Source organism: Vipera ursinii (genome assembly GCF_947247035.1).
Source record: "Vipera ursinii genome assembly, chromosome: 1".
NCBI lineage: Eukaryota > Metazoa > Chordata > Lepidosauria > Squamata > Viperidae > Vipera > Vipera ursinii.
Window position 1 is genome coordinate 99,341,286 of NC_139512.1, and position 50,921 is coordinate 99,392,206.

A 50,921-nucleotide genomic window follows, 5' to 3' on the forward strand; every position below is an offset into this window, starting at 1 on the left:
TGCTATTCATAATATGCATGTGTAGAATGTTCCTCCAGCCATCTCATCTAATAATCAGCAGACAGCTCACCTAAAATAATTACAGTATTGGAACAAACACAGGGTTCAGACATATTAAAATAGGAACATAAGGTTCTAAGCCTACCATTTGGATGGTCCATTCTTACATGTCAATATACTTAGTTTTCCAATTAGACAGTATTTTTCTTGAAGATCGGTTTGAAATTTGGAAGCCTTCGAAAGCTAACCAGATCCATCCATATCCTCTAATCTTTGAGCATCCTTGCTTCAAGTATGTCTTACGGGTCTAAAGGAATTCATAGATCCAGAAATTAATTCAGAAATGTATTTATAGGAGGGAAAACTGCAAGTTCTGAAGAAATAGCAAACAGACTGGAAGATACTTGGATGTTCTGGCTATAGGTCATGAAGATCTTTCTGTAAAAGAGATGACTCACTGTTTTGAAAGGGTAAACATTAGCTCATCAGTCAACTGTCATTAAAATTTACTCTAGATATTTTGCACACAAAGAAAACACTAAAAACACTCTGGGAATGTCACTTCAATTTAATTACTCAATATTACAGCTTTAAAAGCTGCACAGCTTTTAAAGACATCTGCAAAATTAAAAAAGCAGCAGTAAAAATTGTTTATACAGTATGTGCCATTTTATTCCAGTGGGACTAAAAGTTTGGTGGAGCCTCCCCGTTATCTCAGACTTCTGGTCTAAAATATTTGCAACTATCTCTGATACTGTTTCTGCAGTATTATACTCATTTTCTTTATTAAGCTTACTAACAAGCAAAGTGAGTTACTGTTCCTTTTTTATTTTATAAATAGTAATATTATCAGTTATTCTTGGAGGAAAATGGGAAAAGCTCTCCCCACTCAAAGCAGACTTTCAAAGGTTTTGTATGTAAAACTTCTATATGGACAGTGAGAACTAAACACTTAACTATTTTATCAATCCTTGAAAGCATTAATGGATAATTAATTCAGAGTGTAATCATTGAAAGATTTAATTGGAATATAGGAAGTAGATATTACTTTGCCAATATTCCATTTCTGTTGTTGGTATTATTTGCTGCCAAATGTTGATTAAGGAGATATGTAAGATGACGTGTAAAATATAAACATTTTTTACTTCTATATATCAGGTCTTCTGATTTTTTTTAAAGTTGTACATATGAATGATACAGCTAATATACGTAATCCTTTGATCCCATCATTCAAATAAGTTCACAGGAGTAGCAATTTGCTTTTATTACTCAAATTAATTTATTTTCAGATTTAATCAGGTTACAGCCTGGAAATACTGATAATAGTCAGTTTGAATATTGTTAGCCAACCCGCTTTTCATATACACAACTGTCCATTTTTTGTGTCTGCATGGATCACTTTATTTAAGAGGTAATTTATACAGTATTAAGCACTGAAAGCAGAAAACTTAAAAGTTCAATGTGTAGTCCATACTTATTTTACCACTCTGTTGTGGGATATCTTCCAATGTCTGGGCAATTCTAGTTGAATAAGAACCCTTGAATTGGAATTATTCAGTTATGCACCTTTTCTGATCATATTTGTAGATAACCGACAGACCCACTCTTGTTTGTGATTTCATTAATGTGAGAAGGCTGTCTGCTTGGTGTTTTGCTTCCTTCTAGGTAGAAGGGGTAGAAATTTGACTTGCCGGACTTAAAAGCTAGCCCTATAAGTGTATGTTTAATAGTGGTTGAAACTGTAAGACATAACAGGTGATGTTTATAGATAAACTCCCATTAAAGACACCAAAAGTACTTTTCTGCAGGTTACTTGGAAAATCTTAAATGCACTCAAGCAAACACTTCAACAGAACTTTCTTTCATTTCAGTGAGGATCAAGTGGTCAAGAAAAATACATAAAACGCTCCAGATTTCCACACTGATAAAATATTAATGACTTAGTTAATAGTAGGGCTTCATAAATTTCTGTCATTCTTGGCAATAGTACATTTCATGACAAACGCACTAGTGATAGAAATTACTTAGAAGAAATTTAAAATGGTTCTTTTCATAAAGTTTTTAACTTCCTGTTTCCAAGGAGACCAATTGTGATAGACATGGAAAGCACTAAACTGCTTACTAAAGTTTTATTTTCTGACTAAATAAATAAGACTGCTCGGACAGAATTTCTTCCTAAAATTTGGTTAACTGTTGCTTTTTTCAGAAAGTCAGAGGAACTGAAAGTTCATTGCCAAGAGAGTGGCACAAAAAAAGCAACCTCTTATTTCCAGCTTAAATACATAGGTTACAAGGGGTTTTTGTTTTAATGTGGAACTAATTCATATTATTTTATTGCTAAAGAACATCCGAAAAAGTTAGAATGACATTCACCAATTATTACTTCAACTTGTGGAAAGTTAAAGGGGAATCACCCAATTTCTAATTACCTTTGCAAAAAGAATAATAAACATACCTACCACGATCCCTTTTACAAAGCCTGCAGTAACAGCAGATGCTTTTCAGAAAGAAGAGTGGAAAACAGAAATAAAAATGTAGGCTGCATTTCCACTTCTCAAGCTCCTCAGAATTAAATAACTGTTTCCAAAATTTGAGAGAGTTTTAAAAGCCATTTGTGATTCAATGGCTGAGGGGCCAGATGGAGATAAAATGCTTCTGCAAAAATAAGAACAGATTTATACTTTTATGCTTTTCTCCTATAATTTTTTAAGTGTTTCGAATAGGCACACCTGCAATCCTTTTTTCACTAGCTACAAGTTACAAGTATATGTTGCACTGTTATGTGAAATTAGCATGTTTGGCAAATAATTGAGGCTGGATCATTTGCTTCCTGTTTGTGGAAACTTGTTGAAATTAATGAAGATACAAAATGCAATGAGCCTGTCTCCTTCCCACTCCTACTCGCCAGACGGTTTGTGGGGAAGAAGCTGCTTTTCATGTCATTGAAGGTATCGGAGCCAAATCTTGAGCCCAGAAATGGTATTTTCTGTTGAAATGACATACCAATACAAATGCTTGGAATAAAACTGGATACCCTAGTGGGCATCACCTAAAAATCAGCAGAACAAGGCAAAAACTATTGGAAGATGCACCAGACGGTCAAGTGAGATTAATTTTCTTCAAGGCTGCTTGACTCCTTAATAACCGAGTGGCTTATGAGGAAAAGAGAAAAAAACAATATATAGAGAAAAAACTTACAATTGACCAAAAGTCTATGCATGACCAGTAAAACCCATAACTCATGGGATTCTGCAACCACTCAAACCAAGGCCTAGGACAGTAACCTTGTTTTAAATGATTTTCGGAATGCCTTTAAGGTGAACCCAGATTGTAATGGGGTCTGTATAATCCAAAATCCTATGGAGTTGAAGCCCAAACACCCTCTACAGAAAAAGGTTGGAGATTGGACAAACGTTATCCAGGATCATTGAGCCTAGTGATTGACTCTTAAAGGGAGGGTGCCCTAAAGCCTCCTTCAAGGCTGAAGGGACCACCCCCCCTCCTCATGGAAACGGATACCACCGTTCTCTTTATTCCTTTATTTTCTAGGAGCATTTTTGGTTCTTATTGTCAAATTTACACTAAAAAAGTAAAATCTGGGAGTTCTTCAGGATGTAGAGTTTCTGCTCAAAGTGCAGGTGATGGCTCTGGCCAAGATGGGCCTTTGCACAATTGTGTTGTGTGTACCTTTACTGGACTTCTGCTGTGACATAGGTTTGTAGAAATTGGGGCGAGATATGGAATGAAGATATGCTTGGGATTTATTTTTAAGAGATAGTAATGTTGATTATACTACTTGGGGATGAAGGGAGAGGTTTTCTGTTTTATTTCCTGCTCATTTTAATTTTTAATATGTTTATTTTGTAGTTGTGTAAGTTTTATTTGCATAATATGACCTTTAATAACATGATTGGAAAAACTATGTGTTATGTGCCAGTTGTGCCAATTACTGGGCCAGGAGGATCTGCTTATGGTCAATCATGTCTTAATTGCCTGATTATTGCAAAGTGCTGTACAGGAGGCTGCCCTAGAAAACCATCTAAAAGTTTCAGTTGGTCCAGAATGCAGTGACATAGGTAGTTATGGGCACATCTAATTATACCCATGTAACACTGAACAGTTCTGGCTTTCAATAAGCTTCTAGGTGCAATTCAAAGGTGAGGGTTATTACCTTTAAAGCCCCACATAGTATAGGACCAGGTTACTTGAGGGACCATCTTTTCCCAAGAACTTCTGTCCATCCCATAAGCCCCCACAGATAGGACATGCTCCAAGTCAGATCCTTCTAAGTACTGATTGAAGATAAGTTTAACTTGAGGGTTGTAGCACTGAAGCATTTTAGAAATTCTCTAGTGAGTGAAAAAATGAAGTAAACAGTCCTTAAACATATGTTTATTAAACATTGCTTTCCTCCAAAAGGAACCAACCAGACATTGCATTTTGTCTAATGAGCTGGCAGAGTTTTTCATTAAATATAACATCAATATTTAATTTTCTTACCTAGTTCAGAAAAAATGTACTTTTTAAAATCAAGATCAGATCTAGGACGCTATAATCTGGAGACCTATTCCAGTAAGAGTTCCTAGATCCTGCTTTTTCTTTTCCAGCATTTTTTCTCATTTGCTTTGCCTTCTCTTCCCTTTCTTTGATAAGCAGAGAAATCCTGCTTGCTTGGTCACAGTCTTATCCACTCCTGGCCTGATAGACAGAGTCTCTCCTCTGCCTTTGACTCCTCCCTCTTCTTGGAAGCCCCACCCCACCTTCCCTGGCAGCCTTCACTTCCCTGCAATCCTTGCTTAGAGAGCCTGACACTGCCTCATCTGAGATATTTGGCTTGTGGCCAAGAGATCTTTCTCGATGCTTGTTTATCATATAGTCATCATATCTGCTTGAACCAAGTACAAGGTTTCTACCATATCACTTTTTTAAGACAAAATGGCATAATCACTGAAAGGAGAGATTTGTTCCCTCTTTTGTCTAGAGATGAAAGAAACAAACTAAAGCATCTTTATTTGAGAAATGGAGTAAGTGCCAAACATCTCCCAAGGGGAAAAACAGGTTGCTTCTTTCTCCAGAATTTGTTTATAAATAATTCATCAACTAACAACTGACTCTTCTACAGGGAGAAAAAACAAGCAGGAGAAATAGCTTCTGGGTTCAAATTACTAAGCTATACATTCAGGATTATTGTTCAGGATCAGATTACTTTTAATAAAGTAACAATAGCAGCCATAAGAGGGTGACTGATGTGCCACTTGTTTTTATGTGTAACTATAAAATCATAGTTGTACAGCCTTAAAAATGTGTGTGATTTTAAGTCATTCTCCATTAGGATTTAAAATCTGTTGCACACATTTTATTTTTCTTTCTAGATAGCAATGTATATTTTAGGAAGAAACAGTTTCAAAGACACACTTCATACCCTGTTGAAAAAAATATCTTTAATTCTAATGAGGCAGTTCTATTGCATTACACACTTTGCTGTTTAAATGTTTAGCAAACATGTTTCAAAACTGCAAGCTAACTGTAATTCAATGTAAAAAGCAAGTTTGAGGAATCCATCTCGGAAATAAACACACATACAAATCAGTAGTACTTTATTGCATCTTATAATAACATCCATAGCATCACTATGCCTAAAGGATCTGGTACATCTGGTGTAATTTAATTTTGACAGATATAATCTAATTTAAAAGAGGAAACAGCAAACCTATATAGCAGAAGGTTAGAAGCAGGGCTTTTTTTTGTCAGAGTTCCAGCACCTTTTTTGACGGATTTTCTAGTTGTGTTCTTTTCCTATTGTTGCCCTTCCTATCCTCGTTTGCTTTTGAAAATGCCCCGCTGGTGGTATGGTGCAAGCCCACCTCAGCGGGGTCCCCACGGCGCTGTCCACCTCCTCTAGGAGGAGCCATGAGGCACTAGAGCACCACAGCCACAGATTGACTGTGTCGTACCATGTGGTGTGGAAGCCAATGGTGGTGGTAAGAGACATATAAACGTGGAGGCCATCTTTCACAAGAAGGTGAATGAGCCTTTTGCCTTCCCTTACAGAAGGTGGGGTGTGAGATTAAAAAGAGGTGAAGCGAGAGGAAAGAAAGGCGGCTGGCGTGGAAGCTTGCCCAACAGTGAAACTTTGCTGCTTCGGTTCCTTGGATAGTTCAAAGGCTGGGATGTCTACGAAAATCTCTTTTTAATCTTTTATACTTTATATGCAAACTGCAGAGGGGAAGAATAAGAATAAAGCCAATGTCTTGTGATTTGGAGGTATTATTATTAATAATAAAAGGGACACGGTGACTCAGTGGGTTAGGACACTGAGCTTGTTGATCAGAAGGTCAGCAGTTTGGCGGGTCGAATCCCGAGTGCCGTGTAGCAGAGTGAGCGCCTGTTACTCATCCCAGCTTCTGCCAACCTAGCAGTTCGAAAGCACATAAAAATGCAAGTAGAAAAATAGGGACCACTACGGTGGGAAGGTAACAGCGTTCCGTGCGCCTTTGGCTTCTAGTCATGCCGGCCACATGACCACAGAGATGTCCTCAGACAAGCGCTGGCTTTTTGGCTTTGAAACGGAGATGAGCACCGGCCCCTAGAGTTGAAAATGACTAGCACGCATGTGCGGGGGAACCTTTACCTTTTATTATTAATAATAATATATATTAATTATTTATTGGTCAGATGTAATGGTAGACCTACAGTATGAGGTTTAATCAGATCTATTTATTAAATTGGATTTAACTTAAAGGTAAATTAAAAGTAATCTGTTTATTGACAAAGTTTCAACTTTAATTTGTTTCAAGTCAATATCCATATTAAACTCCAAATGTAAATTTTTCCACCTTGACAACTTCTTAAAAATAATTCAATCTTTTACAAGCAACCAAATTTTGTTTTATTGGGCCAATTTCATTCCACATAGAAAGCTAACATTTCCACTCATTAAACTAAATGGGTATGCCAGTGGTAAATGTCCCAAAAGATTAGTAAAATGCCTTCTTGTAATTTAAAGCCACACAGTGCATGGTAACATTAATGGTATTAACTTACCTTGAACAAAATCCTAGTCTTTTAGATACACTAAAAATCAAAGGAGTTTTTTTTTCAACTACAAAGGTAAACCTTGTAGGGTAGGCAAGGCGGGTTGCATGACGTATGTGAGTTCCGGCACTTTTTTTTCTTTCCAAAAAAACCCACTGGTTAGAAGCATGAAATGCAACCAAATAGCAATAGAACTTAGACTTACATACTGCTTCATAGTGCTTTACAGCTCTTTCTAAGTGGTTCGCAGAGTCAGCATATTTCCCCCAACAATCTGAGTCCTCAATTTGCTGATTTCGGAAGGATGAGCCAGTGAGAATCAAGCTCCTGGCAGTGAGCAGAATTAGCCTGCAGTACTGCATTCTAACCACTGCGCCATCACAGCTCATATTCAGCTGGCAGGAGAAAAGCCTTTTCTGCCATGGCTCCCACCCCCTGAAACATTGTGCCCCCAAGGTGAGATCTGCCTCTTGGCCTTCCAGAAAGGCATTAAAACCTGGTTTTGTTGTTTGACCTGGGGTCCCATTGAGGTTGCTCTGTATAGGAGGTGGTTGGAGATTAAGACTCCAACTCCACCTCCCCACACTGGAAATTGGTTCCTTCCTTAGCCATCTTTATTAATTTTAATGTTAATATCCTTTTAATGTTTTATATTGTTTTTATCTTGCTGTAAGCTGCGTAGAGTCACTGGATGGCAAAATGGGTGGCATGTATATTTAATAAATACAATTTTTAAAACTCAACACTTAAACAGAGATAGCTTGCAGTCATGCAAAGAGTGTGGGCAAGATATGGTTAAAAATCCATGATGGATTTGAAAAGTTGCAAATAATTGTAGACTCTATTTTGGAAGAAGGGCATTGGAGGGTTACAAATGATACCATCTTAATCAAGGAAACATGCTTCCCCTCCCCTCCTCAGAATTCATCCTTTTCCTGGATTGTTTCTGCTGCATGCTGCTTTTCTTCCTATCTGTTTGCTAAATAAACAGAAAATACCACTGTCATTTATAGACATTTTGCACCATTATTTGGTCATCTACTTTGTTGTATATTGCTAATTATACCAGTCATTGCAGATAAATGTTCCATAGCTTGAACTCTTTGTGATCAACTACAATCCCTAGAATATGTAATGAGAATATTTATGCTTCTCAGGAGTAACAAGAGATTGTCACAGAACTCATCTGGGATGCCCCAGTTGAGGGCTTCCAGAAGATGCATGGTGAAATAAAGATACTATATTTTCATAAAGGTGGAACTGATGACTGTGGCAAAGAACAGAGAACTGGGGAGAAGACGGTTTCCTTCAAACCTCTCTGGATAAGGAAAGGGCGGGAGATTGCCCATGTGTGCTCTGGATAGCTGCTTCTCAAGAGGAGATGCAGGACAGCTATCTTCCATAGGGTTGAATGCTGAGAGATGACAGGATTAGCCATCTTGTTCATAACTGTGGTGGATCTTTTTTTAAAGGACACTAAGTCCTCACTTTTTAATCACTTTCAGAAATTGCCCATTAACCATCTTAAAGCTATTAGAGACCTTTGAAATGACAGGTTTGAATAGTCACTGGGTGAGCTTAACTTCAATAAAATAAAAAAATAATTATAAACTTAAGAACCTGAAGCATTTGAAATAAAAAGGAAAAGCCAAATAGGATTTTGATCTAAGAAAGTTACAAATGGATTAAAGGTCTAGCTAACTTTGGGTTATTGAATTTTATAAGATTTTTGCATTAACTATAAAATATAAATAGCTTTTTGTGGGAACGAGTGATTTTGTCTATTGTGGTTCATAACAAAGGTAAGCAACTTACGATCTTAGAAACTAGACACTAGAGGGGACTAAAGATTCTAAGTAGAAAGAAAAAAAAATATAATCCAGCTTTTTGTGTTGGTTAACTGAGAGTTACAAAATGAAACAAAACATAACATTGAAAATATTAAAGATCTTTGAAAAATGGTGCTAGAAATTAGTAGTTACAATAACAACAGTGTCAGTAATGATGTGTGATCCTACAGATAGACTATGTCCAAAAGATATCAATGAGTGAATGAAAGATGTGGATCAAATTTTGTCTGACAAGACAGAAAGTGCCAAAATTGGAACTATTTATAATGGATCGAGATAATTATTTGGAAAAGGACACATTTATTCATCAATTTTATATGATTGCCCATCTCATGGAAAGTGACTCTGAGGCAGCATATAATCAATAAAACAATATTTTTGAGAAATCATTACCTAAAACCATTATAGTTATTAAAACCATTAAAAACAATAAAAGCAGAAATAAACAAAAAATGGCTATACCATAGAAACTGAAATTTTAAAAAGGAGAAACAAAAATGAAAAACCAAGAAAATGTCCTGGAAAAAGTTTTCTTATTGTATCTACAAAAGAGATTTGCTATACCCTTGAAGAAGTCTGTGAAACAGGATCAAGAAAAATCAAATCCCATGACAATATTTAAATAAAATGATTAAGACTGTTAGAAGTAAAAGGAAGGAATACAGCTTTGGTTTATCTGATCATGGTTAAAATAAGATTATTTGCAAAGCTCTAGTAACTCTTGACTTTTTGCTGACAGCAGGATTGAAAAGGTATTCTGTGGATATGCTTATAGATAAGTGATGGGATATGGGATGAAGAGGTATCCATTTATAACATTATAAAGGGTCAAGACGTTAATTATGTCTATGCTATTGTAATGAAGGTGGGAAATATTTTCTTTATATATTTTCTTTTTATCATATTCTTTCTATTTTTTCTTACATTTTGTATTGTTTCTGTTTTTTATTCTTTAAATTTAGTTTGTACTAGACAACTCTGGGGCCCATTGGATCATCCTATGAGAGAAAGGTTGTCTGATGTGACCAGAATGAACATTAAGTTTTAGACCAAATATATTTTGTTTTTTACAACAAGGCTGAACTGTTCTATGCTTATCTAAGACCAGTATACATCATAAATAGAAAAATAATTATTTTTCTATTTATTATATTATATACCATAATTTAGATATCTAAATAAGATATAATAAGATATACTATCTTATGACATCCTGTCTATGATATATTATAATTTAGATAAGATCTAAAGAGATGAACAGAAAGATTATGGGTAAGCAAAAAAGCAGGAGCAGGAGCATCTTTTGATTTCCTGCCAGTTTCCCCATTGACTTTGCTTGTGGGAAGTTGGCAGGGAACCCAGAAATCATGTTCACATGACTGTTGGGATACTAAAACATTCACACCTTTGCAAATAAAACTACCCCGAACATCGTGGAAATTTCACCTCCACCAGAGTAATGGGTCCCAGGTTGTTGTTGTTGTTGGTGTTTACATATATTACAATTATTCTTTAGCAAATTTGAGGTATCTTGATTGAAAAATCATTTCAGTGTATTGCACCATTTTGGATAACTTGAGGGTTACAGATAAATGCACAAAAAGGTAAACACAATGAGAGCTTTAGTTGTGTATAGATACTAATTTTTACTATTGCAATCAAAATAATTTATAGACAATTATACGTAAGAAATGGAAAGCCCTGGGTGAGAAAGGCCACCATTCCAGAGTTTTTCATAAGTAGAACATTACAAAAAAGGCACGTATCTTTACCAACAACCTAGATAGGGCAGACCAAACAAACCTATGTAATATCCAGTCATTATGGAGAATGATGACCTTGTGCAAAAAATGGCTAATATATTAATAATCAGTATTTCAGAATGAGATTAAAGTTCCCTCCTCCCTCCCCCCTCTAATCACCACCATGATATGAGGAAACCAGACATTTCATTCCCAAGGGATCCCATACAAAGATGATCCCACTGATTAGAAGGATTAGCGTAAGTGGAGGATGGGTTATGTGGCTCCTAAACCTACATGATACCTTAGAGGTGTGTGTGGGGAAGGGGGATTATGTTGCCCTAAACCTGCCTACAGATGCATGTCCAGACTCTAGCTGTTTAAAGGGCCTAGGGCACAGGTCTGCAACCCGCAGCTCCGGAGCCACATGCGGCTCTCCTGCAGCTCCCAGTCCTCTGCCATGTGCAGTCCAAAAAACAAAAGTGGGACTAAAAAAGTTGAACCAATCAATTCAAATATGCAGGGTAGGTGCATATCTCGCCTTGGCTCCACTCTTCAAACCCTGTTCTGCGCATGTGCGCATGTACACACATGCACACACATTTTTTGCGGCTCCCCGTTTTTTCCTTTTGTGAGGGAACCGGTTCCGAGTGGCTCTTTCACTGTTTCAGGTTGCTGACTCCTGGCCTAGGGTGTGTATGTATGTATGTATGTGTATGCATGCATGCATGTGTGTGTTTGCAGCCAGAAGGGCAGCATCTCGCCAATCCAGCTTTACTCGTTGTACATCTACAGCTGCATATACGTATGATAGGCAGCATATACGTATGATACCCACCGTAATCCCCCCCCTTTTTTTTAAAATAAAAGAGGTCACATCCATTTATCTAGACAGAAGTCAAAAGCAGCTTTCCTTTCCGCCCTGGAACGGCAGCTGCCGAGGAGCCAAAGGAGCCCGGTGCCCGCCTCGCTTTCCCGGGCATGCCCGCTTCTGCTTCTGCTCAGCGGGCAGCCCCGCGTCTTCGGCCGACCTCCCGCCCGACGCCCGCCCAGCCTTTCCTTGGCGCTGCGGCCGCCGTCGCACCGGCGGGGGCACCTGCTGCTGGCGCTCGTCACGCGGGCGGGCGGGAGGGCTTGTCCTGCTATAAAGCGCTCCGGATAAAAGCCCGCCCAGGCGTCCCCTCGGAAGCAGCGGCACCGGCGGCGGCGGCGGCGGTTTGTTGCTGCCGCTGTAGCTGGCCGAGAGGAGGCGGAGGCCCAGCCGGCCGGCCGGCGCGAAGGGAGCCGGCGCGATGTTTTACTCGGGGCTGCTGACCGATAGGAAGGACATGGACGTGAGGGAAGCCGCCGCCCTCCGACAGCAGAGGAGGATGAAGCAGGCCGTCCAGTTCAACCACAAGGACTCCGCCGACTTGCTGCCCTTGGACGGGCTGAAAAAACTGGGAACTTCCAAAGATACGGTAAGAATTCGGATTTTGGTCGGGTAAAGGGGGACGAGGGATGCAGACCGAGGGGTTGTAAAACACCGTAGGGGTGGGGTGGGGGGGTTCGAGCAGGGTTGAACTGGATGGCCTTTGGCTATCCCCAAATATTTGCGCTGCAATTCGGCGGGGGAGATGGGTGGAAGGAGGAGCGGGGAAGGGCGAGAGGGAAAAAGGGCTTACGATTTAATAATAATAATAATAATAATAATAATAATAATAATAATAATAATAATAATAATAATAATAATAATAATAATAATAATAATAAAGTTGGAAGGGACCTTGGAGGTCATCTAGTCCAACCCCCTGCTCAGGCAGGAAACCTTATACCATTTCAGACAAATGGCTGTCCAGTCTCTTCTTAAAAACCTCCAGTATTGGAGCATTCGAGGGTTGTTTTTTTTTAGTGAAGCATGTACAAGCATAGCGTGAATCGTGTTGACTTACTTGCAATCAGTCAAGGAAAGGAAGAAGAGAGGGGAAATTTAATTTTAGAAATAGTTTGCTAGGCTTGTGCCTCCCTCTCTCTTCGTAGTACATCAGGGGTCTTCTTAAAACAGCCTTTCTTGAAATAAGCTCAGTTGATTTCTGCAGAAGGGGCTTTTTATTAAATGAGTTCACAACAATTACAGCTCTAGAGCCCTGCTACCTCGAAGCTTGGAAGATTTTTTGGGGGGGCGGGGAGCTGTCAAATGGCAGTTTATAAGGATGAAAGAATTTTGGATCGAGAAAACAGGGCTGGAAAAACACTTTTAAAGCCCTTCCCTTTACATTGCTATGGCATTGATCCAGTAAAAGAGGTGTAGATGCTTTTAGGATAAAGAAGTAATCCTGTCACTGGCTTTGTATGACTCTTGTAAATAATTCCTTAAAAAGTGAAGAAACGCTTTATTAAAAAAATCCTTTCCCCCCCCCCTAAAGCAGAGGATTTAGGATTTTTTTCTCTATCTGCAGAGCTTTCCATTTCCTTAATATTGAAACATGCATTAAACATGCTATTTGAATTGAACAAAATGTGGTCAAGCAGAAAACTGTATATGCTGATTTCCTTTTTTCCCTGGACTTCAGATCTTATAGGGCATATTTGACTTCGAAGCATATGATTTAAAAAGCTGAAATGGTGTTTAAGGTGTGTCATATTTATGCTATCATAATTAATTACTTTACATCTGAGTGTGTACTGGGATTTCAAAAACTATATTGCTTAAATCATCTCTAACATGAACATCTATAAATATTTTTAATTCACATTTGTATTTCTATTTTATTGGTGTCTGATTTAATTTGGTCTCAATAGCTTTAATTCAAATCATTGTTTCTTAATATGGTGGCCTCAGCTGAGTTCTTGAAGACTGTTAGATGGGTAATGCTGGTTTAGGTGATCCAAGAGTCAGAACTATTCAGCTTTTTTTAAATCAACAAATTGGGGGAAAATGTAGACAACACAATAGGACTATGGTTATAAATCCCTTCTATCTGATGGGCTTTCATATATTTGAGATACATACATAGAGTATATATATTTGAAGCCAGTGGGCATTGCAGCCCTTAGCACTGACTATGGAGTCTACCTGTGCAAAAGTTAGAAGGTAAAAAATAAAATCTAGAGACAAAAGATCCTTTCCCCCAGAAACAGAATTAATAAATCTATTTTTTTAATGAACATGAAATAAAATGGCTTCCTGTGGCTCTTTAGCTTGATTACGGGCTCTCTTCCACTCTCTAAGGTTTATATGAGATGTGTTATTTTTACCAGCTAACAGAGATGTGTTGTTTTTACTGGCTAACTTAAAAGTTATGAATCAGGCTTGATGACATGGTAAATTGCAACAATTAACTTTTGCATGGCTTATGATGTCACACTTCATGCTATACTCAGCTATAGACACCTGGACCAAATATTTGTGAAGACAGATCTGAAAGCAGAAGCGTCAATTTTACTGCGGTGACCAGCGATGAGTACATTTGTGAAAAGGTACCTTGAGAAATTAAACAAGAGGGCTAGTGTTAGTGACATTTGTCCACCACCGCTTTTGCCGCTGACCAAAGCTGATATTCAGCCAGGGACAGAAAATGAAAGAATTGGACTTGTCAGAGATAGCATGTTCCAGAACCCCCTTATCTTAAAGCCAGAGCTAGGAAGAACCCGCAGAAGGTGTGCAAAGATTCCAGGAGCCAATTTTGTATATGGCCTAAGTCTGCGTGGGACTGATGGAGGAGTCCCTGAAGCCATAGGGCACTGGCAGGTTATGCCACTTTGTGCTACTATCAGAAGGAAAGAAATACCCAAAGATTTTATTCGCATGCATAGTAAGGGAATTAAGGCTGGTCTTTTCACTGCAAAAGAACACCATCTATATTGCCAGCACCATGAGCTCCACTGCAAAACGACTGCTGCCAAAACCATCCCCAAAGCTTTACCTCGTCTTCCCGATGCTATGACATATGGGAAGCCATATCCTCCTCCTATACCCATAACGGAGATCCTTCAACATAAGTTTGGTGACCAGTGGCTGCAAGAGCATCGGAAAGCTAACATGCACCTTAAGCAGAAGAAACATTTGAAAAAACGAGAGAAAACACACGAGGCCCGTATGACAATGTTGAATAAATATCAAATCCCTATGGAGGTAGATTCACAATGGCACATGCCAAAATTTCAGAAGATTGCTCGCCATCTTGACACCTTCCCAAGTCAAAAAGATAGGCTGAATGCCATGAAAGCACAGGAAATTGAAGCACCAGTCCGACGTGGCCAGTTTGGTTGGGGCATTTATACTCATATATAGGGCTCAGCTTTATAAAGAAATAAATGACTTTAATATACTTCAGTATGAGCTCTGTGCTGTGATAAAAAGTTTGATGGAACCTGCCATAAGTAGCATTAAAATGAAGCTTCCTGTGAGAAAAGAAAAATAGATAAGGACATGGCGTGTTTTGTTGCTGAGCTTCTGCTATCAGATAAATAGAAATGGAATTCCTGGCTGTCACCTAAAGGATGCATTATTACACCATTTGAGGACGGGGTGTTGGCACAACATCATAGCTTAATAAAAAGCAAGTTTTGATGTGTTTTAGCTAGAAAGGTTGTATAGTCTTTTTGCCTCCAATCTTACTTGGAACAGTGAAAAGGAAATACTCATTTTCTATATTAAAATAAATAAAATAGTAAAAATGTTATTTTTTCTGATCCCATTTAAAAAAAAAGCAGAGGACTTTGCATAATTACCAATAGGCTGTACATAATGTTAATAGAGGAATAACATCCTATTTTTAATATTTGTAAAACCCACTGTAAGCATAAATAATGGGTTTAATCTGTGAGTACAAAGTTCAGATTTCAGAATGAAATTTCAGAATTTTCTCTAAAAAGATATAACATGAGAGAATGTGACTGGCATAATACTTTTGTTTTCAATAATAAAAAAACACATTTCTTTGGACACTGCCTCCACCTACCTCTCCTGAATCTTTTTCATCTTCATTTATTTCTTCTTCCCTGTAGGTTGTAAAAGTTCCAGAGGTTTTGGACTAATTTATGATAATTTTTTTTCCCAATGCATTATGGATAAACTATATTTTTATATTATGCATTCATTCATATCATATACAGTTAAGAGGCATGTATATAAATACATTTAAGTTAGTAGCTATTGACATTTAAATCTGCCAGGAACTTGCAGTTGAAATTTCGAAAGTGCATTTACAGAGGACGTAGAACATGGAGAACATGGAGAATGTTGGTTTGATCTTGTCAAATTTGATTACTTGTACAAAGTATGCTGAATCTACAGCAGACATCTATAATCAATCTTTCAGCAGGGGTGAACTTCGTCTATAGGAATGGCCTTCAAAGAAAGGCTTAAAGTAACTTTTACATTACTGTGCATTCAAATTTGCAACAATCCCCAAGCCTGCAATTTAGTAAAAAAAACAAACAGTAATAATACAGTTGAAATTTAATAATTGATTCCTTAACATTAACACTTTGTAAAAAAAGATGATATTAATAATTGAGAATGGATTTGGGAGAATCACAAATACTCCTTTTCCTATATTCCGAATCGGTGCAATTAAAGATAGGCTGCAAGCCCTGTCTCCATGTGACAGAGCTACTTACTCTAGACTTGGACAACTGCCAGCATGAAATAATTATCCATGCCTCCCGTTCCGATGTTGCATGACTACAGTAGTTGCTATTGGAATTGGCCTGACGGGGCTGCCTGTATACCCCTGGTTCCACTTTATCTTCAGAGTTGCAAAATTGTTATGTTAAAGGCATTTAAAATACGGTAAATACTTTGCAACTGGCTATTTGAAGGGAAACTGAGAGTCCAATAGTAATATATTTAAAGTGGCAAAAATTAGAGGCAGTGATATATCCAATGGGATGCTGAGATAAAAATGGACAAATCCATATTGTTTGAAGGGAAGAGCAAGGATTTTAGAAAACCAAGAAGCTAAGAGAAAAGGGAAAGAAAATTTTGATGGTCATTTGTCTGAGGGAGCTGCCTTTTCATTTGCACATTGGTAGAGTATGTACCGTGTTGCCTGTTATGGTTTCTTATCAAGAAGGATACAGTAAGTGAAAGAGTTCACCTAGTTCCTGGCATGTTCTTCAGTCTTGATCTCTTTCCCCCCCTTCCCCAGATTTACTGTATCTCTTAAAATTATTCATTTCTTCAGTGGCTGTTCTCCCCAGTTAGAGTACTGTTCAAGACTACAGATGCAATAATTCAAGGTTTAGCGTATTGTGTTACCAGAACAATATAACAGAGTTGGAAGGAATCTTGGAGGTCTTCTTGTCCAACTTATTAACTTATTAATTAGGGTCTAGGAAAATGTTTTCTGAAAAGGCTTTGGGAACATTTCATATCATGTGGAAGGGGCAGTACATTATAGAGATAGGCAAGCGTAGCACTAAGTTTACATCCTACCTGGGAGAGAACAAGGATCCCATGCATGTGCATTTGGAAGAAAGGCAGGACAGAGCAACTTGAAATTATGAGTCTCATCTCAGTTCCACAACCTTTTCAGCTTTGCGGACCAGCAGAGGGGGAGGGGATGCTGCAGGCAAACGTGTGCGCAGCTCCATTTGCACAAGCAACAAGCACACACGCCTGCCGCTTGCACAAATGGAGTACACATGGAGCACACAAACACTCACCCACTGCTTGCACGAGTGGGGACGCGCACTTCTGTGGCCCAGTTCTGAAAGGCACAAGGCCTGGTAGGCCACGGCCAGGGGATTGGCAACCCCTGTAATAGATTAAGAGCAGGCTGAGTAATGGGTGCAGAGTAAAGGTGTAACTATTATACTCACTGCCCCATAGGGTCAGTGGGTCCTGAGGTCCTGAGCAGTCAATGCCACGGAAGCCACACTTTCAATACTCACAACTTGCTATTACTAAGGTTTGTTTTATCCTATATAAGCTAGAGAGTGATAGATTTTAGAGTTTATGGTTGTTAGTATATGGTTGTTTATGATTGTTTTTTTATATATACCTTGTACTTAGCTCTGGGAAGTCGGGGGGGGGAGGGGGGGAGGGGGGAGAGGAAGGGGGGAGGGAGAAGGGAGGGGGAGGGGGGATTTTTAAGGGAAAAATTGTATGTTAAAACTTTTCAATAAAAAAAAAATACTCACAACTTGCTGAGCCACAAAAATACATCAGTTTCAACACTTAAGTGAACGTAGTAGATATGGTTAATTGATCTGGTTAAGCGTGCTGAATGAATACAGTCTATATGGAGTTTCAACTAAGAATATGATGCTTGGGATTTTATAGATTATAATATGAACAATGATAGTATGGAAGTTAAGGTTGCAATGGGGGAACCATCTAGAACAGCTTTTCACCCATTGTACCACTTTTAGGATATGGCAACATCCAAGTACCACCAGTTGCCTAGCAAGGTGTCAAAAACTTGATGACCAAAAAAAAGGAAAAAAGTGATGAAATACAGGTAGTCCTCAACTTACAACAGTTCGCTTAGTGACTGTTCGAAGTTACAATGGCACTGAAAAAAGTGCCCCCCAAAGCCACAGTTCAGCAAGACACCTGCCCGCCCAGCGGCACTCTTCCTCCTGTCTGAGGTTTTCATTGTTGTGAGCATTTCTGTTGAGGATTGGCAGCAGGGGTGGGGTGGGGGGTGTTTGGTTTTTATTCCCCCCATCTGCTGGGTGGTTGCAGAGGTTTTGGTCACTTCACATGACCCTGGGACACTGTAACCGTTATAATTATGAATCAGTTGCCAAGCATCTGAATGTAAATCACAAGACGCTGGAGATGCTGCAACATTCTAGCTGATCAGCGCTTCTTCTGGACTCAGCAGAAGCGACAGGATCAGTGCCGAGCTCCAGCTGGAGCCTGGTGCTGATCCTGGCGCTTCCACTGAGCCCTGACAGCCCCGAAGAAGTGCTGATCCTGGCACTTCCGCTGAACCCTGACAGCCTTGCAGCTCCAGCCATCTCTCGCTCAAGCTTGTGCGGTGCTGCCATCGATTCAGCTCATTCCCCTCCCCCACTACCACTTTTCTAGGATGGTCCTGTACCACCTGCCAGGTGTACCACCGGTGGTACCCGTACCACTGGTTGAAAAGCCCTGATCTAGAAACAACTGTAAACCAATTCCTTTCACATATTCAACAGAGATGATTTTTTTAGTACAAATAGCATTTTCTTCATCTTGTAATTATAAAACTATGAAATATTATTAAAACAAAGGTTGCCCTCTTATTTTTTTCATTGTTATTAGCGTATTTGCTGGATATTCAATTTGTTGATTTCCAGCATAAATTCAAGAAGGCATTAATCTTGCCTTAATTAAAATGTAGTTCATTTTCTCCCAAGTTTATTGTAAGAAAAAATGTAGTTATCAAAGAAGTGTAATTCTTTAGAAAAAAATATTGATACTAGAAATGTTCTGCAAAATTTCTGTGTTTAATTGGCAAGAAACTTAATGCAGATAGAAAACTAAATATTAGCATATATTTCCATATTTAATATGAATAGAAAATTGACAATGGCATTGAAGGAAGAAAAAACTAACATGTATGTAAAGTACTGTATATTTTCATACTGCTTACCTATAACAAATTTTATTGCACCAAATTTTATACATTGGGAAATGTGTTGGTAGTAATTAAAATATTAAATAGTAATGGAAGGTTAATTTTCAGTGACTGGATAGTGCTTGGAGTCGCTTATCTGGAAGCAGTTTATATTAATGCATATATCATTTTTTCCCTTCCTTTTAGTGGGTCCTTGTCTAACATTTCTGGACAGATGTAGCTCATTGTGCCCTATGTGGACATTCAAAGGACACTTTAAGCCCTTAGATGGCCAAGAGGGGGTCACTTAGGAATGTTTCTACATAATGACATAATTTATGAACAACCATTCTACTGCTTGTAGAGGCGTAATAAGCAAGATAGGGAATGCCTAAAAGGTTTTAATGAGTGCTTCTTTCTTTAGTGTTAATTATAATTGCAATAGGACCATGAAAATTCTAATATTAATTCAGTACACAAAGATTAGTAAAACATTTGTTTTCCCAAAGATTTACTTAAATGGATGTGAGAATTTTCAGGACAGAGAAAGACGCACTGTTTTGCTCCTTAATCTCATAAACTAGAAAAGGGTACACATGCATTTGCTTTGCCTGCCTATTACATAGAGTCATATTTAGGTTTGGAAAAGGTTGGAAACTAAGTCTTCCCAGTTATTTTATTAATAGTTCCATAGCTTCATGAATAATATCAGGACAAATATTAAACCCAGCATAAATGGTTTCAGTTATCCTTCTCCAACATGATGAACTGCATTAGTTGTGCTAATGGGGGATTCTGGAAGAAGTCCTGTTTTTAAAGGAATGAATATTTTTGCACAAGCAGCTGTGCAAGAGGGCTGGATATTACAGTAGTGGCTGAAATGCATAACTGGATAGGAGTTTTGTGGCTAGTCACTATAATAGGAATACAAAAAAATAAGATGGATTGGATGGATGGATAAACAGACACACGGGATTTTTTGTTGTTGTTATGCAACCCAAGAAACATGTTAGAATACTCTTGATAGCTAGAAGGTGAATGCTTATAAATTAAGAAAGCTCTGTGCTCATCTATTAACCAAAAAAGGCAAGTTCTCTTTTTTCTGTAAATGCTGCAAATAACTAAATAGGCCTATTCCTGCAGATATCTGGTATCCTTGTAAACCTGAAATAAATGCTGGGGCAAAGCTTCCTTTAGAGAGCTGTCGAATCACGGCTTTAATATGACCAGTGATGAGGAATTCCCCAGCTCTCTTTGGATTTCACTCTGAAATTTCCTTTCAGTAATTTTAATCCATTGGTCTGTCTCTTGCTTTGTAGGATGAGACAAAGTAAACTTCCATTATTATTATTATTTCCTTTCAGATACTTGAAGATTGCTCCCTTATGTTTCTATAGTCTTTACTCAAAAGTAAGCATCGCTGAAAACATACAGGTATCATTACAATGCAAATTATACATGTGCATGTCACTAAAGCATTTAAAAGAAAATTCTTTATTGAGGCCACATATGTCCCATGCCTAATTCAAATAATGTGGACTCTCTGATTCTCCAGGTTGTAGATCATATGGTCCAATCCTCTTCTGAATTAAAAATCCATTAAATCATATCTTGAGAGGTGACCACCCAGCTTCTGGTTTGAAAACCTCTAGCAAATGGGAGTCTATCAGTGTCCTGGGTAGACTCTTCTAGTGTTGTGATTCATGGTCAGCCTGTGGGTTCGGCAGTTGGGTCGGACGATTCAGAGGAGGAGGAGGGGGGTGTTGGAGAGCCTGTAGAGAACAGCCCGGAGGCTTCGCAGAGCCCTCAGCCAGGCCCCTCCCATCTGGTCACTACACAGACCCAGCTGTGTGAGCCTGACAGCGTGGATGAAGATGACCCACAGCTGGCCCTGTTCAAGGACGCCCGACGCAGGAGGCAGTCAATCAGGAGTAAACAGAGGAAGGCAATGGGGCACCTCGGAAGGAGGCAGAGAGAAGCCACGCCTTGAACTGTTTAAAAGGGGAATGTGTGGGAGGGCTGGTTTGCTGAAGACAACCGTTTGAATAGCTCCTGTTTCATGGTTCGTGTTTCTGTTTGCTCTGTTTTATGTCAATAAATTTGGCAGGCTTAGTTTCAGCCTCTTGCCGTTTTGTAAAGGGGTTGTCCCTGCCTTTTCTGCAGGGCCGGTAGTAGGCTGGTACAGAACATCTAAGCCATACTTAAGGAAATTCATCCAGATATTCAGCACAAATCTCCTTTAATTTCAACCTATTGTCACATCTCTGTGCCTCACTTTCAGATTAGCTTCATTTTGAATATGGCAGTATTTTAGTTGTTTATAGAAGCTGCCAGGTCTCCCTTAAATCTTTGCTTTTGAAAAATAAACAGAGCCAGCTCTTTTTTCTTATGGTTTTGTTTTCATGTGTCTTATTTTCTGGAAGTTTATCTCTGAAACAATCTAGCTTATCCACATGATTGGATATTACGAAAGGACTGGACACTAGTCTTTCAAGGGAGGTCTAACTAACCGATACCCAGTGGAGTCATCTCCCACAGTCTGAATGTTATCCTTCTATTAAATGTTCTGTCAAAAATGGATTAACCTTTGTAGCTGCCTCATTGGATTGTTTACTAAAATTCAGCTGTGGTCCACTGAGACTCTTCAATCCTTTTTCCACATACTGTACTGTACTGATCAGGGCTTCCTAATTCTGTACCTGCGCATTTGATTTTTCCTCTATCCAAGTGCAAGGCTGCGATTAAGGATAATCTTTTAGGATTTCATTGTTTTGAATTATGTTTTTGCCTTCTGAGTGTTACATAATTTCCTTAGTTTACATCAGCTGGAAGTTAGGCAAGCATTCCTTCCTTTCCATCCTTTCTCTTTTCTTTCTCCCTCCCTCCCTCAATTTTCTACGTGTGGTTTCACAATTTGGAAAGGTAATTGTGACCTTTTAGCTTGCTGCTGTGTATTACCAGTGGTAGATGTAGATGCATGAACATCATGAGACAAGAGAGACTGAAATTCTCTGAAGTTCTGTGCTTTGTCACCAAATTTTGACAGCTGGATCGTGAGTGCATTGAGACCTGAAATGAGACCCTTGGTGTCTTTTATTTTAAAAAATATGTTTTAATATTGAATTACGCCAAGAAAAAATGCAAAATCTGTGAATACAAATAAAACAGCATGTACACTATATGTGTACATACATAGATATTCACACACACACACACAGATGCACCATATAAAACAACCTAACAAACAAGAGAAAAGACAAATAGTAAATCAAATAATACAGTACATTTATAGAAAAATTGCCGTGACACAGTTTTTAAACAGCAGATTGAATCTTGATCTCAGGGAATCACATTGCTTTGGTTTTTCCTCTATTGATAGATCACCAATTCAGAATCTGAGAGCTGGCAAATTTTAATAAATAGATAAATTGTTTAAACATAATTTTTATGTTTAAACACATGGGCATCCTTAAACTTTATCTTCTTCCAAAAAAATTACTATAGCAAGAATATACAATTAATAAAAAGTTAACAAGGGACATGACCTTAGTTATGTAAACATCTCAAAGGTATTACATCTCCAAGATCGGAAAATGTGTAGACTTTCTAAACAACCTTTGAAGAGTCTAATAAACCTGCAAAAAGATTTTTTATGAATTAATCTTATTTTAGAATCAAAAGAAATATATCAACATTTCTTAAACTTGTGAAACTCCAGTTTCAAGTCCTGCATGTTATCTGTATATGTTCTCTTTTTTAATTAATAAAAGTGGTAATACAAGTTATTTTTAAAAAATATATATTTTTACATTATGTTTGACAAGGAAAGATTGAAGTTTGAGCTTTCCAAAAAAATTAATCATTAATTTAGTAATTTGTTTATCTAAGTAGAATTAACATAGATACCATCTTAGAATTTATATATATCAATCTTGAAGCAATACTCATGTTCACAGCATTTATTCTTTCCCATAAACTTTCACCCATCTATTAAAATCACCATTCTCCATTATGCAATTTGAAATATTCATCTCTATCAAAATGAGATGCTGGCTACCATATGTGGTCTATGGCTTGGTCTCCAAGTATAAGGAACTATTGACTAGGGATCAGACAATTCAAAACAATTAATCTGTGGAATAGCTTGCCTTCAGAAGCTGTGGGTGCTTCATCACTGGGGTTTTTTAAGAAGAGACTGACTGGACAGTCACTTGTGTGAAATGGTATAGGGTCTCCTGCATGAGCAGTGGGCTGGACTAGACCTCCAAGGTCCCTTCCAGCTTTATTTTGATTGATTGATTGGCATTAAGCACAACTAGTTTGTACATATATTACTTCAGGGTATGTTTGAGTATTTAGTTGGAAGTAAATTGAATTAAGTCTGTAGTTTCTTGTTAATGACTTTAGCATCATAATGCTATTCCTGTTCAGGTCATATAAGTTAGGTATAGAATCACTTTGGTCTAGTGGTTAAGGCACCAGGCTAGAAACCAGGAAGCCATGATTTCTAGTACTGTCTTAGGCATGAAAGCTAGCTGGGTGACCTTGGGCCAGCCACACACACTCAGTGCAACCCACTTCACAGGATTGTGGTCCTGAAGAAAGTAAGAGGAGGAAGGAGCATTATGTAGTTGCGCTGCTGCCTTGAGTTGATTATAAAATAAAAATGGGAGGAATTTAAATTAAATAAATAACACAATTTTTTTATAGTAGGAACAAACATACAGCTACAGGAAGCCAATCTTATAGGAAAATAGGAAGATCCCATTTCAATATTGTCTGATCACTCATCATCATCCTTTAGTGACCGAACTGATTTTCTTTCAGCTCTGCTCTAACACAACTTCCTTTCTGCAGTTTAGAACACTGGAGCTCAGTGGGGCTTGGCAGGGGAATATTTTCCCATATTGCTTCACTATACCTCTTATTTTTGGAACTCAGAATTCTTTAATAAGTTTCCCAGACAACCTTATCAACAAACCTAATAAATCTAATCATTTTCTAGTTCTTGTAATAAAGTGCCTGCTTTGAGTTTTCTGTTTATATAACCAGGATGTGTTGAACTGTTGTCTCATTTGAATGTAAATCACAAGACCCTGGAGATGCTGCAACATTCCAGCTGATCGGCGCTTCTTCTGGGCTCAGCTGGAGCTTGGCACTGATCCTGGCACTTCTGCTGAGCCCTGACAGCCCCGAAGAAACATTGATCCTGGCGCTTCCACTGAACCCTGACAGCCCTGCAGCTCCAGCCATCTCTCGCTCAGGCTTGTCCGGTGCTGCCACCGTTCAGCTCATTCCCCTCCTCCGCTACCACTTTTCTAGGATTGTCGCATACCACCTGCCAGGTGCCAATGTACCACCGGTGGTACCCGTACCACTGGTTGAAAAGCCCTGTTGTAGTAGATGTATAGGTTTATACAGGAAAACTGTACTTGGATTGTCAGGGAGTTTTCCTTTCCCTCACCCCTCATTTTTTTCAGAACAACCAGAAAGAGCACAGCGCTTATACTGAAAACATAGGAAGGGGCAGAGATAGTTATTTATTCCATTTATGTTGTTATAGCTCAGGGGCTGGCCACTGAATCAAGTTGTTTGCATCTGATTGGCTGATGGCAATGTCTTGTTCTCTCTATTTTTAGCAACAGATTGCATAATTCATGGTGAATGGCCGAGTTTAATGGGAGTTAGAAGCATCAACTCCTAATCCACAGTGTCAGCAAATTTGTAGCATTTCAGATGGGATTTATTTCTCAGACATGGCATTATGTCTTGAAAATAAGTTCCTTTTTCCTGCAAAACATAAGAAAATCATTGAACTAAGAGGAGACTTTCCAGTGTCACTGAATGGTATTTTCAGAAAGAAAAACATTTCTGAAGGTGTATCAGACTAAGCTGCAAAAGCAGCAACACCATCTGAAATTCTTTTTGTGCCGAGCTGTTATAAGAGACCCAGTTTGGTGTAAAGGTTAAAAGGGCACACTGAGAAACCGGAAGGCTGTGACTTCTACTTCTGCCTTAGGGACAAAGCCAGCTAGGTGGTCTTGGGCCATTTATTTACTCTCAGTTCTAGGTAGAAGGCAGCGGCAAATGACTATCAGAATGACTTTATCCAGGCAGTAGCCAGGAGTCAGAACTGACTTGAAAGCACAAAGCACTAACACACAAAAACCCTGACTTGTGTGTAGTTTTGCCAGCTATTCAGGACAGAACAAAGAATGTCAAGCTTCTCTACTAATTGCTCTCAATTTCTACATAATGGGCAAGAGCAAGTTGACACAGGTTTAAAAAAATTTGAGTGCTCTCTCACATACTTTGTTGAAATCTTTGACCATTTTTTAAAAGCAAGACTGAGTTGAGAAGATGATTCCTTATTTCAGGGAAGGATCTCTTTTGTCTTAAGACATTGTATGCTTATCTGGTTTTGACTTAATCTGTGAAGTGCACCCAGCCTCTAATGGGATATATATTAAAATAGTTAAAATTAAATGATGGTGATATGGTAAATGAATTAGATTTATGTACAGTTGCAAGAAAAAGTATGTGAACCCTTTGGGATTATGTGGTTTTTTTTGCATGAATTGGCCATAAAATGCGCTCTAAACTTCATGTAAGTCACAACAATAGAAAAACACAGTCTGCTTAAAATAATACTACACAAACATTAGCTGTTGTCAAGTTTTAATTGAAGATAAGATGGAAACATTCACAGTGCAGGGTGGAAAAAGTATGTGAACCTTTGGACTTAATAACTGGTTGACCCTCCTTTGGCAGCAATAACCTCAACCAAACGTTTCCTGTAGTTGCATATCAGACCTGCACAACGATCTGGAGTAATTTTGGACCACTCCTCTGCACAAAACTGTTTCAGTGTAGCAATATTCTTGGGATGTCTGGTGTGAATCGCTCTCTTAAGGTCATGCCACAGCATTTCAATCGGGTTGAGGTCAGGACTCTGACTGGGCCGCTCCAGAAGGCATATTCTGTTCTGTTGAAGCCATTGTTTTGTTGAATTACTTGTATGCTTTGGGTCATGGTCCTGTTGCATCACCCATCCTCTGCGGAGCTTCAGTTGGCAGACAGGTGGTCGTACGTTTTCCTGCAAAATGTCCTGATAAACTCTGGAATTCATTTTCCCATCAATGACAACAATCTGTCCAGGCCCTGAGGCAGCAAAGCAGCCCCAAACCATGATGCTCCCTCCGCCATGTTTTACAGTGGGGATGAGGTTTTGATGTTGGTGTGCTGCGCCATTTTTTCTCCACACATAGTGTTGTGTGTTTTTCCCAAACAACTCAATTTTGGTTTCATCTGTCCACGTTTGAAGTTTGCAAAAGAGCACCTGGATGTTCCACAGCACTACTGGCAAAATATACTGTGGAGAGATGAAACCAAAATTGAATTGTTTGGGAAAAACACCTGACCTCAACCCGGTTATTGCTGCCAAAGGAGGGTCAACCAGTTATTAAGTCCAAAGGTTCACATACTTTTTCCACCCTGCACTGTGAATGTTTCCATCTTATCTTCAATTAAAACATGACAACAGCTAATGTTTGTGTAGTATTATTTTAAGCAGACTGTGTTTTTCTATTGTTGTGACTTACATGACGTTTAGAGCGCATTTTATGGCCAATTCATGCAAAAAACCACATAATCCCAAAGGGTTCACATACTTTTTCTTGCAACTGTATGTATTGGAAATTGGTTCAAACTGACTTAGGCACAAATGTTTTTAATTATTACAGTATAAATGTAATGATTACTGCTTTGTCTCTATAAAATACAACTTAAATTTAGATGCTGACAATCCATTACTAATTAATCACTACTGATTGATACCTAATGGAATATTTTTGATTGCTACATAGATTTATAAACATTGGATCTTTGAAACTTTAAATGACTGCCAAGTACAATCTGGCTTTGCTTTAACTGTGTTTTCTCCCATGCCCTGATTTTTTTTTTAAGCAACCACACAACATTTTGCAGAGACGCCTCATGGAAACAAATATGTCAAGATTGCGGCACAGTCGAGGAACATGCTCTCAGAAAAATGATCTCTCAGCTCAGACAAATAAACTGAATCAAATGAAACCGGATAGTCCCCCCAAGACAGAGGAGGAGGACCTCATTCTCATATGTTGCCAGGTAAGCTTTTGTGTCATGTAGGAGATCTGTTAGTCCATTTCCTTTACTTTTAAAAGGTTCTGTATTCCTACCTCTCAAGGTAATAGAACTTTCCAGAACAAGACTTAGGAGCATTCTGCTCCAGGCTGCCTCAAATCTAAGGATAAAGTTTAAGACTGCTCATATCTTGTTTGGATTAAACATTAGAGTTGAAAGTCACGAATGAAGGCGAATACAGGAGTCCCAAGATAATGTTGTAGGATCCAGTCTGGGTTGGTCACTGGGACCAGAGGTTTTGTCTTCTGAACTTTCCGACTCGTTCTGGAGCCCATCCACGGGGAAGGTATGAGGGGGAGGTTGAGAGCTATGCTCTTTGGCTTAGGAGTCACACAATTGTAGCCTTATGTGATTTGTGTTACAACTAATAGAGCTACTCCTCTGATGAATTCTGATCATGTAAGTTTAGCTTGTATCCTAAAGTCCTGGAGTTATTCCCCATGTTCTGAGCAATATCTACTAAGGTCCTTCCCTAGACAAAACATTGACTCAACCCAATGGCCTGCAAATTAATTAAACTGGCTGAGTTTACACAATACATTGAGTATATATTAGGCAATTTCATTTTAGTCTTGTGTGTGTCATATACCTTTCATGTGTGAACCAGTTTGATTTTAATAAAACATATATCATTCTATTGTCCTTTGGTAAACATTACTGTGCATGGCACAGAAAAATAATCAACGATAGCATGCAGAGGAAAGGAAAGAAGTAAGAGAATATCTGGCTAAATCTAGTTTACTTCCACACCATTTACTCTGTTTCTCTGTACTTTTCTGATTTTACAAATCATCTTTGCTTTCACCGAGTTTACATTGTGCTTGATATATTGCCTTTTGCTTTTTAAACTTATTATCTCTCCTTTTTTCAGGATTTTATTAATACCATGAAACCATGGTGATTTTACTATTTTTCCCTTTTGCGCAACTTATTCATTGTTCCTTCATTTATTTGTTTTGCAATTCAATTCTCATTTGTTATCTCTTATGAACAAAACATTTTGACATTTAAACATACTTATACTTATTAAACTTGCATATGGTTGTTTTCAGGGAATTGACTAACAGTTTACAGCAAAAATATAAAATTTCCACTTCAAGGAACAATAAAGCATCCATGGTAACATTCATGCATCATGACTTTCTTAAATACCCCGTTCCCACTGCATTCAACGTGTTATGTTTTTTCCTGACAAATCCAACACCCACTTCCATGTAAAAGGGGGCATAAATACACTTTCATATACATCCAAGTTTTTTCCCAGTAAAAATTTCTCACATAGATTATATACTGTCCACTGTCTAACAGCATTTGACTTCTTAAAATTTCTCCATTTTGTTTTCCCATCTAATAGTCTCTGAAATAGCATGGCTTTGTAACGGGGTTTTGAGCTTTAATATATGAAATACATTTTAACTTGGAAACCACCCCTAATAATATTTGGTTCATTGGGTGGCTGTTGGGTGAATCATTGTCTCTGCTCAACTTATGTCTCAGAGTTATTATGATTTTTGTTTTTTGGTGTTCCCTGAGCATGCTTCTCTCCCTGCAAGGTCACATAATCAGGCTAGGTGTGCAGGAAAAGATGCAAGCTCAGAGAACATCAAGAACCCTGTAAGTCAGCCCTGTGAAATATATTCTCATTATGTCAGAGTTGTTGTGAGCTGTTAGTGCTTCCTTGAGTTCCTAAATAAAAAGCAGTATAAAAATCTAATAAATAAATCCAAACACTGGGTTTGTACGACCCACTGGACCACAAAATATTCAACTATACTTTAGTCAAGCATTTTGTGCTACTTCAGCTCCTGCTGCTAATTTATGGTGCTTTGTTGTATTAGGTTTTCTGGGAAAACCGCATAACCCTTGGTTAAGTCAAGTGTAGCTAAGGGTCCTTGTGAACATAGCTATTGTGTCCCCAATGCTTAGGGGTGGGAATGGAGGTAGAGCTTTTTTTTTTCTAAAACTGTATAAAAAAACAATAGAAATACAGATAATTCGCTTACCATCAGCTGATATTTTGCAAAAATGCTGTGTTTTTTTCTACAGTGTAATGGGAAGGAATTGCAAGTTGTGGTTAATACTGGATGCCAACGCAATATAATTTCATCTGCATGTCTGGAGAGATTAGGGTAAGCAAATACTCTTTGTGGGCTGTAGCAATTGATGTAATGCAATCAAATTATCTTGCTCTTACAAGCTGAGGTCATTATTAGTTGTACTGCTCAGTTACAGATTTAGGTCCTAAGGTTACCTTTGAAGTTGCAAGCTGAGCTAAGAATTTGCTACTGCAGAAAGGGAGAAAAGAAAATTATGGAATAAATTACAAAACTATTACTATTAATAGTGGTGCTGAATCAAATATTCTGACTCTTAAGCAACATTTCTTTGGGCATCTGTAGCACCCTTCTTTCTGTCATAGAGTAATGATCTTGAAAGGAGCATCTAGTATAATATATATAAATAGATAGCTTTTGTTATTGTTCTTTTACTTTTGTTAAACAGTGTTTGCAAATTACTGAACTGGTATAAAAATCTCCCTAAAAACAGGCTGAAACAGCTAAATGAGAACCTGTCTTTCAAACCAATTCTTAATGCGTACAAGTTTAAACAATGTAAGTCTGGAACAAGGGAACTGTGTTTCAATAAATTTAGAATGATACTACATATTGGGAAAGTATTTTGGTCTATCATTTTTCCTGTTTCTAAAATGGCCTTGAAAATTCTTAGTTTGCTGACCATGAGACGATTATTTTAGCAATAACAATTTACAGCTTAGGGGCCATCCCATACCAATTACTGAGAAAATAAATGCCAGTTTTTTGTACTGTCATGACTTATTTAAATAACACTGTGGGTCTCAGTGGTTGTGCCTGTAATGAACTGAGCGCTGTTGAGCAATTTACATTCTCATTACCCAAAGTCATCATTATACATTTAGTAGGAGTTTTATACTATAAGTTAGTATTACTTCCTGCAGAGTAGCTGGCATCTTTATTTCCTTCTCATTGGATCCAATAAATATATTTCTGAAGCAGGATTGGAAAGCAGGGTGAGGTTTCCCTTGTTTCAGCACAGGGATGGAGCACTTTTGACACTCCAGGTGACACTTCAAGTATCTGTCCCAGTTAGCTAAGTGGGATGGGTCTGTTGGAATGAAGTTCTACAACATGAGGGAAGCCATATATTACCCTGAACTTTGTAATCATGCCTTTCACAGCTATTTGGCAGGAGATTAGGGAAAATGATATCTATTCATGATGTCACAAACTTGACCTAGTGTCTCAAGCCTCGTCCGGAGAGCAGGAAAATCAAGCAACCGAGACGAGTGCCGAGTTCTCAGGAACAGTTTATTGACCAGAAGCAAACAAACTCCAAAGGAAATAAAGCCAGCGTTGGCTGCTACCCGCACCCAACGCTGTTAAACACATGTTGCACATACACGCCCACGGCCCACCCGACCGCACCCACATCCGCCCATCCCTTACTTAAAGAATGCCCCTCCCAAACACCTCCCTTTGTGTCACGTCCCAACACCCGGCATCCTCCAGGTGAATCCCCTTGCATACTTCCAGCCCATCGCCACCAGACACCACCCCCACACCCGTCCCCAAAGCCGGTGCCTCCCGCCCCAGTTCTTCCAGTGCCGCTCCGCCCTGCCGCTTGCCCCTCCTTCGTGGAACCGGTGAGGTCTTGGCTGTGCTGATTCGGACTCGGGCTGCGCTCCCCCGTTCCAGTTGCTTCCGGGGCCCAGTCCGGTGTGACGAGCCCGTCGGCACGCCGAGAGTCAATCCCGCGGCCGGTTCGGGCCCAGGGCTCTGCAAGGCCACCGTAACCGGCAAGACGAGGTCGGGCTGTTGTGCACATGTGCGCACCGCCGAGGCTCCAGCCGACCCGGCATGCACGTATGCAGGCGCACAGCTCCCAGCAGGCCGCCGTCGCCACCGCGGCCATTGAGATGCAGACGCGGCTCGCCCCCCGCCGAGGACGTCGGGGCACAGCGTAGGACAGGCAGGGGCGTGGAGACAAGGTGCCGGTGAGAGTTGAGCCCGCGGTGCCGGTGAGTGTCGAGCCCGCGGGGCACGACATAGTGGAACAAACTGTTGAGAGTGACAAAAGAATAAACCATAACCATATTTTTATTGTTTTATTGGGTTGAGCCAGTAAACCTCCTCAGAAGCACTTATTGTTAGCTAAACTGAGACGTAGGCAGGATAAAATGCAGGTTATAGATTATAGATTACTTTGATAATTAATATAGTAGTTAGATTCTTTTACTCCATTTTATATAGGGTCTTTTCTGAAGTGAGGATTGATTTGATACATTATTTTAAAAAACTTATTTAGTTGGAATATATACAGTTTCTCTGTACAGTACTAGCTAAAGACATTGCAAGAGCAGCCCTTGAAACTGTCCTGCTACTTTATGAAATGTTGGCTTTTAGGACTTGTCACAACATGTGTTGCATTCCAGCCGTATCCTTCTTCAAGGCATTTCATTCTATTCCTCTGCCCACTGGATCTAAGATTTTTTGATTACTGGCTATATTCAGTAGTATTTTCAATTCCCTTTTATTTATTTATTTTCCAAAATATGTTTTATTTTTTCACATTTTGTTACCTTCTCCAACTACCAATTTGTATTTATTAATAGTGTATAGCACTAATGTCATGTGTGTGTGTGTGTGTTGAGGGCCATGCTAGACTTTGCTTCATTTGCTGGGGGCTGCATTCATTCAAAAGGAGAGCAGGGACAAGATTTTAAAGATATAATTTGAATACAAACATAATAAAATTAATTAAAATATATTTAATCATTTTGTCCATTAATATATGAAGGCAAATTTTGGAGCATTCTGTGGATCCACCAAGGTTTTGGAGGGTTGCATAAGGCCTTCTGGGCTTTTACATTCTGTATCCTTGACACATAGCATTTGACCTCTAAAAACTGTGTGTGCTCTCTTCCTTCTCCTAATTGTGTCTTTATTTGCACATGAGCTCCCTTCAGTAATGGTTAGAGGAGAGATTCCCCAAACATTTGAGAACTGAAGTTTTGAATTTCATAACAAATAGATATATCATACCAATGAATTGTGACAGACAAGCTCATAAATTGGGTCTTAGCAAAATTTCACAATGTATCACAGCAGGTTTAACCCCCAAACTCCTGGTGTTAATATTTAATTTAAAATTCATATAGACTTGGAGGCTTTATGCTGTTCCATCAAAGAAATTACAGCTTATATTTGTTGAGGTGGGAGTAATAATGGTAGTGGGAAGAAGAACATTGAGTGTAGTCCTTCCATATTGAAATAATTTCTTTGGCCATGTATTTCAGTCAGAAATACTGACTATCCAAAAGGGCAGCATAGAACATACTTGTCAGGACCCACCCCAATCCACGTCTCAGGAAAACAAAAACTCTTGGAGTCAGTTCTAGTCCAAAAGGAATCTTTACTAGGACATGCTTGGTTGTGGGAATACAAGACAGGACTTAGTGTTGTTTTACAAATTGAAATTTTATAAAGGGTACCCGGTTCAACCCCCCTTCCCTCAACCCCATTTGGTCAGCCCCCCATCCTTCTACTTCTTGTCATCCCTTTCGTGGGGAAAAAAAGGAACTTCGAATCTTTATGGTTATTGCTTTCTTCCTCTCCAGAATTAAAAGAAGACACAAGCCAGATGACTTCTTCTCTAACCCTCCCTTTTGTTCCCTCCAGTTCAAAAGGTTCCCTTGGCCTTTGAAATAACCTAAGGCAGGCTGAATCCACATGCGCTCCTCCTTTCTCGGGAGATGGCAGAATCCATAGGGGGGGGAGGATAATGTTTTAAACATTCATTTATGAATGTGATATAAATGGATTCTGATAATACTTCGGTTCCATCCCATGTTTACATAAGGGAATTGGTGAGGGATGCATGACACTGCCTTAATTGTTTTCCTTTTATATATATATATAAAAAGAAAGATGTTCGTATTTTGATTACTGTAAAAAAGAAGTAATTTTAAGTTAGAAATTTAATGAAAAATTCAACAAAAGCACTTTACAGTGTCAAATCCATGGTTACAACAGCAAACTTCAAAATGTGAGGTTTGCCTTTCTTAATTACTAGTTTTATCACCACTCTTTGGCTGTGGGTGTCTCCTTTTGCACAGCTATCAATATGACTGATTTATTCCTGACAACACAGATGATGTTTTTCTCAAAGTGTTACATTTTCTACTTTTAAGGGGGAAATTAGTTGAAATGTACAAACTGCCTGGTTTTTCTCCTTTGAAGTGATGAATAATGACTCTTTCAACTTTTAAAATTTAAATTTATGCTATACTCTTACTTCCATTTAGCATTCCTGGGTATGCAAAGTTTTAATTAACACTAATTGTTAAGAATTTTCTTCATTATCCACAATCTTTTTTTGTTGATCTGTGGTCTTTTCTAAAGCTATTCTATTGCACGAGACTGCATAAAACTCTCAAGTTTCCTAAAAAAATAATAAATCCTATGTTTTAATTGCCGAGGAGAAATTCATTTCTCTTATTAAATGGAACCTGTCTGAAACTTAAGTGACATGTTATACTGCATTTTATGCATAATTTCCCTTTCAGGTTTCTGCACTTTTCAGCATCACAGTAGGGTTGGCTAGCATTCATTTCTGTAATTCCTGTTTTCTATTGTGATTTTTACATTTTATCATACTTTTTCTGAGCACATACTTTATAAAAATGATTGTCTTGTGATGTGCTTTGTTTAATCCATTTTACACTGAATGTTGCTTAGAAACTCCCTCATTGCTGGCATATCTCTTGGATTTTTCTTTTTACTAGATCTTTCCTGATAACCCAGTTGCAGTTGTCCATTACTATTGCTATTATTGTTTCCACTTATTTTTTCATTTTAAGAATAAATGATGTTCATATAAAACTATTTATATGGCATGTTCTGAAATTCTCTAGATTTGTATGAAGTGGGAATGCATGTAGTACTTATAAAAAAATGAAATAGGGTATAATGTAGAGGTTGTAGCATTTTGTGGACCTGGTTTTCTATAAGTTCATAAGATATAACATTTCAGAATGTAAAGCAAGCTTTCTGTATCAAAGTGTTTTCAGCAGGTGAGACAATAGTACTCTGTGTGTAAATGTTATGAATTCAAATACATATAGCCTAACTAAGAAGAAGCCAGTTATGAGACTTATATGTGTAAAAAGTTCTAATCTAATTTAGCCATAAACCTACCTTCCAGATTCACTTAATTGTACAATCACTTTCCTGGGATAAAGATGGATAGGAAAATAAATCAGAATCTATTAGTAGATTGTTAAGATTTAAATTGATATACATAGATTTCTGATTTATTTTCTTTTTTAAAAAATAGCAACAGCATACCTAGCACGTTCAGTATGTACACATGTATTCATTTATATAATTTAGAAGCCTCCCAAATTCATAAGATTCTGAGCAATTTACAATGTCAAAAATAATAAGGTAATTCTCAACTTACCACCACAATTGAGCCCAAAATTTCTGTTGCTAACTGAGACAGATGTTAGGTGAATTTTTCCCATTTTACGACCTTTCTTTCCACAGTTAAGTGAATCACTGAAGTTGTTAAGTTAGTAACATGGTTGTTAAGTGAATCAGGCTTCCCCATTGACTTTGCTTGTCAGAAAGTCGCAAAAGGGAATCACAGGACTCTGGCACCCCCCACTATCCTAAATATGAACCAGTTGCCAATCCTCCGAATTTTGATCAAGGGGATACTACAATGGTTGCAAGTGTGAAAAACTGTCATGTCTCTTTTTTCAGTGCCGTTGTAACTTTAAATGGTCACTAAGTGAACTGTTGTAATTCGAGGACTATCTGTAATAATAAAAGTGTACACCATGTGCATCCATAAAAATGAAACAAAAGAACTGCAATATAAAATTCTGTAGGCATCTATCCTAACCCAAGGCCTGGGGGACCAGTCAGCGTCCATTAGGATTGGAATAGTAACTCAAAACCAGGTTTGCAATTATGCAGGAAATGAAAGCCTCCCATTGAGCCACCCTTTTGTGTTTGGTTCCATTTTGTAGATTTCAGTGTTTAATTAAGAAAGGCAAGCTTTTGGAATTAGAATGTTTTTCTATTTTTGTTGTTGATATGTTGTTGTTGTTAGTTGCGAAGTCGTGTCCGACCCATTGCGACCCTATGGGCAACGTTCCTCCAGGCTTTCCTGTCCTCTACCATCTTCTGGAGTCCATTTAAGCTCACGCCTCCTGCTTCAGTGACTCCATCCGGCCACCTCATTCTCTGTCGTCCCCTTCTTCTATTGCCCTCAATCTTTCCCAGCATTAGGCTCTTCTCCAGTGAGTCCTTCCTCCTCATTAGGTGGCCAAAGTATTTGAGTTTTAGCTTCAGGATCTGGCCTTCTAAAGAGCAGTCAGGGTTGATCTCCTCTAGGACTGACCGGTTTGATCGCCTTGCAGTCCAAGGGACTCGCAGGAGTCTTCTCCAGCACCAGAGTTCAAAGGCCTCAATTCTTTTGCGCTCAGCCTTTCTTATGGTCCAACTTTCACTGCTGATATAGATTGACAATATTATCTCTGCAACTGCTTCCAGGGCAAATTTGTTTTATTTTGAGGTTGTTAGAGTAAGCATGGAATAACATGGAATGAACAATATAAAATTGAGATGGCGTGACTGCAGTGGACATTGAAAAAAAGAGGTACATCCTTCAGAATATTCAGAAATTACAGCAGAAGCACAGAAAATCAGTAATTTAAAGTTTTTTTAATTGCAATAGTATTATATTTAAGAAGCTGGAGCAAAAAGGAAAAGAGATGCTGGGTATATTTGAAAAAGGAGCTTTTCCCCCTTATCTTTTGCTAACCATATGATACCATTAATAGACAGAAAAATAGATCCTTCAAAGAAGCAGCATCAAAGTGCCTTTAGCTCTGGCTCCTCTCTGCATAGGCCATGAATCAGTCATGAATGAGTCATCTTGCAGAAGGGAACAGAAGAATAGTACCTTAAAGATGATACAAATGAAAGCAGATTCTCATGGAACAAGAAAGAATTATTGCTTTCAGACTAATAGTTTTTTTAGATAGTTTTCAGCGGGAACAAAGGTCAGTGCAAAGGGAAAGAACAGCAAACAACTGTGATTGCCATAAGGAATATTTTATTCTGATTCACGAATTGTTACCCATTTACTGTCACTCCAATAAAAGAAAGTGAAGTGAAAGGTTGTGCTAAAGGTCATCCTTCAATTAAATATTGATATTCAACTATTATAAGCATGTATTATTATAATAAAGTCATTAATAGTTATTTTGTCCGTTTTTGTGTGTGGAGAAAATATCAACAGCAGTTGCAGCCATATACCTTGGACTTGAAAGTAGTAGTATCTCTGTGATTGCGTCACAAAATCAGTTATATCTTATAAGGTTTGGAGAACCTTATAAGCCTTGGTGGAGCAGTGGGCTAATGCCTCCTTAAGTAACACCAGCTGCCTGCAATTAGTGCAGGTTCGCATCCCACCAGGCTCAAGGTTGACTCAGCCTTCCATCCTTCCGAGGTAGGTAAAATGAGGACCCCGATTGTTGGGGGCAATTAAGCTGACTTTGTAATAATGCTGCTTGGGGTGTGTGTGAAAGCCCTAATAAGCAGGCATATAATGAAGGCTACTGCTAAGCTTGTAAGCCGCCCTGAGTCTTCGGAGAAGGGCGGGATATAAATGGAATTAAAATAAAATAAATAAATAAAATAAAATATGTTTGGATGTGATGTAATGAGCTTGGTAAATATTGTGAAAATTGAAGAATTCCCAGAAATAAGATTCAGATAAGGAATTGTGAACATGGAAGGAAGGGAGAGAGTAAGTGTGCTGGGGTCTTTTAAATCAGTTTAATGAAAATTAGGAAGAGTGTCAGCATTGTAATATTTGTGGTTTTTATGCATGCACTGATGCTCAGGAGGAAAGGAATAGTACTTAGACTCATATACCACTTTACAGTGCTTCACAGTCATCATATGCCCCCCCAACAATCTGGGTCCTCAATTTACTGACTTTGGAAGGATGGAAGACTGAGTCAACCCTGAGCCGGTGAGAGTCGAACTGCTGAGCTGCTGGCAGCCGACAGTCAGCAGAAGTAGCCTGCAGTACTGCATTCTAACCACTACGCCACCTTGGCTCAGATTTCTCTGCAGATTTTACTCCTCTAGTCATTGGCAACTGTAGGGGGCGGCGCTCATCCCTGTTTGAGGCCATGAGTCAGCATTGTCCTAAGACATTTCTGTGGTCATGTGGCCAGCATGATGTCATGAAATGCTGTTTCTTCCCCACTGAAATGGTACCTATTTTTCTACTTGTATTTGCAAGCTTTTGAACTGCTAGGTGGTCAGGAGCTAAGCAAAGATGAGTGCTTAACCTGCTGTGCAATGCTTGGGTTTCAAACCCAGGCTGTCAGGTTTCCAGCTGACAAGCCCAGCGTCTTAACCACTGAACCATTTCACCGCCCTGTGAGGCTCAAAGTACTGTATTTTCTGGCGTATAAGACTACTTTTTGACCCATGAAAATCTTCTCAAAAGTCAGGGGTCGTCTTATACGCCGGGTGCTGAAAATTTAGGGACAGGGCTGGCTGGAAAACCTGGAGCGGATCTCCCATTTAGTCTGCGCAGGGAAAGCAGGACCAATTGGAGAAGAAGCTGCAGTCTGTGATTTTTTACAGGGTTTATAGGGTTTCCTGCCTTAGCAGGGGGTTGGACTAGATGACCTCCAAGGTCCCCTCCAACTACTACTTCTTCTTCTTCTTCTTCTTCTTCTTCTTATTATTATTATTATTATTATTATTATTATTATTATTATTATTATTTAATCCACTTGCACTGTTTTATGTTTACATGTTTGATGACAAACAGCCTTATGTTTATAAGTGACAGTTTTCCTACTAAGCACCTGCATGTCATAAGCATTTGAATTAAAATTACCATATTAAAATCAAATCTGATGTTTTTTAATTTTTATTTAGTGTGTGTTGGAAGAGGGGTAGTCTTATACGGCGAGTATAGCCCAAACCCTATAATTTAACAGGAAATGTAGGGGGTCGTCTTATACGCCCAGTCGTCTTATACGCCGGAAAATACGGTATAAGAAGAATAAGATGAGGTTAAACTGTTACTACATGAGGGGAAATATAATGTCGCTAGTATCACTCAGATCTACTGGAATACTTCTCATGATTAGAATGCAGAAATTAAAAGATGTATCTTGTACAAAAGAAGCAGAGCAAAAATAGAATATTTGGTTATTTGGAAAATGAATCTGGTGTCATTGTTGACTGTTTGATTTAAAAGAAATAGACAGAATAAAAATAATATAGTTGTTGATATGTACTATATATTCTCCAGCCAAGAAAAAGAAGTGGGCAAAGTTTTCTAGAAGCACATTATGAATCTTCTCCATACTCAGGAAGGAATAGAATTACTCTTTATCATTTGGGAGGTAAATTCTGTGATGCATATCTTTCCAGAAAATGTCAGACTTCTCTTGCTACTAGCTCTCTTCCATTTGGAAGGTTGATTAAGGAACAGACAGATCAGCTAATCTTGCTTAAGCTGATTAAACAAAACTTAACAAAGTGAAATGAATAGAAATTGGGAAAGAGGACTAAAAATAAAATAACGGTATTCTTGATTTTAAGAGCACCTCAAGCTGAATATATTTGAATATCTTTATTAACTTTCTTTCACCTAATTCCCAATTACTCTGGGTGGCTCACAACTAAAAGAAAGTACAAAAGACAGATTTTAAAAAGGAGATACAGATGGTGAAAAGAAGGGATCTTCACTCTCCCTCACCCAAGGTTTGGGCAGTGATCCAGGCTGCAAGGCCTTTCTAAACAACAGGGTGGGTGCCATCCAGATCTTGAGGGGAATCTTATTCCAGAGTGCAGGTCCTGCTACAGAGAAGGTATAGTTACAGGGTCACTGATAGATGGCATTGTTGAATGGACCCAAAGTTTGCCAACCCTGCAAGACTGAATCAGCTGGGCAGATAGTATGAGAGACATATACAGTCCTCAAGGTGGCTCTATGCCATGTACTGTTGGCCTTCAAAAAAGCAGTTTTTAATAAATTGAGTGCTAAATAAAATTCAGCCACAAGAGAAATGGATGTGAGTTAATAAAAAATTAGAAAACATTAATGACCTGGGAGAGGGAAAAAGGGACTTTTATAAGAGGGTAGGAAACAAAAACGAATTGTACAGGTTTCAAGAAAGTAAAATCACCAAATGAAATGAAATTAACAGATGATGCAAGGAGTAAAAAAGGCTTCATCAATATTCAAAATAAGAGTAAGGAAAAAGGTTTATCAGCTGCTTGGTGAAGATGAGGAAATGCTAATATATAATGAAAAGAACTATTCAACTCCTATTTTTGGCTCAGTCACCTTGAAGGATATATGTCCTAATGAACAATTGTAAATAGAAGGATTTTAACCTGAGCTCGACAGAAAATATAAAGAAGGTAATATTTATTGACCTTGTATGAATTCAGACATCCAAGACCAATTGTTTTACATGCTCTAATATTGGATAAACCTGGCTTCTTGGTTTGGCTGATCTTCCGTTTCTTGCTTTTGAGAATCTGGGGTGAAATCCCAGGTACTGGCCAATGTCATTCTTATCCAAATTAGGGGAAAAGAAGGAACCAGGGAACCACAGGTCAACCAATCTAAAATCAGTACATTGGAAGATTCTAGAGAAGATCACAAAATAGCTAATATGTAAATATAAAATCCCATAACTTACTGTGGATTCATGAAGAAAATGCTTTGTAAAATAATCTTCATATGTAGATCTATCTGATACAAAAGTCACCAAATCCATACTTAGCAAGATTGCTAAGGTTTATTTTTTATGATTGCTACAGTTAAAGAGAGCTATTTTATCCATCATTCCCGTGGTCTACAAAGAAATAAAGTAGTAATAAAGAAAGATTCTGGGACTGCCTACCACCGGCACTGAATGCATTTCCAATTAAACCACCTGTGATGAAATAAAGCCTTTAGCAGAAAAACATTTGTCCCGCTCTGGTCCAGAATCAGTAGGACAGTAGTCCAAAAGATGCTTTTTCACAAGGCAGCTGGACTTTCTTATTTTTCTTTTGAGAAAGAAAAACAAGTCCAGTTCCCTCGTGAAAAAGCATCTTTGGGATGACTATGACCTGGATGACTGAGAATCTCCATAAACATTCAGTAGGAGCATAGGAGATTTATGAGCTTTTATATGTAGAAGGAATTGAGCAGGTACTGTTTTCTTTATTACAGTAAAACCCCAGTTTAATAAGCCAGATACTGTACGGTGGACATTTTCAGACTTCACCCCATTTAATTTACTAATGTCTATTAAGCTGAGGGGCTTATTATAAATCATGATATTTACACAAATGACATAAATTTAGCAGATGTTCAGATTTTATGGATAGCTCTTCCCACAAATTGCCCCTGAAATCAAGACTCTACTGTATTCCTTTGTGAAGGTACATCTGTTGAAATTCTTACCCTATATGATAATGGATTTCTGTTTTCCTTTGCACTGATCTTTACATTGTATTGTATCATTTTTTCCCCAAAATGTTGCTATTATACATGTTCCTAATAAGTTGCTATTCTGAGTCACTTTTTATTTTTATTCTTTTTGTGCTTTCAAGTCAGTGTTGATTCCTAGCAAGTGCCTGAACTAGTAGTCCCTGCAGTTTTCTTGGCAAGCTTTTTCAGAAGTGGTTTGCCATTGCCTTCTTCGAAGGGCTGAGAAAGAATGACTAGTCAAAGGTCACAAAGCTGGGCTCATGCATAAGGCAGGATTAGAATTTATGTTCTCCTAATTCTTAGCGTGATGCCTTCATCACTACACCGACCTAAATAATACTAATTGTTCCCAATCAACAATTTATAACCTCTTTAGATCAATAGTAGAAAAGTTAACTTTCTACACATCCCATTCTTGTCTATTTCTTATAGTCTGGGGCTTTCAGTTTGCATTGTGTTATGTGTTGCATGGATTTAGCTGAAGAGCGCAGGGTTAAATTTTCAGTTTATAATCTTCACACTCGGAAACTTCACATATACCAACTGAGTTCTAAAATGAGATCAGAGTACACATGCACAGAGGAAAGTGCAAAAATGCCCAAGATAGACAGTATGTTGTGATGGTTAAAATATTAGACTAGCATTAAAGAGTCAAGATAGAAATTCAGTGAGCGACTTTGGGCCAGTCACCCTATTTTGGCTTAGCTTTCAGGGCTGTTATGAGACTAAAATAAAGGAAGATCCCTGTGTTAATTGCCTTGAAACTGTTGTGGCCTGTCGCCCACCGGAGCATTCCACAGCTGACTCAGAGGAGTGAGCGTCAGGCCCAACATCAGGGCCAGCTGAAAGCTCCAATGTGGATGAAGGATTGGAGCTGTCGCAGCCAGGGACAGACGCGGATCCTGGGCTGTCCGCCAGCCCCCAGATGGAAAGGCTGAGATCTTCATGCCTTGAGGCAAGAGATTCAGGAGAGGAGGATCACACGGGGCCAGTGATTGATGTGCGGGCGCGACGGAGGCTGAGGAGAGGAGAGAAGCGAGAGGCTATGGGCCGGTCTTCGGGGTGGAAGAGTCAGAACAGAAACCTAGAAAAAAGGTGGCATATAAGTTTAGCAAAAATAACAAAAATCTATCAAGGGAAAAGAAAAACAATTTGTAATTGTAAGTAAATAATATGGAAATCCTTAGAAAAAATCTCTGTTGTGATAAATCTATAGATACAATTTTGTTTCAGAGGGAGGCACTGGTTTTTTAATTGAGGGCCACACTTGAAGTGGGATGCTGGGGACCTCATTCCAAAAACAAGTAGGTCAGCACAAAAATTAAAATTGCTATTTTTATCTTTCTGCTATCTTAAAAATTACACTTTGGCAATGAGAAGGGGGGCTTTGGGAATTGTATCCAGGACTATCAGGAGCCACTTGGAAGACTACAGATTGCATATCCTTTATGAAAGGGAACAGCAAAAAGGTCAAAAACTAAAAGTGTGTCCATGATTCACATTTGATACTTGACAGAGCAATAGAACATCATGTATTAGCAAAATATGAAAGGTTTGCCAAATGTTAAAATTATCTTAACAATTTTTCCCTATTTTTCATGAAGGCAGAATAGCACAATCTGCTTTTTAGCACAAACATCCTTGCTATCCTTCCCTGTAAAAAAGTGGCTTAAAAATCATGAACTGAAGCAAACAGATGCTCTTGTAATTCATGTCTTGTAATTCAATATTTCAGATTCTCTGTTCTCAGTGTAGGTTGATAAGATATCAAATCTAACACACATTATGGCAGCTGCAATTATATCACTAGCCCTTTTGCTTTGTTTCAACATTTTTAAACATAATTTTCTTAATTTTTGTTTGTAAAACAATATTTAGCCATGCAACTCAATATAATCAATAGTAATTTTTATATAATCTCTCTCTTTGTTATCAATTCTGCTTTCTCACTTTCATTAGGCTAGGTTAGAATTATTTTTCTTTCTTTGTACTGGTAGTACTCTTGGAGAGTTCATGAAAAGCAATTATATCTTCTTGCCATTCAGTTGTCTGGCGCTAAGGAACTAAGCACGGTGGGAAAACCACTAGGAAATAACCAAGCTAGACTTGGAAGTTGAAAAAGCATCCCAGAAGAAGGGAAATGACAAAACTTTTTTCTGCTGTTTGCCTGGCCATGGGCATGAAAACTATATGAATTATACTCAGCCTGAAAGAACTGGCCAGCGCTGCAACAACCTCTATCTTGGGGAAACAGGCATGCATATTGTAGTAATATTTTATTCACAATAGAAGAAAAGAAAGAGAAAGAGAGAGAGGAAAAGGGAAGGGAAGGGAAGAAAGAAAGAGAAAGAAGAAAGAAAGAGAGAGAAAAAGAAAGGAAGGAAGGAAAGAAAGAGAAAGAAAGAGAGAGAGAGAGAGAGAGAGAGAGAGAGAGAGAGAGAGAAAGAAAGAAAGAAAAGAAAGGCAGCCAGGAAGGACTTTGGACTTCAAATAGATATTTTAGACTGACATGTTTAGGGTTAGTATATAGAGTGCAACATATATTGCCCTCCTGTCGGCCAAGGTTACAGAGAACACAATGAAATCCAATTGAATCCAATTAATTATTTACACATAATGGCCAAAATCTTGCCTATCTAAAGCTATAACGTTATAACCTACTAGTTATATCCTGAGAGAGTCTAGGACAGGGGTAGGCAACCTTGGCTCTTTTATGACTCATGGACTTCAATTCCCAGAATTCCTGAGCCAGCCATACTGGCTCAGGGATTCTGGGAGTTGAAGTCCATGAGTCATAAAAGCAGGGTTTTTTTGGTCATAGAACGCCCAGAACACAGTTCCGGCACCTTTTTTGGATGGAACCTTGTAGGGCAGGCAAAGCGGGTTGTATGACGTGTGAGTTCCGTCAACCTTTTTCTTTTACAAAAAAGCACTGCATAAAAGAGCCAAGGTTTCCTACCCCTGCTCTAGGGTGTGGCTACCCTGAATCTATTCCCCCTCCCACTTTCAGTTTGGGACTATATAGACTCTTAATCTGGGCCTCTCTCTGGGAAAATTCTGTGTTGCCAAAACTCCCCCCCTCCACTGCTCCTTTAGGTACACATTTCATCACATCTTCTCCCTAAAATGAACTTACTTCTGATATTAGCACAGTTGTTTTATTTCCATCTTCAGGTTAAAAGAGCATATGAAAACCTGCAAATCAGAAGGTGAGAAGATTTCATTGCCAAATAATATGAAAGCGATTGGTCATCTGGAACATCTGCCTCTTATAATGGGGACTGTCCATGTAGATTGTTCTGCAGTTGTTGTGGCTGGTAAGTGCTTATAGACACATTGCATATAATCAAGTCTTTCACCAATAAATTTTTAGAACCATGATAAACCAATTACTCCCCACCCCCATAATTGCCCTCTGGAATTACACACACACACACACACACACACACAGAGAGAGAGAGAGAGAGAGAGAGAGAGAGAGAGAGAGAGAGAGAGAGAGAGAGATATTTGTATGGTTTTCACCCAGATGATGTTCTGGAAATCTTTTAAAAAGTAGCTGTTCTCTCAGGACTACAGGTGGTTGTGGATCTCTGTTGGTTGTGTTTTATAATATATAGAGTGCAGGTTGCCTGGACATAGGTTTTTTTTATTTCTTACTGATTTCTTTTAAAATGTAAGTTGTCCAGAGTTGTTCTAGGATTGGGTAGCCTCTGGATTTTAATAACAATAACTCCTGATTATATTGGTTGTATAGTATTTTGCAACACAAAATTTTGTTTGATAGTAGCGGAACATGTATTATAGTAGAAACAATCTGTTGCAGGTGGAGAACACTTTTTCAATTTATATTGTATTTTAACTTCCAAGGATCACAAGGACATAGCCAGTGAGTCAAATATGTGATTGATAATGAAACATGATAGTTTTGTTACTTTTTTGTTCTGGAAAATTCTAAAATATTTTTTTTCAAAATTTGGGGAATTAAAAATTGCAAAACTGCCACTGTTTTGGTGGTACTCGAAAAGCACTTCTACAAGATGTTCTGGACATCCAGTGGGGAGGAGGAATTGAGAAAAGTAACAATATCACATTATATCTTTAATGTGCTTCATAGCAACAGAGCTCCTATAAAGCTCTTTTTTAAATACATCTATCTGAATTTGTATTCATCTATCAAAAATTGTATTTTTTTTCCAGAAGATGAGAAAAGCTTCTCCCTGGGATTACAAACACTGAAATATTTGAAGGTAAACTTCTCTTTTCTTGGTCTTCCTTTTGCACATCCTTATCCTTTTTACTCAAGTAATTTTAATTATTTTCTAATGTATTTTAATTTATTCATCTTTATTTCTTAGTGTGTGATAAACTTGGAGAAACAAAATCTGATCCTGGGGAAGACAGACAAGGAAGAAATTCCTTTTGTCAATAATGCTTCTATTCATGAAGAGAAGTGAGTGTTTTAACTGTCAGGCTATACTGAGATGTAAGGGGAAGTTATACAGTTAAATTATCAGCATGATGAATATGTGGGACAAATGGTTAGGATTGATCTTGTTTGTTGCCAGAGCGCTGTCATAATTGTTCACTATGCACTATCAATGGTGTATTTATTATTACATTATTGAAAAGTAACATGAATGAATGCCCAGAAAGCTTTCAGTGCTAAGTAATATGTGGTGGAAAGCTTGGGTTTTTTAATGAGTAACGAGCCACATCTGTATTTTCATGTGCCTAGAAATGTGTTCCCTATTCAATAACTCTTGAACTTGTTTTCTTTGATGGCATTTTATCATTTCTCTTGGTACGTTGCCAAAAGAAACAAAATAATGATATACTGTTCAACATATCACATCTAAAAAGAGCCCTGTTACCACTTTGCTCCTAAACTATTTATGTGTGTACTTTGGGAGAGTTGTTACGGGTGCCTCGGGCAGTTGATGTAAAATGTCATGAAAGCAAGGAAGCAAGAATTCATTTGTTACCATATTTTTAATAATGGTAAGAGCATTTTTCTGCCTTTGGTGCCTATTCTAAATGACTTCACTAATTTTGGATGCTGTGCTTTTTATTCAAGTGGGAAATGGACAGCGGGTAACCTCAGGCAGCAAACATTCTTGGTCTGGTCCTATCATAAAAGTTGACTCTTAAGAAATAGGTTCTTCTGAGAAAAGACTTAATGCTACAATAAAATGAGCATTGGAAGTTGTTCCAAGTAGTTTTGTTATCAGCTCCCCTTTGCCTTAAATGTCAGACATTAGAGAGATGGAATTTGTAAGATTTACACACAGCTGGAAAAAAAATTATGAGGTGCCTTACTTGCTAAACAGTTATTTCCTAGGGCACATCCTCATGGCAGCCACCTGCGCTCCTGGTTCAGTGCTGTAGCACACAACTGGAAGCCTGGGAAGTGTCCCTGGAAAAGGCAGGTACCTTTTTCCTCCAGATTTGCTTGTGCTAGCCATACAGATGGCGTTGCCTTACAGTTTTTTTCCTATCAGAAGAATGGGGAGTAGCCCTGGCTCTCATAGAGTGTGCGGCTTTGATATATTGCATGAGCAGAGCGTCCTCCACTGGGCATATCCTTGCTCTAAGAGTTGGGAGGTGGGGGAAAAGGCAAAAAAATAACTCTCTTTTGAGAGACTGTCCCATTCATCTCATTTCAGTTCTGCTGATGCATGAAGAGAATATAATGCTGGCTTTGGAGAAAGAGAAATACTGTGTGGTTCAATAAGAAGATGTCACTACCAATAATTTCAACCTGCTAGACTACAGCTAAACTGTAGCTAAATGAAACAACATCTATTTTTCAGGAGTTTAGGACAGCTTCATACCTTTCTTTATTATGTTGAAAATCTGGATTATGACGTGTAAGTGGACATCTAAGTCCAGTCTTAAAAATGGTGTTCTCGGTCTGGCCCTCCAAGTACGATTTCCAGATTCTACTGAAATCTAATTTTTGTTACAAATGGATTTGTGAAATAAACCTCCTCTTGCAAAATTAGGGTTGGGGAAAAGATGATTTTGTAACTTTTTTTTTAGAACCAGTTGTGTTTAGCTGCTATGAATAGCTTCTGTTAATCAGCTTTTCCAGCGGATAACAGTGAATTGTTTGACATTATTGAAGAGCTTTCATCTGGGTAATTCACAAAAGTTGTGGAGGATTTTTTTTTTAATTGAAAGGAATTGCGTAATGGTTTGATTGTAATAATATAACTTGATCTAAGGTTCTTATTCAGTAGCATTTTACTTATGGAAATTGTTCTTTGCGTGGAAATGGAAGGAGGTACCATTTTCACCAATTTGCCACCTCTCTTCCAAATTCCAAAGGATTGGTAGACTTTCAAGAGTAGTATATGATTGCAAGGAGAGAATAGGTCTTCAGGGAAGAAGGAAAATCACCTCCCTAATTTCTTCTAGTAGCATATTCACAGATTTCTCCCCACAAATGAAAAGAATCCTTCTATTCTCAGAAGGGTTACTTTGAATCAAGTCTTATGTATTTTTCAAATGTATGTATTTCTCAGAATTTTCAAAACTTCCATATGAAATGTTGATGTTAACAGAAAGAGGTTGGAAGCCAAATTTTATTTTTTAAATCACATTACAGCCTTGAAGAGAATTTCAATATATGTTAGTTTCAATGCTAATATTTACAATATTATTATAATCATACATTAAATTTGCTGCATAGCAATAGGTCGTTAAATTTGAGAACTCAATTAGTCCCTTTTTCTTTGCTTGTCTACTAGCATTCCAGATTTAAATACGGATGCATCATTTTAATGGCAAGGTCATCTGTATCCATCATGATTGTCCATTTCCTGCTAGTAATATACTGACCTATTCATACTTGCCAAAAGATCTAAAAGTATGTTTTAACACTGATCCAGTCTTCTTGTTCAGAATCTGAGCATAGATTATAGCAAGATAAATATGTGTGTGTGCATTAAATGTTACAGGAAAGAGTCTTTCTAGGACAACATATTCAGTGTCTTTGTTTTTAGCCATACTTTATTTGGGCTTCTCACTAATGGGTGACTACTAGATTCTCAATAACATCAACTATTACCAAACAGTGTTAACCATTTAATAATTTTTCCTGTTCTCTTCATAACTTTCTCTTTGTAATTTAAAATTTCCAAGAAGGCTGTAATATAGATCTATCTATGGACATTTCCAAAGTGACATTTTCTTGTGTTTTGTTTTTGAAACAACTAATTAACTGTGAATTTGTCTTAGAATAAGCCTATTGAGACTGTGTGCACAGGATGTTTACTTTCCATTCATCTTATGATTCCACTACAAGTGAGGTGGTCTGCAAATTGGGAGTATGCTGCAGTAGTCAAAAAACTGTGGCAGCATGCATATAAAAATGCATAAAACTATTATCTTCACACTATTGTGACAAGATGCAAGATGATCCTAAGAATTATTCCTTGCTTGCATAGCAACTCATGCAAACAAATAAATATATATATATACTGGACAGCTGTTTTAATATACATTCACTCTTTAGGAATATGGGGAGCTGTTCTGTAGATAATCTTCCATAACTGTTACTGTTCAATCAAGATATTTCTCTTGAGCTTCTGTCCTTAGTACAGCTAAAGCCATTATAGCAAGCTTGAGTTGCTATGATTACTAGCCTTGAATTCCATGGGTCATATAGTTAGCATCACAGATATGCTTCTGATTACAATATATTAAGTGCTTTGCTGGAAAGGGGCTTCAGTAGAGTTGTGTGTGCGTCTCTACGTGTGTCTGTGCCAATATCAATATAATGGATGCAAAAACAGTTTAAAATACATTGCATCCTTATTAACTTATCAAATAAGAATTTGTGTTGAATATGTATTTATATTGTTAAGAACTATCATTACATCAATGAAAGCACTGGAATCTATTTCTAATGAATGTAGAGTCAACATTTTTGGAGTTAGGTCAATTTTTATTATTTGATTTGTTCAGTCTATATTTGAAGAGAATAAGCTGCAGTACAGATAAAATACATCTACTTCTGGACCTCTAAGTCCATGTTTTAATAAGTTATAATTTGGCTTTCTGCAGTTGGATTGGCAACACCTGTTTATCATTGACTATGACATTATTGACAAAATACAAGCTTGGAAATATTTTTTTCTTTATGTCTGTCATTACTCTGGTTAGTATTTATAACATTTGTACATATTTTTTTAAAAAGAAAAATTCTGTGTTTGCAAGATGAACTGCACTATGTATATCTCTGGTTTAAAAGAAACATATATTTGTCTAAGTAAACTATGTCATTGGTTTCATGAATTTATTACTTGAGTGTTTATTACTGTGCTGACAAAAATAAAATATAATAAACTTCTATTAAAGTATACATGATTGATTCTTAAGAGCTTTACAGGAGCCTCGTCCACTGGATTCACTCTGATTTTTATTCTGTATTCTGATTTTATTCTGTTATTCTGTTTGTGAGGCAAATATGGTGCTCCTTTGTGAGGGGCGATTCTGTGTCTGTGAGTCTAGATGCGTAGGAACTTCCCTTTCTCTTGCAAAAGAAATGGCATCCTGCATGAAAGTGAGGGAAAGATTGTGAAAGGATTGTATTCCATTAGCTCATGGAAAAAGAGAAAACAATATGCCTGTTGGAGCTGTTCTGTAAAAGGAAACATGGACAAAGCAAAGTTAATCAAGCAAGGACAACAAATTACTATAGTTTCAATTGAATTCAAGTATAGTTAATATGAAAGGTAGTAAGGAATAGGAATTACTACTCATATATTTAACTTTTCCCCACGTGTTCACATTAAAAACTGATTCTGTTGCAACTCATATCTCCATTCTACTAGAATATTGCCCTTTTTTAATATACCAGATAAATTAATATTATCTATTCATTAGCTTATAGCCTGTCTAATGAAAATTAAAGTGTGTTCCCAGCTTTGCTTTGACGGAGAAGCCCCATAAGTAAGCTGCATTTGGGAATCCAAAAGGACTCCTCCTCGCTGCTGGCATGCAGATCCTCTTGGGTTCTTCCAATGTGAAATTTGGAAGTACAGAATTCTTATCGGGTTGTTACTTATAGGAAAACATATTATGAGTTTTCTTAACATCCCTTTGATTTAAAAGAGTATTGCTCAGAAAATTTGCCTTAACAGCAGTTTAAAATTGTTATTGTGTTAGAAGTGCACTTTGAGAATAGCTTGTTTTGGTGGTGTATTTTATGTTGATGCACCATTATTGGAATCATTTTCATTTTCTTTCCACATTCCAGTTTTAGCAATTTAGGGAGAAAATATTTTCATTGTGCTTCAGTTCCAAGAGGAGAGTTTTAACACTGTTGTGCACTCCTGATCTAGATTCTCTCTGCTGCAACTAATTCGATAAAAAAACCATGAAAGAAACTAGGTCAGCCTTCTGTGGTGTTCTGTGAATGCATAGAATATAACCACTGCAATCCACTAGCCAGCATGGCTGTTGATTAAGCTGACAGTGGAGAATACCAGATTGTTAAGGCTGAATGAGCTGAATTTAATACTGGAAATTAAGATACAGAAGTATTGGCTCTTTGCATCTTTTATTCTATTGATCCCTACAGGTATTAGGGGTAGTAATAACAAGCAAGGATCTCCTTTTTTCCCCGATTCTGCTCTGCTTTCCCTGAATGAAGACTGAAAAATAAAATATCTCCATTCTTCTTGGCTCCATTTCTTGAGGCAGAAAGCTCAGAAATTCAGGATTTTACAGCACGTAGCTTTCTTTTCCTTACTATTCCCAAATATTTTCAAAGGCGCTTCATTTGACTTACAACCAGAATATTTGCTAACCGTTGACGTAACTGAATTGCAGAATTTCCAGAATTCTAACTAGAATTACCTGAAAATTTTCCCTTATATAATATACAATTTGGCTCTTAATTAACGGAGAAAAAACTATATATAAAGGGCATTTCATCCAAGGTTTGGACATGCAATATTCTCTAACGCAGAATTTACTTTGCTTTTTGGGGGGTGACA

General features: G+C 38.0%; 2 protein-coding genes across 2 annotated transcripts; both read left to right on the forward strand.

Annotated features, from left to right (window-relative positions):
- Positions 1-11,919: 11,919 nt before the first annotated feature.
- Positions 11,920-46,735, forward strand: NRIP3 (nuclear receptor interacting protein 3; the record flags this gene model as incomplete). Its single annotated transcript, XM_083374380.1, has 7 exons — positions 11,920-12,087; positions 27,127-27,306; positions 29,389-29,471; positions 44,092-44,234; positions 45,115-45,164; positions 45,273-45,367; positions 46,581-46,735. 7 exons carry the CDS (start codon positions 11,920-11,922, stop codon positions 46,594-46,596), a joined length of 735 nt encoding a protein of 244 aa, XP_083230506.1. The 3' UTR covers positions 46,597-46,735.
- Positions 14,067-14,900, forward strand: LOC310632467 (cilia- and flagella-associated protein 77-like; the record flags this gene model as incomplete). Its single annotated transcript, XM_083349686.1, has 1 exon — positions 14,067-14,900. One exon carries the CDS (start codon positions 14,067-14,069, stop codon positions 14,898-14,900), a length of 834 nt encoding a protein of 277 aa, XP_083205812.1.
- Positions 46,736-50,921: the final 4,186 nt, after the last annotated feature.